Below are 72089 nucleotides of genomic sequence, written 5' to 3'. Positions count from 1 at the left end.
ATCGTTGTAGATATAATTTATTTTCTTAATTAAACTATATGACTTAATTAATTAATGGAGAATTAATACTACTCTTCAACATCAACCATTCTTCTGAAAATCTTCTGAAAATCACTATCAATTATGAATCAATTCTACCACTTCAATGTTGACACTCGATGTACTGTCTGGTTCATGAGTGACTAACTTTCGTGACGTTTTTTCATGTCTTGACTTTGATAACTTGATTTTCTTCAAATTAAATCCCTGTAATTATCTGATACCCTGACAAGATCTCTGTCACTTGATTAAATCCACAATCTTGATTTATATCACTGAGGCTTGATCAATTTCTTGAACTTCTTCCAGTGAAGTAATTCCTTAAGTCTGTAGATGAACATTGTTTCTGAATCCTTTGACAGATGTTACTTTGAGAGATCTCTTTGAAGGTAGATCCACTATTTACTTGTTACATTCTTATTTGAGTTGAGTTAAATCCTCGAATAAACAAATAGGCTATGGCATATGCCTTTCACCTTTTGATATTTTCAAGCGAAATGCTTCAGCAATACTTTGAATCTTGACGAGAATAAAACTCGTAAAACTGTGTTTACGGAAATATTGTAAACAACAATAACAAGAAGCAATGATTATGGATTGAATCATAAACTTTATTGAAAATCGAACTCTTGATATTAATACTCATTTTGTTGTCATATCAAATTAGATATCAATATGAACTTTGATGCTCACAACATCTCATACTGAAGTCAGCATCAATCATCTATATTAATCCCACATTTGATATTTAACAACAAAGTAAGTATCGACATAAATCAGAAACTGAATCAAAACCGCTTTTCACCTTTTATAAAAAATCAGAAACAGTTGATAAACCATTTATTCTATGAGTATAAAAATAATTTAGAAATAACAGTTTAGATTGGAACCAATTATATTTCATGATGTTCCTGATGATCAGTCATGAAACAGCACTGGTATCCCGCAGCCATACCATAAATACAGGTACTACCCGTATCCCGCAGCCATACGGTACCTATAGGGCGCCAGAAAGGCATATACTCGCCTTGAAAGATATTACAGCTGGACCAATATCTCGATCACCTACGCTGTAACCAGTAACCAGTAACCATTCCAATTTTAAAAACCTTTTTATTGAAAAAGGAGTCGAATCAGTCGACATCCTAAATAATTTATTCCCCCATTTTCTTGGGTAGAAATATTCACAAAACCAACTCATTTTTCTCAAAACCCAAAACATTTATAAATCCATTTGTTTGATAAGTAAAATCACTTAGCTATTCTGAACATAGAATAGCAGAAGAGTACTTGCATAAAAAGAATCATTTAATTTAACGATATGTAAAACATTTATATATTCCGAACTGAGAATAGGGAAAGCAATACTTGCATAAGAAGATTTAAAATAAATATCACTTGAATAATAAGTGATGATAGGGATACTTGCCTTTGGGTTTTTAGCAGTTAACACACTCACAACAACACAAATATCTCATGATGCTTTCTCAAGACGTCACAATTTCCTATTCTTAATTCTTTGATATGTCGCTAATGCGGTTACTGCGGTCTGATACGAAATCTTATCCAACTTCAGACTTGATCCCCAACGTCCGGTTCTGTTCATCTCGAACAATCCGTATCTACCGAACTACTATGCAACTCTCCCTTTCTCTTGCCTTTACTTGGTCTCACGCCCTTAATGCCCGATCCTATTATAAGCAAAAAGATACTACTTTAGTATTCTTCTAAAACGACTATCCTATTTCTACCCTTTTGCGATATATATATATATGGCACATTATATAGCACATAACAAGTAGCACACATTATAGTTTATAACTTACCACCAACTCAGAATATTATTTAACACGAGAACGCGTAACTTAAGTTAATATTTCTACGAAAAATTCGGCATGACCCATTCATAATATGGACAATACCCTGGATAACCACACCAAAAATATAATCCACAAGTCATTTCAATATTATTATCCATCTCAAACTTTTCCATTTAACACGAAAAGAAGTAATTCTGCCTTGACTTGCAGCTATACTATCAAAATAAACCTGCCTTGACATGCAGCTAAACTATTAAAAATAAACTTGCCTTGAAAGTGATTATCCAACTAACAATGACATTAACTAACATTAAATAATTTAGCATCACAACTTTAACTCGAGTAAACACTTAAATAAATCACCTTGCACATTTATGCGACTTAAAAGTCATTTATAAAAATACCTGATCTTTGTCTTGGCATCACTAACTAAATAACCCTCTATAGCTTTCATTCTTTAACTGATTAGAAGTGAGTTTTCAAACGTGATCGAGACTGACACACAAAATGATGAGTTACAAGTCAACTCCTCGAGACTCCTTATTTCGTGATCCCTGCTCTAATATTTTTAATAAATTGAAATTCAACATTTAAACATGAAATAATTTCTAATACCATCTTTAGTGTCATACCCACCCATTAATATATTTTGGTTCGAAACAAGTATTCTAACAAAGCCAAGTGCTAATCTAAACTTAGAAGAAATCAGTTTTGGAAATTCTGCGCAACTTGCACTCTAATAATTTTCATAAATCTGAAAATCATCGTTTGAGTATAAAACCTCTTTTGTTGCAAAACTAATCACCATATCTTTTTGTCACAAAAATTTTGAATTAAAAAAAAAATAATATCAGTTTTACTAGGCCAAGTATCGACCAAAATTTGTTAAAAAAACAGAGCTGTCAGTTTGGTACCACTCACACTCAAACATTTTTAGTAAATCGAAAATTTAATATTTTTACATGAAATTTTTCTGGGATCACCCTGTACTACCCCTCTATCTACGGTATTTTTAGATTAAATAAAACAGTTTAAAAGGTTGAAACACTGCCTCAAAGTCAGAAACCCGAGAGGTTTGGCTACTCTGCGCAAGCTTTACTAAAACCTTAATATCTCATAGCTCGCTAATCGAAATTGATAGGGATAATTAAATCCTGATTGTGTAATTAAATATTATATTGATTATACAAGGTGTGGGCTGCTAGGCCCAATAAGAAGATGTGTGATATTCAGACCAGAAAGGTTAACATGTTGATCATGCCTGATGGACCAGATCAGGCCTGATGGAACAAACAAGGCCCAAAAACCTGATTATTTATTAATTTCATAATTAATTAATATGGGAGAAAAACAGCTATTAAGATAAGTCCTAGTGGGGATATAAATCCTTGTAGATTGGCCTCCAAGGAACCTCATAGGATAAGGAATCAGCTTCCTACTTCCTAGGACTCCAAAGTCCATTCTAATTCTGAGACTTGGCTACTAAGTCTCCTATACCAAGTCCAATTCAAGGACTCTCACATCTATATAAGGAGGCCTCACCCCACATATCAGAACTACGTTTTTTGGCTTGATTCTCTAATTCACAGAGATACGTAGGCATCTCGTAAATGCAGAGTTAAGCTATGAAACACGAGAGCAGCCATTGAAGGCCTTGAGCTCCCGAACCTTAGCAATAAATACAGCAAATAATAACCTTAGTTTTTTATCCATAATATTTGGCGCCGTCTGTGGGAAAGCACAACAATAACCACGGTGAGAACACGGAGAACAGTTAGAGCTCTGGAGGAAGGAACACCATCGGGGACAACCCAGGTGATTTCGTCAACCGTGGAGATACCTCCTCACTCGACTTATGCACCTACCCAAGGGGAAGCCCAGATAGGGGCAACTCATCCTCAGCCACAAGGGACGATTCCTCCGGTTATTCAAGGTACGAATCCCCAAGTTCAATAACTACATTCACCTGTGAATTCTCGACCCACTGGGTACGAATATTCAACTAATGGACCACTAACCCTCCTTATGGGATGCCCCTTTACCCTGAGGTTGGAGGAAGTGGACATGCTGGACGGAGTGAAGCACGAGGGAGATCGCCCCCCTACATACGAGGTTTGGCTCATATCCTTGAGGATCAGGAATTTTCTAGTCCTTACGCTGAGAGAGACTCCGAATCTTCGGATGATGAAGTAGCCCCAAGAAGGAGACGTGCTGGCAAAGAACCGATGGTAGATGAAAGCCAACGTCCCCAAAGCACCCAAGGGACGAATCCCCAAGAAGTGCAGGAAAAGATCAGGGCTCATGAGGCTGAGATTCAAAGGCTGAGGCGCGACTTGGAGGCGCATCAGACTTCTAGACCCCCAGTACCTCCTAGGGGGATAAATCCTCATCCTATCATAGACCTGGATGGTCCAGTACGGAGAAGGGCTGTTGTCCCAAGGGCTGATCCAAGCAATCTTCTTCCCCTTGGAGATCCTGGTGATCCTACTCTGCCCTTCACTGAAGAAATAATGAATGCCCATATCTCAAGGAAGTTCAAGATGCCAACTATCATAGCCTATGATGGCACGGGAGATCCCGCTAATCATGTTAGGACATTCTCTAATGCACTGCTGCTGCAACCCGTGAATGACGCTATTAAGTGTCGGGCCTTCCCTCAAACCCTGTTGGGTATGGCTCAAAGGTGGTATAGTCGCTTGCCCCCAAACTCTATTGGGTCATTCAGAGAATTAAGTCAGGCTTTTATTAAGTAATTCATTAGTGGGAGAGTACATGAGAAAAGTTCAGCTTCTCTTATGAGCATTGTGCAGGGAACAAAGGAATCCTTGAGAGATTACCTAAATCGTTTCACAAAGGAGGCTTTAAAAGTCCCAGACCTTGATGATAAGGTAGCCATGATAGCACTGCAACAAGGAACTAGGGATGAGTTTTTTAAGATGTCCTTGGCCAAACGTCCCCCTGAAAGCATGTTGCAGCTCTAGGATAGGGCAGGGAAGTATATCAAGGTTGAAGAAAGCATGAGGAAGACCGTAGTAAGTAATGAGCCCACTGGAGGCAAGAAGTGGAAAACTGATCTGGCGTATATTGTTAAGGACAAGTATTCTAGAACCGAGCAAAACTCTGATTAAACCCCCAAGAAGGGAGGACCTGGGCAAAAGTTCACTGAATACACTAAGCTGAATGCTCCTAGAAGCCAGATCTTGATGGAGATCGAGAAAGATTAATGGCTTCGAGAAAGCTGCGTCCTTACTTTCAGGCTCATCAGATTGAGGTGCTAACGAATCAGCCCCTGAGAAATATCATTCACAGTCCCAAGGCAAGTGGGAGATTGATCAAGTGGGCAATAGAGCTGGGAGAGTTCGATCTCAAGTATAAGCCACGAACGGCAATAAAAGCCCAGACACTAGCTGACTTCGTGGTGGAATGTACCATACCTAACTAAGAAGTCGGGGGGCAGGAAGATAACATACCTCAAGACAAGGAAGTTGACAAGGGAGATAAAGAGAAGGTTAATAAGGAAAAAGAATACTGGGTTCTCTATTTTGATGGAGCATCAAAAATGAATTCAAGTGGAGCAGGTTTGGTTTTACAAAGTCCTGATGGGTTCTTAATTGAGTATGCCATGAAGCTAGACTTCCCAACCACAAACAATGAGGCAGAATATGAAGCTCTGATAGCCGGTCTTGGCTTAGCAGGGACACTAAGAGTCAAGAACTTAAAATTCTGTGGAGACTCGAAGTTGGTCATATCCCATGTGAAGGGAGAGTTTGAGGCAAGAGATGAGACGATGGCTAAATATGTCCGCCTAGCAAGGGCCGTGATGACCCAATTTGATGAATGCCATGTTGAGCACATTCCAAGGGAGGAAAATGTTAAGGCAGATGCGTTGTCAAAATTTGCTTCATCAGAGATGGAAGAAAGTTCTGGAAGTGTATACTATCGCATTTTGAAAACACGGAGCATTAATGTTAAGCTTGTGGCTCCTATAGGCCTGGGGATGTCATGGATTGATCCCATTAAGGCTCACATTCAAACTGGATGGTTACCAAATGATGCTACTGAAGCACGAAAATTGGTTGTTCGAGCACTAAGATACTCTTTGATAGATGGAATTCTGTATAAAAGATCTTTCATGGTTCCCTACTTAAGATGTCTCAGGCCTGATGAGGCTCGCTTGGCTCTTGAAGAAGTACATGAAGGCATATGTGGGCAACACTTGGGGGGCAGGGCCTTGGCTCATAAGATAACCCGTTTAGGATTTATTGGCCAGAAATGATGGCTGATGCCAAAGAATATGTGAAAAAATGTGACCGTTGTCAGAAGCACGCACCAGTTGTTAGACAACCCCCCGAGATGCTGACCTCTATCAACTCGCCCATCCCCTTTGTTATGTGGGGAATGGATATATTAGGGCCTTTCCCCATGGCCACGACACAAAAGAAGTTTCTGATTGTGGCCATTGATTATTTCACCATGTGGATTGAAGCCAAACCCTTGGCCAAGATCACAACTAAGCAGGTCGCACAATTCCTGTGGGAAAGTATAATGTGCCGGTATGGAATTCCCCGCATCCTAGTCACTGGTAATGGGACACAGTTCAACAATGAGGAGTTCAAGAAGTATTGTGAGGAAAATGAAATTGAGTTACGATTCACATCTGTGGCTCACCCGCAAGCCAATGGGCAAGCGGAAGTGGCCAATAGAATAATCCTAGATGGACTAAAGAAGAGGATTGAGAAATCAAGAAATAATTTGGTGGATGAGATACTTCCAATATTATGGGCCTATAGGACTACCTGTAGAGTCATGACTGGAGCAACTCCCTTCATGTTGGTATATGGGGCAGAAGCAGTTGTTCCCGTGGAGATATCACATTCCTCTCCAAGGATTCAAGCTTTTAATGCTGAGGAAAATGAGGAAGGACAAAGGTTGGCTCTGGACTTAATTGATGAAGTGCGAGATGAGGCACATGCAAAAATAGTAGAATATCAGAAAAAGGCTTCATTCTACTACAACCTAAGGGTTAAAGAAAGGTTTTTCAAACAAGGTGACCTAGTCTTGAGAAAGATAGAAGCTTCTGGTGTAGGACAGAAAGGGAAGCTTGCCCCGAATTGGGAAGGGCCATACAAAGTCAAGAGTGTTAAAGGTAGACGAATTTACAAGCTGGAGACAATGGATGGTTTTGAAGTCCCAAGAACTTGGCATGCACAAAACCTGAAGGTTTACTATGTGTAGGGCAACTGAATATGATTCTCACTTGTCAAGATGATGAGTAGGTTGAAAAGCACCTTGAAGCTTTGCTTGCTTAGGATTTATATGTTCTAGTTTTATTATGAAGTTTATTAAGACTTGTGTAAGGGACGAATCCCAAACCATTTATGAAAATTCATAAAGTTTTCGAAATATGTTTAAATGTCTATGGCCAGGTAAGTAAAACCAAATGCATGAAATGCAAGCATAAATAAAGTAGATCAAATAAATATTACAAGAGTTTGATAAATAAAGTCTCGAAAATAAGATGAAGAAAACAAGCCACGCAGGGCTGGAAAAGCTCTAAGGAGCTAAGGTGCCCTCGACATCCATATCATCATCCCCTCCGCTCTCGCTAGATGTCTCTGTCATCTTGGAGGAGGAGGAAGAGTTGTCATCCTCAGCAGGCCTGAAGAAGACTCGGGAGGAGGAAGGAGCGGGTCCTGAGGAACGTGATCCGAGACAACTACTCAGGTACGAAACCTCTGTAGCAAAGCCTCATCATCAGGGCAGACATAGTCCGCCGGGTTAATATCAGGACAAGCCTCGTTCACGGTCCCAAGGGCCGTATCCCAACCAGTCCTAAAAAACCCGGGGAAGACTGAGTCATCCCTAATCCTCATGGACTGGGAAAACTCCTCCGAGTCCAGATAGTTGTCTATAGCTTTATCCTTCTCAGCCCGAAGTACCACCAGCTCGGCGTTAGATTCTCCGAGTTCTTCCTCCTTGCGCTTGAACTTCTTCTCTAGAGCAGCATACTTCTTCTGCTGCTTCCTGAGGGCATTGTCAGCCTTGTCAGAAGCCCGATTCCATGACTCGGCTTGCCTCACAGCGCCTTAAAAATAGGCGTTGGACTGAAAAGAAACAATAAATAAAATATGAGGCAAGTAAATGCTAAAAGTAAGAAAGATAAGTCCAAAAAAAGGGAGAGGGAGGCATACCGAAGCCAGATATTGAGCTCCCAAGAGCTTTATCCTCTCTAGGTCAGGGGTGGCAACCACGTCAGTGAAATCTTTGGGAGTCACGCCATGATAGGACCAATCCCAGGCATGTTTGGTGGATCCCACCACGGAGTCCCCTCGACGGAATCCCCAGAGAGGTTGGAAGGCGCCGGTAGCAGCAGCAGCAGGAGCAGCAGCAGTAATAGGAGCACTGTGGCCCTCAGCTCCCTCAGTTGAAGCCTCCCCCATGGGCTCCTTGTGCTTTCTCAAGAAGATAGGCTTCGTCGCCTTTCCTCGAGTGTCTAGGCCTGCGAGCCGAGCTTTCTTCATCCTAGCAGTCTCTTCAACAGGAGGTACATTATCCTCGTTGATCTCCTTAGCAGCTGCAAAACAAGACAAAAAACAAAATAAGTGGTGTTAATAATGCATGAAATGAAATAAAGTTGAGAAGGGAAGAAAAATACCCTGTTGAGAAATAGAGGATAGTCCCACGTGAATGAGGGAGAACTCCTCTAAGAGAGTCCAACTGGTAGTAGTGCTGTCATCCCGAGTAAGCTCATTATAAATAATAGTTTCCTCGGGAGTTAAGTTAATGGATTTGAGGCTACCATCACTAACCTTCCCGAAGGAAGATATGAAGAGTGTGCCTCAGTCGCCATTCTCCCAACGTAGCCCGACGAAACTATTCCTCCAATTTTGGTTGTTATCATGAATGGAGGCACTGTTAAAAATATGCTTACATTTGGGAATTTGCTTAACATAGACCCAACCACAAATACTGGAAGAGTTGTTATAACACTGAAAGACCTTCCTAAAAACAGCTACAGAAAGGGGAAAACCTTCCCTAAGGCAGCAGACCATAAAACATAAAATGTTCCTCCAAGCGTTTGGAGGAAGCTGGCATGGATTGATTTGTAAATCAGCTAGAAGATGAGGAATGAAGGGATGGAAAGGAAACCTAAGCCCAGCATTAAGGGCATCTGTATAGATAAAGAGAGTGTCGGGTTTCCAGTGGCAAGTACGGTCACCACCAGAAACTTGAACTAATCTAAGAGGAGGAAGAACGTTTTAACGTGCATTTAATTTATCAAAATAGATGTTGTGCCAAGTGTTACAATGATTAAAAGAATCGAGATGTGCAGTAGAGGGATATTCATCCCCCTAGTGTTAATCATATCGATTAAAGACATGTATGAAGAACGGATCTCGATATCCTTACCTCGTTTTGAAGCCGAGGCTATCTTCACCGCTCTCTCGGAATTCTTGTCAGCCATTAGTGAAGCCTAGAAAACCTGAAAGCCTTGAAGGGAAGAATGGCCAAAAAAAAACTAAGGGAAGAGAAGTGTGAAGAGGGAGAAATTTGTAGAATGAGTGGAGAAGTGAAATGAGAGGTGTGAGGGAATCACACTCTCATCCCACCTTTATATAGCCAAGAAGAAGGTGATTTGGGCCTTGAAAAGCCCATTTAGGCCCAAAAATAAGAAGGTTCTGGAATTATCCAAGAAATTCCTGGAAAAATCAAGAGAAAAACTTGAATTTTTTGAAGATTCTGGAAGAATCCAGAAGAACCTTAGAAGAGTTTGGAATTTGGGCTTAGAAAATAAAAGCCCAGCTCAGAAAAACCAAGGCCCAGTACCAAGGCCCAAAAACAAAAAGCCCTGTTTGAGGCTCACATGATTTTTAAAAGGGGGTGGAAAAGAAGCCCAACCAAAAATAATGGGCCTGAGTTTGAACCCAAAATGTTAGCCCAAATTGAAAGCCCAGAACTAGGGGCCCAAATGAAAGGCCTGTGAAAAATAGGCCCAATAAGAAAATAAACCCAGTTGAAATGGGCCCAAGTTTTAACCCATTAAAAAGTTGGCCCAAAAGAACCCAATTCATGGGCCCAAATTCAGGATGGAAGAAATTTAGCCCAGATTTAAGGGCCTAAATCCAAGCATTTACAAAAAGGGAAAATAAATATATATTCCTGACACAATTCGATCAGGACTTGCAATAGAATCCCAGTCGAATGAATTGAGGTCGAATTTCCTTCGACCAGGGCTGAAAAAAGGAGCTAATTCGGTCAAGAAAAGAATTCTGACCAAAATTCCTGGTCGAAAATGACTGTTTTATTCGACCAAATGCTAGAGTAGTTTCAGACCTTATTTCTTGACCCTGTCGACCAGGAAGCAAGGTAAAATCCTGGTCGAATGGACCCTGCCCAAATATTCGTCGACCTGGGCAATAAAAGATGGTTAATTCGGTCAAAAAACAAGAATCCTGACCGAAAGGGAAGAAAATCCTAGCCAATAAAAAAAATATATATAGGGGGAAATCCTGGCCGAAATTCGACCAGGATTCCTAGTCGAATGCACCCTCCTCGAATTTCCTTCGACCAAGGCACAACAGAGGCTAATTCGACCAGGATCCTGGTCGAAATCTGTATAAAAAAAACAAGAAGAAAAGAAAGAAAAAAGGAAAAAGAGGGAAGAAAAAGAAGAAAAATTCCTGAAAAATTACAGAAATTAAGGAAATTCCTTAAAATATTTTCTGAAAAATGTTAATATTTTCAGAAATAAGGAATAAATCCATAAAATTAAGGATAAATCCCAGAAATTAAGGAAAAATGTCAGAAAATTAAGGGAAAAATCCAGAAAATTAAGGATAAATCCCAGAAATTAAGGGAAAAATCCAGAAAATTAAGGGAAAAATTCATGAATAAAAGGAATAAAAGTAAATCTTTGTAAACGTGTAGGTCGCTCCACACTTTACGCAAAAACGATACTCTGTAAGGGAACAAATGAACTTAACTTCTGTGAAACCTAGTCTCTGTTTCCCAAAAGTTGGGGGGCAAATGATAGGGATAAATAAATCCTGATTGTGTAATTAAATATTACATTGATTATACAAGGTGTGGGCTGCTAGGCCCAATAAGAAGATGTGTGATATTCAGACCAGAAAGGTTAACATGTTGATCAGGCCTGATCATTATTTATTAATTTCGTAATTAATTAATAAGGGAGAAAAACAGCTATTAAGATAAGTCCTAGTGGGGATATAAATCCTTGTAGATTGGCCTCCAAGGAACCTCATAAGATAAGAAATCAGCTTCCTACTTCCTAGGACTCCAAAGTCCATTCTAATTCTGAGACTTGGCTACTAAGTCTCCTATACCAAGTCCAATTCAAGGACTCTCACATCTATATAAGGGGGCCTCACCCCATATATCAGAACTACGTTTTTTGGCTTGATTCTCTAATTCACAGAGATACGTAGGCATCTCGTAAAGGCAAAGTTAAGCTACGAAACACGAGAGTAGCCATTGAAGGCCTTGAGCTCCCGAACCTTAGCAATAAATACAACAAATAATAACCTTAGTTTTTTATCCATAACAGGAATGACCTGAAATTTTTGAGGACTTAAAACTAGACTCCGAATAGAACATAATATACACAACCTCACTGCCTAGAAAAAGAAGTAAGCTACCTAGATTTCTAACCAAAAACAAAGGCAGAACATCCTAGTCAAAACTACTATGTACATATGTCATTTAATCGATTATATCTCCTAGCTCAATTAATAAAATCTAGAAATTCATTTTTTTATATTTGTTCTAGACTTCAAAGAGCACATAATCACATAGGAAATACACACAAGATTGGAACTTAACATCCCCACAACAGAGCTACAAAAACAGGGCAGGGTAGTCTCCGACAAAGATTTTAACACAACCTATTTAAAAAATAAAAGCTAGGACTATGAATAAACTAAACAAGTCAACCATAGGTGCAGGCCCATAATTTTCTGAAAATTATCTATAACAATACTCAAGCAAGAATATCAACTAAATAATCAAAATAACAATTTACCGAATCAAAACTCATTATCGGAAAAGTTTAAAATCTGAAAAATTATTGAATACAATATACAAGCATCAAATCAACGTTTTTATGATATTCAAGGCTCAGACACGCATCACCACCCACCACTGACTCACCGGAGCACTGCCAGTGGTGGCAGAATTCTGACGGTGTCCTGATTGGGGTTTCTGCTTCGGAACTCCACCGATTCAAGAGTAAAGCTTCTTACCCGAGTTCACTTCACCAAAAATTGTAGCTTTAGTAAAAAATTGAACCCATCACAAAAAGGGTTTTAAAAATCCAAACTATATATACGATTACACACACAAGGAAATGATGAGATACCGGAAGAAGCTGGATGCAACTAGAGCCCAAAACCGCAGGAACCCTGTAGTTTTGCAAAGAAGAAAGATAAAAAAAACGAGAGAGATGAGAGAGTTCTAGAGTCTGCAGGAAAGAGAGAGCGAGTGTACGGGGTGGGTGGGGGGTTTGGGTAGTAATAGGATTTCATCTAAAAAAACAATTCTTTTGTTTTGTTTAATAAACAAAAACTATATGATTAATATACACCTCCTGGTAATGGTTTGATAATAATTAATAAAAAAAATATTTTATTATAATAATAAACACGTAATACAAGTCGCGAAAATCCCGGGTATTACACAAACCCACAGCCGATATGAAACTATTGGGGTTCCCATACTGAGACCTTCTGAGTATCCCATATGGAAAGTAAATATGGCTATATTTCTGGAAGCTACAGATCCAGAATACCTTGACATAATTAATGAAGGACCATATAAGCCTACCAAGCTCTCTGTTGCAGTTGCTGATCAACCAGCAAAAACCATACCAAAGGAGAGAGGTGAATACACACCTGAAGATATCTCATCTATTGCCAATGATGCAAGGGTAAGGCATTTGCTGCATAGTGCAATTGATAATGTCATGTCAAATAGGATAATTGGATGCAAGACTGCAAAGGAGATATGGGATGCTTTGGAAACAAGATGCCAAGGAACTGATGCAATCAAAAAGAATAGGAGGACTATACTCACTCAAGAGTATGAGCACTTTGACTCAAAAGCTGATGAGTCATTAACTGATTTATATGACAGGTTTGTCAAACTCTTGAATGATCTGTCATTGGTGGACAAGGAATATGATCTTGAAGATTTAAATCTAAAATTCCTTTTAGCTCTTCCTGAAAATTTGGATTTGAAGTCTACTACCATAAGAGACAACTATGATCTTACTGAAACTACTCTTGATGAAATTTATGGTATGCTCAAGACTTATGAACTTGAGATGGATCAAAGGAGCAAGAGGCATGGAAGAAAGTCAAGGACAGTTACTCTTAAAGCTGAGGAGGAGTCTCCTAAAGTTGTTATCTCAAAGAAGGGCAAAGGAAAGGCTCTCATCATAAAGTCTGATTCAGAGTCATCATATTCTGATGATGATGATTCAGAAACTGAAAGTTTATCTGAAGTTGATGTTGATGCAGAGATGGTGCAACTGTGTGCTCTTATGGTGAAGGGTATCACAAAGATAGCCTACAAGAAATTCAGAAAGGGCAAGAAGTTTTCCTGGAAAGGTGGAAGTTCTGATAAGAAAGGGTTCAGAAAGTCTGAAGGTAAAGGAGGAAAGTCTGACAGAGGAGACAACTCAAATGTCAAATGCTACAATTATGGTAAAAAAAGGCCACATATCTCCTGACTGCAAGAAGGGAAAAAGTGATAAAGGCAAGGCACTTGTCACAAAGAAGAAAAGCTGGACAGACACTTTAGATTCTGAAGATGAGGTGAACTATGCCTTGATGGAAAATACTGATAGCAGTACTGATACTGTTGAATTGAAGGTACCTCAAACAACCTTTGATTTTCATACTGATGATATTACTGAGTTGAGATTATACCTTAAAACTATGTTCACTAGTTTTAGAGATCAGACTTTAACATATGAAAGATTAACATCTGAAAGTCTTGCTCTTAAAAACAGAAATGACTATTTAGAAAAGGAGTTAGTTTTTCTTCATCAAACTAAGAAAGAAAGAGATGAGGCTTTGTATGTTAGAGATGCAGTGCTAAAATTAAATGAATCTCTAAAAATTGATTTAGAAAAAGAAAGAGAGATCATCAGAACTTGGACTAACTCTGGCAGAACAACTCAGAATTTACTAAGTAGTGGAAACTGGAAAGAGGGCTTAGGTTATGGAGATGATAAAAGTGAGAAAGGAACTGTGCAAATTGAGCCAATTGTTATTAAACAGACTGCTAAGCCAAAGGTAAATCCTGTTAAATTTGTAGCAAAAACGGTTATGTCTGATTCTGAAAAGATGAAAGATTCTAAGACAGAAGTAAATGAAAAGTCAACTTCTGACAAATTAAAACAGGATAAACCAGCTGAAGTAAACATAGGCTTAATGACAAAGAAGCAGCTTAAGCATAAGCTGAAAGAGATTAGAAATGTGAACAAGTTAAAGGAAGCTAGGAAAAATAGGAATGGAAAGGAAGGTGTGAATAAAAGCAATAATTATATGCCTATTCCTAATGCTCCTAGAAAGAAATGTTATAACTATGGAAACTCTAACCATCTTGCTTCTTTTTGCAGGAAAAATAAAGATATAAACTCTTTACCTCCTAGATCAGGAATTACGAGTCAGTCTGTTAGGTTTAAACCACAAAATTCTTGTTTTCATTGTGGTAGTTTATGGCATTCCATTTATACTTATAAGGATTATCATATTTTGTACTATGATTATTATCAAATAAAACCTTCTTTAAAGAAAGTTAGTGTAAATCCTTCTAGTGTAAATTCTGATGCAAAGTCTGATATAAAGTCTGATAAACAACATGTTAGCATAAACTCTGAAATTAAATCCGTTGCAAATGCTAATAAACTTAAAAAGGCCAAAGAATCCAAGCAAGTCTGGATCCTTAAAACTAACCAATAGTGGTCTTTGTGATTGCAGGGCAACAGGAAAAACATCATAGTTCTGGACAGTGGATGTTCAGGACATATGACTGGAAATAAAGCCCTGCTATCAGACTTAATGGTGAAAGCTGGCCCAGGAGTTTCTTATGGAGATGGCAACATGGGAAAAACTCTGGGATATTGCAATATCAATCTTGGGAATGTCATTATTGAATCAGTAGCTCTTGTCTCAGGACTTAAACACAATCTGCTAAGTGTGAGTCAAATCTGTGACAAAGGTTATCATGTGAATTTCTTTGAAGAACACTGTGAAGTTGTAAGTAATTCTACAGGTAAAGTGGTTCTGAAAGGTTACAGGCATGGTAACATATATGAAGCCAGACTTTCAACAAATTCTGATGGTTCTGTAATATGTCTGTTGAGTAGAGCATCAATTGAAGAAAGATGGAATTGGCACAAGAGGCTCTCTCATTTAAATTTCAATAACATAAATGAACTAGTAAAGAAAGATCTTGTGAGAGGACTGCAACAATCAGTATTTGCTCCTGATGGCCTTTGTGATTCATGTCAAAAGGCAAAACAAAGAAAATCTTCATTCAAGAGCAAAACTGAATCCTCAATTCTTGAGCCTTATCACCTACTACATGTTGATCTTTTTGGTCCAGTCAATGTCATGTCCATTGCAAAGAAGAAATATGCTATGGTTATAGTGGATGAGTTCACAAGATACACTTGGGTATATTTCTTGCACAAGAAGAATGAAACTGGATCTACTCTAACTGATCATGTCAGACAGCTGGATAAGTTGGTCAAAGATTCTGTTAAAATAATAAGAAGTGATAATGGCACTAAGTTCAAGAATTCAATCATGGAAGAGTTCTGCAAAGAGCATGGAATTAAGCAGGAATTTTCAGCACCTGGAACTCCACAACAAAATGGAGTTGTAGAAAGAAAGAACAGGACTCTCATTGAAGCTGTACGAACAATGCTTGATGAAGCAAAGCTGCCAACCTACTTTTGGGCTGAAGCTGTGTAGACTGCTTATTTTACACAGAATGCTACACTCATAAATAAGCATGGAAAAACACCATATGAGATGGTGAAGAAAAAGAAACCAAATCTGAAATACTTTCATGTATTTGGACGTAAGTGTTTTATTCTTAAGACTCATCCTGAACAGCTGTCAAAATTTGATCTAAAAGCTGATGAAGGAATTTTTGTTGGATATCCACTTTCCACAAAAGCCTTCAGAGTCTACAATTTAAGAAAAGGTTGTCATGGAATCTATCAATGTATATTTTGATGATAAAAAGATTACTGGACTTGAAGATTTTAATGATCATGATCAGCTGAGATTTGAAAATGAAGATTTAAATTCTGATTCTGTAAATTCTGATGGCTTAAATCCTGATCCTGTAAGTTCTGACGGGTTAAATTATGATGTCATTGAAACTGTGGTAACTACTCCAAGGGAAAATGCATCTGTTCAGGGGGAGCAAGCTGAAGATCCTACCACAACTCAAGACTCTCAAGAAGCATCAGAACCTGTCATTGGCTCTTCAAGTTCTGATTCATCAAGTTCTGATGAGCCAAATTCTGATAATTCTGAAAACTCTGATTCTTCAAATCCTGAAGGATCTAACTCAAATTATGAAGTCTCAGAGAGCATAACTACATGTGGAGCATCAGAAAATGCTGATGGAGACAGCATGGATCATGGGGGAGGATCCAGTTCTAGAGAACAACTTCCATCTACAAGGAAGTGGACTAAAGCACATACACCTGACTTAATAATTGGAGATCCTGAAGCAGGTGTCTGAACTAGAACTGCAACATCAAATGAATGTCTCTATCATTCCTTTCTATCTCAGACTGAACCAAAGAAAGTGGAAGAAGCTCTTCAAGATGCTGATTGGGTGCAAGCAATGCAGGAAGAGTTAAATGAATTTGAAAGAAATAAAGTCTGGACCCTAGTGCCAAGACCAAAGAACAGATTATTTGTTGGCACACAATGGGTGTTTAGAAACAAAACTGACAGTGATTGCATAATTACAAGAAACAAAGCAAGGCTTGTTGCTAAAGGCTACTCTCAACAGGAGGGTATTGATTATGATGAAACATTTGCACCAGTTGCTAGATTGGAAGCCATAAGAATCTTTTTGGCTTATGTTGCTCACAAGAAGTTTAAAGTCGTTCAATTGGATGTGAAAAGTGCTTTTCTCAATGGAGAATCGGAAGAAAAGGTATATGTTGAACAACCTCCAGGATTTGTAGATCCAAAATTTCCTAATCATGTCTACAGACTTGGCAAAGCACTTTGTGGCCTTAAGCAAACCCCAAGAGCATGGTATGAGACTTTAGCTCAATTTCTTCTGGAAAGTGGCTTTCACAGAGGCACAATTGATAAAACACTGTTCTACCTCAACCATGGAAAGGACTTACTTTTGGTACAGATATATGTTGATGATATCATCTTTGGCTCTATAAATGGCAAACTCTGTGAAAGGTTTGCAAAGCTAATACAGTCAAGATATCAAATGAGTATGATGGGAGAACTTACCTATTTTCTGGGACTTCAAGTCAAGCAAAATGAAGAAGGTACTTTCATAAATCAATCCAAGTCACCAGAAATTTACTTAAGAAATTTGGAATGCAAGACTGTTCAAGTGCATCCACTCCCATGGCCACTGCAACCAAGTTAGATAAAGATACTGGAGCACCATTAGATATTACTAACTACAGAGGTATGATTGGCTCTTTACTCTATTTAACTCCTAGTAGACCTGATATCATGTATGCTACCTGTCTTTGTGCAAAATTTCAGGCTGATCCAAGAGAACCTCATCTAATAGCTGTGAAAAGAATTTTCAAGTACCTCAAGGATACAGCTGATCTAGGATTGTGGTATCCTAGAGAATCATATTTTAAGCTAATAGGTTACTCAGATGCAGATTTTGCAGGATGCAAAATAGACAGGAAAAGCACTAGTGGAAGCTGCCAATTTCTTGGAGGCAGATTGGTTTCTTGGTTTAGCAAGAAATAGAAATCAATTTCCACATCAACTATAGAAGCATAATATATTGTTGCAGAAAGCTGTTGTGTACAGATTCTTTGGACGAAGAACCAGTTATTGAACTGTGAGTTAGAATTTTCTAAAATGCCCATTTACTGTGATAATTAAAGTGCTATTGTTATGACAGGTAATCCAGTTCAACACTCAATGACAAAGCACATCAGTATTAGGTACCATTTCATAAGGGAACATGTGATGGAAGGTACAATGGAATTGCATTTTGTTCCAACAGATCAACAACTAGCAGATATCTTCACCAAACCACTATGTGAAGCTACTTTTACAAGATTGGTAAATGAACTTGGAATGGTTTCAGGTTCTTTCTCAAAATCTGCTTAGTTTTTGTTCTCATGCATCAGACTTTATGATCAGTATTTACAGATTGTCTTATCTCCATTTAATTTGTGCTTTAAACTGTAATATATTACGTACTGATTATCATCTGATGTGATTCTGTATACTCTAATAATGTTTTGAATGTTCTGTGACTATTCAATCCAATGAGGATTACTGTGCTAGATGATGATCTAGTAGTCTTTAACATACTAGAAATCCCATGTTTGAATTAGTTGTTCATGTGGAAATTCATTAACACAAGCAAATTCTGATTTTGAGTTTAGTCAAATTTACTTTGTGTATCTTACTACTAAGTCACAAACTAGATTCTTGCTTCTTATCTGTCAAATTCTGATGTCAATAAATCTTAAGGATGAATTACATGCTTGATAAGCCTCACTTATTTGAAGAAAAGAAAAGAAAAGAAAATTGAAGTCAGGTACTCCTTTGAGATCTAGAGTAATATATGTGAAAGGAAAGACCCAAGTGCATTGCTGGTATTAAGTTATATGCATTAGAAAAGAAAATAAATTTTTCTTGGTGACTTTTTACATTCTCTGATTACTGGAGAAATACTCTGATAATAGCATAAATTCTGATAGCAGTTGTCACTCACTTACACTAAGAAGCCACTGTAAAAAGAATGTCAAAAGATGCATAAAATAAGCACAAACAGTTGAGGTGGACTCTTGCATAAATTTATTCTATAGTAGACTTCAAAATTAAAGATAGATTTTAAACACTTTTCTTAGTTATGCCTTATTTCTAAGATATACTGAAGTTTATCAGACTTTAATCTTTATCTGATCATTTACAAATGCACACACTCTCACTCCATGTGAATGATGAAAATTATTGTGGTGATTAAGTTGTTTTTGACAAACAGTTAAGTATTACTTGCATAAATTCCGAGGACAAGTTCTGATGAAAAGTTCTGATGATTAAACTCTGAAGAAACCAGTCAGTATTTGTATGAAGAATCACATATACATACATTCACTTTTTGAGTACAGAAGCCATATTCTGATGACTATTGAATTCTGATAATAGTCAAATTCTGATGCAAATCCTGATGAAAACTCCGATGCTTACATGGCATTATTTATTTACTTTACTTATTTGTGGTTTACTGTAACGATCATATTTTATCAGAATATATTTAAGTGAGATAAAAACAGTCATAATCATTTGGTTAGTGGGAAACGTGTTTTCCTTGACAACTGCATTTGCACAATAATTACTGCTTATTTCTCGTGCCCACCAACTACTGCTTTAACTATTTACTGGTTGACAGGTGTAAAGTGTCTGTTTTATTTCCAAAAAGAGCTATTGAGTGGAGAGAGTATATATATGGGAGTTAAAATATTTTACAATCTTTTACCTACTTTCTAATTCTTTTCTTATCTCTATTTTTCTCTCATTTTCTAATATTCTCTGAAGCTTTATTTTTCACAAGCATTTTATCAAACACTTTGCAAACACACATTTTCTCACTTATTTCTCTACAGAAATGGCACCAAAAGATCTGATTTATGATGGAGCCAAGTTTGTTCCTAATAACTACATGGCTATTCTTTCTAAGGATGAAGCTCCATCGGAACTTCACTTCATCCAAGATTTTCTATCTCGAAGTGAGATTGGGTACGCTTTGACTCAACCAGAAGCACTTTAGGGAACTCAAGTGCTGGAGTTTTGGAGGAGTGGTGTATATGATGATGGTGGTGTAAATGGGTCCCCAAGCATTATCTTTACAACAGGGGAGGATGAACATGTGGTGACTGTGTCTACTGTTCACAAAGCTCTACATCTGCCAGAAGATTGTATTTTCAATACAACAGTTGAGGAGCCATCTCTTCAAAAAATGATGGCAAATCTAGGTTATGAAAAGCCTTTGGAAAAGTTGGGCCAATTGAAGAGACCCCATATAAGGAGGGAATGGAGTTTCTTTTTTGACTACATCACCAAGGCCTTTACAAACAAGTGCTCGAACTTTGATGCAATTCCAATCCTTAGTCAGCAAATTGGGTATTTTCTAATTACTCAATCTCATTTTTATTATGCTAGTGTTGTGCTAGGATTTATTGGGGATAGAATGCAAGAGGACAAAAATACTGTATATTTTGCTAGATTTTGCTAACTTATTTACAGTTTCTGTAGTTCTGATAAGGCCCAACTAGCTAGTGAGTTGATTGAACCCTTTAAACTTGCTAAAAGGGCTTTCACTGACTTATTAACTACTGATAATAAGAAGGCTATACTAAGACCCCTCCAAATTCCACAGTCAGTAAAACAGGTCTTAGTAAACTCTGACCCTCTCACATACAGTGCTATATTTCCTGATGTATAACCATCCCAACCTCCATCAGCCCCTACAGCCAATCAACCACCTACCACTTCTCAACCTCAACCAACTCAACCTACCATCTGAACATATTTCCAGCCAGCTCAATCATCTCAACCCCAACCATCAGTACCTACCATCAGAACTTCATCCTCTAGGCCTAAAAGAGTAAAATCTGTTCCTAAATCTCCATCAAGGAGAAGAAGGATAATTCTCAGGGATGAATCTGATGATGAAGATGAGCAAGTCCAGGTTCATGCATCAGAATCTGTGACAGTTGAAGCTGACAAGGCAACTTCTCAGAAAGAAACTGAAGCTGAAAATTCTGATATTTTGAAGAGAAAAAGAACTTCAAGTTCCGATGCTACTAAAGTAACTCCTACACCTTTCAGGAGATCAAAGAAACAGAGAGCAGGCAGGCCTTTGGCACAACCTCCATCTGAGGATACTAATGAAGCTAAGGAAGGGGATCAGGAATCTCTGATCTCAAAGCCAATAGTAATTGAATCTTTGCCACCTCTAACTTAGGCTGAAGACACTGTTCAGGATATAGTGATCACACCTCCTGTCTCTCCTAATGACAATGTTACAGTTGAAGATTCAGGATTAATTCCTGAAATTGACCTTCATAGGCTGATCATTCCAACTTTGCTCTATCTGGAAGCTCCAACTACAGCTCAGCCAATTATTGCTACTTCTCCTATCTTACAAGCTGAGATACCAATAACTCCAATTCTGGAGGTAAATTCTGATGATCTGAATTTAGATGAAGTTACTGCAGAATCTCCTTTTGTTACACACACTCTTGTGTTGTCAGAAGATGAGGAGATGTTAGCAAGTTCTGGAGATAGTGCTCCAGTAAATGCTCCCATTCTTGGAAAGGAGGCACTGATTGAAAAGTTTGTTGAACAAGCTGCTCCTATTCCTTGGTAAGAAACTCACAGAGGAGTGGAGTGGACCAATAAGTGGAATGAATCTGATTTCATTCCAAGCTCAAAAGTTCTGACAGAGCACATTGCCAAAGCTGATGAGCTGATGACAAGTTCTGATTTCAAGTACCAACTCAAAGTCACTGCTTTAAGTACCAAATCTCTTCAAGGTCAACACTCTACAACTCATGAAAAGGTTGACAATCTTCTGGAAAAAACTGAAAAGCTGGATATAGAGATCAAGCTCGATAAAAAGAGGTTTATCAGACCTATTTCTGAGAAAGTTGAAGCTATTGAGAAGGTTCAAGAACAGCAACATGCCCAAATTACTGAAGTCCTGCAGAATCAAGCCTCTCAACAAGCTCAACTGAATGAAATTCAATCTTCAGTAGAACTTCTTCTCTCTCTCCTACTACCAGATGATGCTAAAAAGGGGGAGAAGGTAGTTAAGTCCAAATGCTCTAATACTCAAGTACTGAAGAAAAAGGATGATAATGAGGATGACCAGGGAAACCCTAGCAAGGGTCAAGGTAAAGGGCACAACATCAAAGTTTCTTCAAGGAAACTAATTTCTGATTCAAGCAAATCTTCTACTCAAAATAAGACAAATGTTGATGCTGTAAATGCTCAAGCTCTGATAGCAAGTTCTGATAATCAAAATCTGATATCAAGTTCTGATGTTCTGATTTAAGGAGGGAGTAAAGACTCTCAGAAGTTTTTGCAAACTCTGAAGCTCAAAGGAAAGCAGACTACTGTCTACTACAAAGATCCTAAAATTTAAACACTTGATGAATAGATTGCTAGAAGACTATTTCTCAAGCATAATCCTGGAATGGATTTAGAGAATCTCAAGAAGGAAGAAGCTAGATTTACAGTTGAGAAGACAAATCTAAAGTCTAAAGTTTCTGATGCTAAGAAACCTCCAAGGCCTAAGGAAAAAGGCATTGTGATCAAGAAAAAGTCAAATTCTGAGGCTTCAAAGCCCAAGACAAGATCACAAGTTGAGATTGATCCCAAAGATAAAGGGAAAGGAAAAGTTGATGAACCAACAAAGCCACAGGAGATGAAGATTCCTCAAATCCTGATGAAACCTGTGTGCAAAATAGTTCAAGTTTATGATGATACTGCTGTTGAAGATGAAACTGTTCAAATTCTGAAAAGAAGGAAGATAACTGAAGAATCCAAGATAACCTCTGATAAAGCTCAAGTTGTTCAGAATGAAGAACAGCAAGTTACAGAAGAAACATCAAATTCTGATCAAATCATCAAGAAATCAACCTCTGACAGTGCTCAAGTTGATTTAGACAAGATGAAAGTTGCTGATAAGAAGAAACTTCTATGGAAAAATGTTAAACCATCAGATCCAAAGAAAAGCCAATTATTATATGATTTCATGACTGTTGGATTGAAAGCCAGAGAAGTAAGAGACAGAGCTGGACTAGGTTCTGATGAAGCTAAAATCAAGATAGGAGTTGAAGTGCTTACAAGAGATCCATTCTTATTGACTGACAAATCTCTTGAAGATGTTACACAGAAACACCTTGACAAGGTTATATCTGCTCAAGTGGTGCTGGATGCTCATGATAAGCATAATGTCAAAGAAAATCTAATTTTATTTCTTGAAGATGGAAGAACATATCAAATGTCAGAATCAGATGTGCTGAACAAATCTCTGAAAGAACTTCAATTCTTTTATTATCTTTTAGAGATAAAGTCTGAGATTACCAGGAGATGGTCAAATTTCATAGTGAAGACCATAAGAGATAAAGAAAGAATTTCTGGTTCAAGGGTTATAGAATTAATTCCAAACATAGTTGAAGATGATGGAAGTGAAATTCTAATAAAGAAGGATTCTGCTAAACTTGAAGTGATTCTGAAAGAGAAATGTCTGTGCTATAATGAAGATTCTTCTCATCCAAGGGTGATCAGACTTAGTGATGGTTTAGAAAAAAATCACATCTCAGCACTTAGGACTGCAATCTATCAGATTGGAAGTCAGAATGAAGAATTGAAGTAAGTCAAAGCTACAATAGCTCAAGTCCTGAGGAATAAAGAATAAAAGCTGATATCAAACTTTGTCAAGAATCACTTTGGATTCAGATGACTCAGTGAGATTGGTAAAAGCTACAAGGACTGTAAGTTGTAATTAGTTGTCTTATTAAACTCTCATTGCATTTGTACTTAAAATATTTTTGACATCATCAAATCTATTAACTTGTATATTTTGCATTAATTGACAAGTTGGGGGAGATTGTTAGATATATTTGAGATGTCATGTCTAATCTGATTTGTGTTTAGTTTTCAGAACTTAACAACATGACATATCAGGACTTACTGGAAATCAGAACTTACTGAAGTCAGAACTTAATATCAGAACTTAAGGCATCAGAATATATATCAGGATTTAAGTGCGGGAATACTTCAGATAAGGAATGCGGCTGATTTACAGGAGAAGATCTGGACTAAAACAAAAGAAGATATGCATGAAGAGTTAGAGGACTAGAAGACTTGTAGAAGATATCTGATTGATATATTTTAGGAGACAGAATTATATTCCATATCAATTAGAATACATCTTGTAACTGTGTACTATATAAACACAGCTTTGGGTTTACACTACATGTGTTATCATTATCGAGAAGATTATACATTATAACCTAGCAGCTCTTAGTGATATTGTTCATCACTGAGAGAGAACAACAGTTATATTGTAACAGAGTTTATTTGAATATACTTGATATTTGTTACATACTTGTGTTGAAATCGATTTGATTGTATAAATACTATATTCAACCCCCTTCTATAGTGTTGTGTGACCTAACAATTACTGAAGCTTAAGATCAGATGCTCAATGAACCTCAACAGACAAAGAAACCAAGATACAAGCAAAGAATCAAGAGAAAATTGGACTTCAGTGATGAGGAATTGGAAAATTACATTCCTAACCAGTCTACTTCTACAACTCAAACATCCAAACCCTCAGTGGTGCATGAGGAATTCAAGGTGGATCCAACAAAGAACTTTTATGGTGAGCCTATAATTCCCAAGAATGAGCCAATAGACTGGGAGAGTTTGCCAATTCCTGAACTCAATTTACCTATCTTCAACAAGCCAAAGAGAACAAAGTCTAGAGCAATCAAGAAGGTCAAGCCTGTGAGTTTCAGAACCAAAGCTCTAACCAAAGCTCAATCAACTGTCAATAAAGGAGATCTTCTATACATCTGTGACATCAAAGAATTTTTAGAGATTAATCTCTACATGGATGAACTAGAAGAAGTGAGAGCAATTGATGCTCACAGAAATCTCCCTGAGAGACTGGTATTCAAGTACAATGGAGGGAAAGAAATCACATGGCCTCTTCACAGGATTCTTCAAGAAAGCTGATTTGTACTGATAAAGATTTTCTCATCCTTCAAGAAAAACTTTGGTTTTAATGTAACTGCAAGGAAATTGGTCCTAAAGAAGATGGAAGATCTAAGGAGCAATAAAGCCAAAGATACACTCCCAAAAACTCTATGAATTCCCTTCACAGGAAATAAAGTGCATTTGAGGTCTTATTGGCTGATGGAATTCATTGATGATAAGGGTGTTAGAAGATTCTTCAGAATGGATGACCAACTGAATATCTCTAGTAATGAGACTTTATTGGAAATGTAAGAAAAGCTGGATCTATCAGATGCTGAAGAACTTGAATTCCACAGACAACTCCAAAATCAAATAGACGAAAATAACAGGAAGTTTGGAAAGAAATCCAGACAATCAAGAAAATAGGAATCATCTGCTCAGACTAGAGGAGCACCTTGATAATGATTGTGACAACTCTTGTACACCTTACTTTGTTCAATTTTTAATAAATTGTAGCACTTATCAGTTTCATCTAATATATTTCAATCTGTACATTTAGAGTGTTTTGTTATCATCAAGTTTCTCTTAATTTATGGCTACAATTCCAGTAGACATAAACTGGGGGAGATTGTTAGGGATATGTTGTGAACTTGATGATATGTTAAACAAAACACCTTAGTAGATTTAACTTAGTATTTTTGTAGCTCTCGATGGATGTTTTATTATAGTCCCGACAGATGATCTTTACAGTCCCGACGGATGACAACTGAACATCCATCTAGAGTGTAGCTTATGTAACAATAAGTATTGTAGCACATTTCTACAAACAACGATGTTTTAGTCTAGTAGATTCTGTAGGATTCTCTAAGTCATGTTGACTACTAGATTGATATACAGAATAGGTTGGTTAATTGTAAATATGAGATGTCTTGTAATTCTGTATAAGTGAAATGGAGTTAAGTGACAGATAGACTCCCGACGGATGATCTACAAGGCTCCCGACGGATGATCAACATAATCCCGACGGATGATCATATTCAAAATAGCTGTTGAGAGTGACAACACAGTCACATGCGCTGGGTGTTTGCAAATGGAATATGGCAGCCTGTTAAGCAGGATTTTGAGAACAAAGAAATATTACCATTTCCATGCAAATGTGAATATATTCAAAGATGCTGGATAGAGTAATGTAGCAGCATGATATTAGACTAGATTTATTTTTTTATTATCTTGTCTTACTATCATGTAACTTGGTGATATATAAACCAAGAGTAACAAGCAGAACAAGTAACCGAGTAAGCTTATTTTCCAGAGAAATCGATAAGGCTGTATTTGTTAAGAATTTCTCTGTAAGTTTGTTTGTTCACTTGTAAAGCAGTTGTGTGCTATTCAAAGCATCACAGAGTTCTTAATCTGATATATATATATATATATATATTGTGGATAAATTCAAATCCATCAGAAAGTTTTAAAACTTTGTGTTTTATTATTTAGTGTTTTGATTTCTATTATTCTTTAACTCCGCATTATTACAAATTAAACACTGTTATATATATTAAGTTATAACATTTTTAGAATCTCAAAAAGAAGTAAGAATTACATTCAACCTCCTTCTGTAATTCTTGTTGTATTGTTTGGGAATAACACGTCGCCACTGTGAGAAGTTGGCAACTCGTTATTATGGGCCCTATCGTGTGGTTAAACGCATTGGCAAGGTAGCTTATGAACTCCAGTTGCCTGTGGAAGCTAAAATACACCTGGTATTCCATATCTCGCAACTCAAACGTGCTATTGGTAATATAGTAGTGTCTTCTAACTTACCACCACAACTATCTGAAAGGAATATGTCCTAAGTCCAATCATGTATTAGGATTTAGGAATAACTTTTATGTAATCTGTTTTGATTTCATTGATATTAATAAAGACTTGTTTTGCTTTTATTACGGGCTTTATCTATTTAAGTGTTTAAATAAGATATACCATAGTTTAAAGTAAAGCTTTTTATGGATTATGATGAGATCATAATAGTGAGACCTAAAAAGATGATAACTCTAAACTTAAATAGTTCCTGGTCGTAGGATTACTAACTGGTAATTAATAATCCGCAAAGATCGGTACATACTATGCTTGCTTCATTATGAAGGATGTCTGTTCTCATAGACATTTGTGTGGTGACACTATAGCTAGTATGTAGGTGCTTATTATAGAATAAGTTCACTGAACATGACTCGCCCAGCTGAACAACTGATGGAGTTCACTCACGTGTCAGCAGTTGTTCGCTTAGTGATAGTTGTACAAGTATCCTTTGACTTGAGGTCATCATAGTCATCTTGTGTACACTGAACTATGCTTTGGTTTAGTTCTTAGTCTCCAGGGACAATTATTAGGGCTCTTCTGGGTATAGAAATTTGTACACGAAGATAGTGTATGATCAATAAAGGATCTACCCCTTCCAGTGAAGGAAGCGAATGTTCAAGGCTGATCCACTTATGCTAGTTCAGGAATCTCTGGCCAGAGTAAATGAAATTAGAAAGGAGTTTCTAATTTGCATAGAACTACGCATAGTAAATGGTAAGCAAGTGATTGAATTAGATAGGCTTGACACGAGATCCATGCCTTGTATTTAATCGGGACATTGTAGGGTAGAAGGAGTTTATTGTACGGTAACTATTCACTGACAGGTTCTTGGTATTCTAAGCAGTGAATTCATATTATCCGGATAGTCGCGATATGTTAAGAAGCATCACTCACGATGTAGAATAAATGTGATTAATTAATTAATCATATTTAATAAATTAGAGAATTTATATAAATAATGATAAAATAGTTTTATTATTATTTATTTCTACTACCGGCTTAATATTGAACCTACAGGGTCACACCATAAAAAGAGAATGATTTTATGGTGGAGGAATTAATTAATAATGGCTAATAATTATTTATTTGTGAAATAAATAATTAATTGGCAAATTTAATAATTGATTAAATGAGATTTAATTGATTATAAATTAATTAAGAAAAGTTCTTAATATTATTAATTAAGGATTTAATTTTTGGAAATTAAATCAAGAGAGAGAATTATTTCTAAAGTGTTTAGAAAAAGGATTAATAATTAAAAGGTGTCTTAATTATTAATGAGAATAATAAATGGGATAATAATAATATTATTTATGGAAAAATTTCAGCTGAAAATTTTGCCTATAAATACACTATTATAGACCCTATTTTTATTCGAACCCGAGAAACCCAAAAGTTTCAGAAAACCAAATTCTCTCCACCTCCTCCTCCTCCTAAAAGTCGTTTTCTTGGTGGATACCGGTGGAGTGCTTCACACTTGAGGAGCAACTGCTAAGGATCTCTGATCGTTGTCTCCGAATTATTTTTAAAAGGTTAGATTCGATCCCTCGAATTTTTATTCACGATTTATATGCTTTTATTTGGATTTTGTATGTGTAAAAGTATTTTACCATGACCCCGCTGCGTTAAAAATCCTACACTATCCACGGAATTGGAGTTACTTGTGGAGCCTGAAACTCTGCTAGAAGTACGACAGGTGCGTGTGGGCAGCAATCTGCGTCTCGAGGCACTTTTTAAATGGAAGAATTTTTCATTGTTTGAAGCCACCTGGAAGGATGTGACTATCATCAACACGCAATTTCCAGACTTCCACCTTTATGACAATGTGAGACTTTGGGGCAGGGGTATTGTAATGAAGGAGACACACAATTGAAGACATATGCAAGGAGAAAGAAAAAGGACAAAATGGTAAATTAAGAATCCAAGTGAGTTGCAGCTATGTTTTATAAAGGGGGTCAATAGTCGAAGAAGTAAAGGGGCAGAATAGTAATTTGGGGAATTAGAGGCTATAATGTAAAGAGAAAAGAAAATGTAAAGGCTATCTATCTGTTGATTGAATAGTGCGATTAGGGTTTCGAGAGTTGGGCCTCTCGAATGTCCCCTTTGTTATTTGCTCATATCAATTCAGTATTATTATAATTAAATCAAGCAGTATTATTATTACATCTATTTGACCATATTGCGTAGAAGTTGGTAGTTCATTACAAAATGCTAGGGTTGTTCACGAACCGAGCCGAGTCGAGTTTTGACCGAATCGAGCCGAGCTTTATTTTTTTTCTGACGAACCGAGCCGAGCCTTCTTATCGAACAAAAAATCGTGTTCGAGCTCGAGCTCGTTAACTAACGAGCCGAACACGAGCTTGTTCGCAAACAAAAATGAGCCGAACCGAGCCGATCGATAACCGAGCAACTCATTAAGAGATTAAAAAACAATTTATTTTTTTGCCCAAACCAACTAATGAAAACCCAACCCACTTATCAAAATATCAGTCGGCTGAAATCTTTAATCCCATTCTCTCCTAATTTGACCTTACACCTAAATCCCTAAATCCCTAAATCCCCAAATTCCTAATTCCCATTTTATTTAGTAACATAGAATTTCTAATATTTCTTTTGTTATGTTTATTTGTTTTCCTTGTATAATTTTCTTGGTGAGTTTTGTATGTATATTGTGTGCTGAGTTTTGTATGTATATTTTTGTGAAAGACTTGATTTGGAGACTTGATTTTAGATTCTGGTGATTTCAATCTCAGTGAGGTTTGTGATGTTCTTGGTGAGTTTTAAGCCATCCAATGAAATTGAAGGCAATGTTCATCAATGAAATGAATAAAGGTCAGGGAAAGTGTATATATATATATATATAGTTTTGTTTCATCCTTAATAGCATTAATGTCCTTCTGTTCTACATTTCTTCATCACGGCTAAGCTCTGTAGATCTTCTCGTATGAAAAATATTCTGAAAATGTTATATTTTTTTCGAGTTTTAACGAGCCGACTCAAGTCGAACAAGTTCGAGCCGAGCTCGAGCCGAGTCCGAGCCGAACATACAAAAGCTAGGCTCGAGCTCGTTTTTGTTAACAAACACATTTTTGTGTTCGAGCTCGAGCTCGAGTTCTTAACGAACCGAGCCGAACCGAACTCTTACCGAGCCGAGCTCGAGCTTGTTCGCGAACAGCTCTGTTCGTGAACAGCCCTACAAAATGCTTAGCTGCGAAACAAGTAGCAAAATCATAATCTCATATTGCACTTGAATGAAGACTAGCTTCCAGAAGAAGCTCTGCTCTGTTAAATGTCTTTGACATAAAGGCTGCGCTTGAGAACCTAAATTTCTCTAAATGCAGAATCATGAAGATGTAATAGAAAAAATCGCAGAGAGCTCTTTAAGTGTCAAAATGCACTGTCGTAATTCATACTCTCTCAGCTCATTTGATCTATTTAAACAAGCCTGTGATCTGATAAAAAGATTATCTATCATCTATATGCGATAAATAAGTGAGAATGTGAGACAGGGGACAACCATCACTCAGGGCTCCAAGTAACATTAATGGATCTTCCGCAGAGACTAACAAAGCATAAATCCTTAACAGATCCACAACGACATGCTTGGGTTGCCATTGAAAAAAGTATTTTTAAAGTTACAACCAGATACAAGATTCCCTGCTCTATCCAATATCATTACTAGTCACTTCCAGATTGTGTTGTCTTAATAATAATGCATAAAATGGAGCATAACTTCGGCTTTTCATAATGATGTGAACTGCATCTAGGCAATATTTCAAACAAACCACAATATGCAAGCATTATTATATTCCACAAAAAAAACCAACTATGACATCTGTCTAAGCCAGTTACTTACATATCTTTTTTACTGATCGGTCTCCGAGTTACCAGTTTTGAGACCTCCTCTGTGGAACAGTAGTAGGTTGATGGCTTAATGATTATCGAATCTAGAAGGCACCTATAGAGGTCGCTAAGCCATTGAGCCAAACTGTTTTCGTACATTAGTCTTACAAAAGTTTTAGGGGTTACAAAAATTATACCTACAGCTAGAAGTTCCATTAATAACCATAGTATTAAAGTCACAGAGAACAGACTAGTGTCTTCTGCGCTTGACACTTGAGCCCGTGGACTGATCTTGATATAGATCTTGCCTGGTGGAGTAACATACATCAGGAACAAATGCTGGTGTAATTTCTACCTGATGCTGGTAACTGTTTGGCCAATTGAGTCCTGAGGCTGTTGGAGGAGATGGAATCTCTGGCACTGCCCATGCTGTGTCAGGAACCTGACCCAGACACTCATCACCATCCATCTCAATATCACCGGCCAGTAATATGGCTGAGCAGTCAGACCCTCCAAACTTACCGCTATCTGCCTGCTAAAATCAAAGACACGCATGTGATTTTCGCAATTAAATTCTTGAAAGACAGACAAACACACACTCCAAGTGCATAGAACTTATGCTGAACGGAAGGCAATTTCTAAACAAAATAATATGAACAAGATGAGTACGGAACATATGTATAGGCCTTATACCTTGGATGATCCATTGTCTATATAGTTGTAGTTTTGATTGAGTTCAGTGATCCCGAACATGTCGTCTAATTGCCATTGTTCAAAGTTTCCATAATCAGACCCTCCAGCAAAAGGTAACTTAGTTGACTCAACAATATCGCCAACTCCAGCAACTTGGAAAGATGATCCATTGTTCTGCTGACCATCCGGAGACGTTTGGTTAGATTTTGTAGACAAAGGACGTGATTCTGTTTCAATAATCTTCTCCATGGACTGCGACTTTTCAGTAGAGGATGGTGCACTACATTTTGTAGGCTCAAGCCCCACCTTCACTCCAGTAAGAAGAAACCTTTGGTGAGCAGAAACATGGGAATTGATTGAATGAATCGAAAAATCACATTTTCTGCATAGCAGAGCACGATCCTCCAGACAAAAGAAATATCCAACTGTTTCCTGTACAATGCAGCAATTTCTACTCACAATGGTGACAAGACAAAAACTTCCTTTGGCAATTCAAATAAATGTAATTGACAAAACAAGAATATAATCAAGATATTTGTAGGGTTTGGTTCAGTGTAGTACTCTAAAATGAAGCACCAACGGGAGTATTATTATAAATCCTACTACTGTAATATTCTGTTAACAGAACATCCTGTAGAACATATAACTATCCAATAGTACTCCATTTAAGAGTACTCACTGAACTTCTGTCAATATATGTAAAAAAATCTTTAAAATAATTTACATATAACAACAATTTGGGTCTACAGGAGCAATTAAAATGTTTAAGATATATGACAATAATCCCCTGCTATCTTTCTCAATAAGCAGATATATGACAAGATACATGTTGAAAATTCTAGACAAAGGATATAGAAGACCGACATGGTGATAGCTCCACCTAGAACTACACTACAAGCACTGATGATTATCGAAAAAGAATCTCAAAATAAAACTCGCAAGAGGCATTCGGGACACAAAGACTTGCTCCTGAACTACAAACAGAACACTCAATTGTAACAATCTCCGCATAAATACAACCTCGCAGGGCAAAACATGGTCTTCAGAAGGACACTAACTTAGACACTCAAGTCGCACAACTCACAAGTGTTAGTAGTTGGTACAGATCAAGAGTTATATTTACATAATCCTTTCTCTCCCTTGTCTGAAAAGAAATTACTGTTGAAGCATCACACAAAAGTCAAAACCATATTTATCCACAATTCCTGTCTAGATAACAATACAAATCCAAACAAAAATACACACACATCACACATGTATTGACAAGTATGCAAAGATCATAAAATCACATAAAAACCACCAAATCATAACATCAAAAAATAATAATAAACAAAATTTATAGTTTAAAAAGATTTATCAAAAGAGATAATTAAATAAAAACCTGACAAATATCGCACTTGGGCATAGGAGAATTAGAGTTGGTCAAAGAAACCCTCTGATGCTTGCTAGCCAACTTATTAGCTGCATGTACTTCCATATCACAAGCACAACACAAAGCAGCCTCATCTGCACAGCACAACACTGTGGCCTCTGCAACCTCACACACGTTACACTGTATCTTCATCCTCCCTTTGTCCTGTATGTATATTTAACCACTTTCTGGATATAAAAAGAAAGTTGTACTTGGTGACTAGTTTGGGGAGAACCCTAGATGGGTGAGATCTGAAGGAGCTAAAAGAGGAAAGTGTGGTCTTCTTAATAAGCGGTGATAAATTGTTATTTTAATGGGTTTATGACATTTTAGGCAAGTGGTTCAACTTGACCACATTTTTCTTATGTCGGATATTTTTCTTTCTGTCCAATCATGTAGTAACTAGTGTTACTTACACTGGGCGATTTTGTACACTAAATTGCACGAAAATTTAGGGTGTGGGCTCTTGCAATTTTCAAGGATTGTCTTGGATTTTAGATATTTATCGGGCTGAAATCGTGTTTTAAATATTTTATTATTATTTTTATTTTGATATTATATTAATTATATTTATTAAAAGAGTAAGTATTATGTTGTTTTTAACCCGATATCATTATATCGATCAACAAATTATTTTTTAATTTAATTTATTTTATCTCAATTCAATAGTATAATTGTTTTGACAACATCAATATTATCTATTATTTTGTTTTAGTCCGAACACCGTTTGTACCAACCCAAATATCGTCACATATTCATCTACTATATCTAGTTATATATAAATGTGTTTTAGGGGTTTGATAATTTTTAACGATAATATTATATAAGATAAATTATGTCAAAAAAATAATTAATTAAGTGAGGCAATGATTATTTAGTTTAATTTTTTATCTCGGTTCAATAGTATATTTGTTTTGAAAATGCCAGTAAAACCTATTATTTTATTTTAGCCCGAACACCGTCTATATCTAACCAAATGCCGTCTAATACTCACTAATTTATCCGGTTATATATAACTTTATTTTGGGTTCCATCATTTTTAACGAAAATATTATATAAGATAATTATGTCAAAATAATAAATTAATTAAGTGAGGGCAATTAAGTAATTTCAGCAAGTACCGACCGACTATCAAATTTTTAATGTTTAGTTTTAACCCGTGCGATAGCAGTTGTTTTAAATAATTATTATTTTAATGTTAATATTTTATTAATTATATTTATTAAAATTGTACATATGTTTGAATAAATAAAGCAGAATATATATTTTATTATAGTATAATACCTATTTTATAATAATTATGTTTTAGAAAAAAGACAATTTAATAAACTCTCTAAAAAGTATAGATTCAATTCTCATCCGTAACAATTTCCTATCAATGTTGGAGAACTATTCTCACACAAAATATGTTTAGTTCAATCTTCGTGTTGTTGATTTGGTTTATCCACATTAGTTTCACAGTCGAGTCGTGAACTGGAATATTATCCAATTCACGATAAAACTTTCTTTTTTCTCGTCCTTTTTCTATAATATTACAGAAGATAATTATGTTAAAATAAGAATTAATTAAGTTGAGCAATTATGTAATTTCAACGAGTACCCACCGAGTACCAAAATTTTAATATTTTGTCTTTTATAATATAAATATAGATTGATAGATAATTATTATATATTAAAAAGAATTGCCCATAATATTTTTAGAGAAATATTTATTTTATTTGAAGAAAATAAAAAAGGCAACATATATTACTTAAAAATGTATAGATTAAAAAGAATTGTCTAAAATATTTGTAGATAAATAGTTGTTTTAGTTGGTAAAAAATAAAATATAATAAGCAACGTATTTTACTTATAAAGGGTGTGTTTGGTATTGCTGTTGCAGACAGCAACAGCAGCTTTTCGCTGAAAAACAGTTAAAAAACTGTTTGGTAAAATTTAAAAACTGTTTTTCTGAAAAGTGCTTTTGGCTTAAAAGCTGCTGTTAGAAAAAACAAGTCCCCGTATGTAATATCCCGTAATTTTTAGAATTCGATTAATAAAAGAATAATAGAATAAAAAGATTAAAATTAGATAAGGACTAGGATTTAAAATTGAATTAGACTAAAGGGCCTAAAATTTGGATCCAATTCTAATATGGATAACTTGTAGGTTAAGATATGGGGTTTTGTATCGTTATAAATACACCATATTCGTCTTTCTCGTTTTTTATATAAGAATTCGTAGGGCTCTTCTCAGCAAAAATCAGCAGTCTTGTAAAATTCGTAGAAAATTCATCGTAAGTCGGAATTCAGTGATTCTGGACTTTTCGGAGAGGTCTTTTCGTTATCTTCAACTTTCGTGTTTCGTGTTTTCCAATATAACATCGTTTAATGGGTCAAAAAGGCTATATTCAGATCTGGTCAGGTTTTGAAGTAAGAAACCAATCGATCCAACTAGTAGGCCAAGCAACTTATACATATATAACAAAATACGATATTTTATACGATACGATATACGAAACACACACTTTCGCGATATATTCTTATTCTTATTCTTATTCGATACACACAATACACATACCACATAAACAACAATAATTCAAAATCCTTAATCCATGCCACGACCACTACAACCCGGTGATAACGGTCCTAAATTTTCATAAAACTGTCACTACAATCCGGTGACTGCGGTCCTAAGTTCTTATTCGATATTTTCACAAACCATGGCACAAATCAGAGATCCAAAATTATCGTCTAGACATCACACATATACACAATAATACATATACCGTAACACATCATACTTTCAAATATATAATCACTTAGCCCAAATTTTGATAATCAAATATAAACACGTAACATATAATTTTGAAAACACTAGTAAGATCGATCGAAAACTTACTTCAAAACCTGACCAGATCTGAATATAGCCTTTTTGACCCATTAAACGATGTTATATTGGAAAACACGAAACACGAAAGTTGAAGATAACGAAAAGACCTCTCCGAAAAGTCCAGAATCACTGAATTCCGACTTACGATGAATTTTCTACGAATTTTACAAGACTGCTGATTTTTGCTGAGAAGAGCCCTACGAATTCTTATATAAAAAACGAGAAAGACGAATATGGTGTATTTATAACGATACAAAACCCCATATCTTAACCTACAAGTTATCCATATTAGAATTGGATCCAAATTTTAGGCCCTTTAGTCTAATTCAATTTTAAATCCTAGTCCTTATCTAATTTTAATCTTTTTATTCTATTATTCTTTTATTAATCGAATTCTAAAAATTACGGGATATTACACCGTACTTTTAGAAAAAACTGCTTTTCAGCTGTTGCGGGAAGCAGATGCTAATTTCATCATCAAATTTTATCAAAAGCATCATTATTTTTAATTTTTTGCATCAAAACATATACGTATCAAAAAAATTACCAAACAGTCATCTGATTTTTACAACAACACTTTTTCCAGCAGCACTTTTTTTAACAGCACAACAATTTTTAACAGCAATTCCAAACAGAGCCAAAGATAATTGGTTATATATTAATTAAGTAAGGGCAATTGAGTAAATATTAAAATTCTCTAAAGAAGGGCAATTATGTAATTGAAGGAATTACCGTAACAAACAAACTTTTAATGTTTCGTATATTATATAATAATATAAATGTGTATTAAATTTGATTTAAAAGGTACTTTATTCTATAAGATCTATCAAGTTTCTTTTTAAATTTTGAAATATTCAATTAATATTTAAAATTATATTTGGAAAACTGGAGTTATTCAAATAAAATTTTAAATTATTTTTTAACATATGATGATATTCAACAAATATGAATAAATTTTGATTTCATAAACTTATATAATTTGGTGAATTATGTAATTTTTATATATTCAAGATCATGTTGTGCATTTGAAATTGGAGACACTGAAATTTGACCAAAAGCTCTAAAATTTTGAAAAATTTATCAAAATTTTGAGTAAAATTTTACGACATTCTCAATCAACTCTGCTAAATTAGTGACAATTTTCAAAAATTCATGTACTAATTATTATTTTGTTAATTTTTTTTTAAAATTTGAATTAAATATTTTGCATGTTTGTTTTCTATATTATATCTACTAAGAGAAAAGTATCCTAAAATAAGTAGTGAGAGTTATACGAGTACATGATGTAATTTATAATATATGATGTGTAAAGGGTGTAGGTTTTTAAAAATGTAATTTAGTTATATTTTATATTTTATATTTTTAATTGTTAAGATTGCATTCATATTTTAATTATTATTTCTCATGCTTCGGAATTTTTTTAAGATCATTGAAATTTAGATTGTACTCTTCCAACAAATGATGATTCACATGAATTGTTCTGAATCAATTTTATTTTGAAATTTGTTAAAATGTATGTTAGAGAGAAGAAAAAAGTAAGAGTAAAAAAAAGTAATAGAATAAAGATAAAAAAGGCCAACCGCTGAAGTATGATTCATTACATATTTTTATTATTTTTCGACATATAACCATGTTTACCATTAGTACCATACATTTGAAAGCTATTATTATACCAGTTAGCACTAAACCATATATGACCTGTTGTAACAGTAAAAAAAGTGTTTGTTGAAGGCCAAAAAGTGTGGCTCTAAGTAAAAAAAGGCCATGGTCATACTTTTTCGAAAAACCAGTTCGTCATCAATAAGGGCATCATCTTAGGGGTATATTGTTACACTTTTGATTTATAACACTACGCCATAGATTGCTTTAAGCAACCCCTCAGCTGTGTTGCTATAGAACCAAAAAAATGTTGCTAAAGGCCCGAAAAGGGCTAAGACAACATCAAAATTATGTTGACTCGTAACTAGTTAGTATAGATGTCTATAACAACATATCAACTACTCTATTGCAACATACCATATTTTGTTACTATAGATCTGAATAGCAACATCTTTTGGACTCTGTAGTAATATACTTATTGGGTTTCAAAAGATCTTATAATTTATAAAACTGATTTTCAGAATGTAGGGCCCACTTGTGAATCAAATAAGAATATTATATTTGAAGAATTGAATTTTCCAACAAAATAAAAATTAAAAATCAATTAAATTCTGCTTTCATTTGATAACAATATCTAACGTTATACATCAATTACTTCCAATAATAAATAACTACCAAGATCATCCCAATTAAGGTTACATACAAAATTGCTTGATAACTTTATATTCTGAATAGTGCCCAATATCAATAATAATACTAATCCTTCTACTCTGCTATTTTACTCTGGGATATCATTTTTTGCTCAGCTGCTACTTTGCCTGAGGTCTCCAGTGCTTATTGATTATCGATTAAGGGAGTACCACATGCCACTTGATGTATACACAAAGCAGTAATAATGCCCAGAATGGGTATTCCATCTAGCATGTACCAACAAAATGAGAAGTCAATTACTAACTAATAACTAACTGGATAATAGACCAGGAATGTTAAGACCTGCTACCCAAACCTCTTCTATAGAGCTGAAAAGATAAAGTGCCAAATCTAAATAATGACTTGCTACACTTGTTATACATTTCCAAATAGTAAAGATAGATGAGAAAATTATTTATTTCTGGAACACATACAAGTAAACACATACAAGTAAAGACATATAAAAAAATTATACCAGAACGAGTCTAGAGTCATCGTCGAAACCAGAGACAAAAGCTAAGTCATCAGCAAGCTCACTTGAAAATTCATCGGCTATTAGATTCTTTGAAGAAAAATAGAACATAAATTACATGGAAAACAGTGAGCTCTCAGATTTTATACCTTTTCACTTTAGTCATTACTAATACTATTACTGTTCATTTTCTAGTCCGTACTTTACGTACTCAACTTCATTCAAATGGTCTAGTTGTTTTCAGCAGTGAAGATAACATAGTTGATGTGTTCAACACCTGCAAATCATAAAGTAAATAAGGTGTGTACTTACAACTTATACTTTTTCCAATGACCGTATCCTTCAAGGATCGTTCCTGTACTTTGGAAAATGCTTATAAGGGTTCGTTGTGCAACCTAGGATTGACAAAAACGCAATCTAGTTTCCCTAATGTTTCATTCTTCACCCCTAGAAAAATTTTAGTTTGCCAAGGTATAATCATGAGTAAAGTCGAGTCATGTTCACCCCAAATCGCCCTTCGATCCGACCCGAACATAGATTACATGCAAGTTGAATGTATCAAGCCAAGCAAATTTACCTGCTTCAATGGCATTTACTGCAGCCTGACGGTAGTGTTTCACATCCTCTGCTATTTCATAAATCGACAAAGCACGTGGTTTTGGGTAAGTACCGAATTTCCCATATGACATCAGTATTTTCCACCTGTTTGATATTAGATTTGACGTTGAGGATATTGGTGATTCCCCATCAGGTTGATACACTGATCAAGTCACCAGTTCACTAGTTTAGATTCAGGATATTAAAGTTTAAACATCCAACAGAGATAATAATATTTGCATTATGGGAACACATGCAACTAGGTATCTAGGAGTGAAGCACATCAACAATAGCTCATTTCTTCTGGATATATTGCTACCTTATATTACCAGCATGGAAATGAATCACTGGCGCTAAAGTCAACCGAGGGTACAAATCCTTGATAGCAAATTTTGAATTATTCTCACAATTTTATAGCAAACAGTTCAAAATAAGAAAATTAACTGTACTTGCTATTCAAAGGTCAAAAAATAAATAGAAGCAAAACATGAAAAGATTCCGATGAAAATAACTGGTCAGACCCTATATGCTAAAAATTATCGTACAATCATTACCTAAATAAAATTAATAAATTCGAGAAAAAAATTGTCGGCCCTAATCCCGAACAATAAAAAGAAATGGTTTACATTAAGCTTGATTAATATTTTCCATTTTTTGAATGATAATAGTTAATGGAGATACATGATGCAGTGGATACATAATTGAAAGATAAATAATCTCCAACAAGACTGACATCAAAACATAAATAACTATGAACAACCTTATTAAACTCTGAATGCAGCTGATCCAATAATACTTTGATGAGATGCTCGACCAACATGCCAAAGCTGACAAAAAATAACAGTTCCTTTCTTGTGGACTTCATCCACCACTCTCTTCCAAGCATCCACTTGTTTTTAATTGTATATTCCTGGAACATGAGGGAAACTACTTTCCCACAACATTTTTCACAATTTTTAGTGTCAGGATTAAAAATCTTCTCCCACTCGAAATAGATCCTCCCACCAATGGCCAAAAGCAATCCATGTGGAACCAACTTTACAAAATTATAAAAACTTGTCTTAACATGAATTGTTAAAAAAAAGCATGATGTACACAAACACACCATCTTTTCTTAAAAAAAATCATATGCAGACCATATTCTGTTTGATACCTACCTATATCATTGTGTATTAAGGTACCACAACTACAAAAAAAGACTGAACATTGATCAAATATGAAGAGTTACACGTTTATATAATTTATGTTGGCACACCATAAAAATAGAAGGGAATGCTAATCAGAAAGTATATAGAGCACCAAATTATGACATAATGTGTATTTAAAAATGATAATTTTAGGTTGTGCAAGTCTGAAATATAGATCTTCAGAAAAAAATATTGATAGTAAATCCTGCTTAATCCAAATAGTAGAACATGTTTAAATGACATTAATATTGAAGATAAACCCTCTGCTTCACATTGTGAGCATAAATTCCATATTTATTACATCAGACAACATCAGATAATAGAGAAACAAATAAATATAAGAGCAATCATCGATCCTGACAAACTATCTGCTTCACATTGCACCACTAATCGATTTAACAACATACACATCATATCAACACAAAATCATAACCCTGATTATTATACAAGAATAGCGAAATCTATACAGCTGGATAATCATAAAATCAAATAAAATGATGCATTGAAATAAAAAATAAAATCACATTCAAATTAACTTTGTTTACTGACCTAAAATATGCATACTTGTAAATATTAAAATCAGTTGAGCATAACTTTCTTTGCATAACCTGTTTTTTTTTCTTCCTTTTTCAAACCCGCAAACGTAGTGCCAATCCCCTCAGTAATTACATCGTGGAATACAAAATTCATATTCAAAACCAACATTACAACCATATCAAAACAAAAATCACACAAAACACGTAATTACAATATAAAGCAATTGAGTCAATATATCTTCACTGTGTGTTCTGGTGGGTGTGTGGCGTGTAGTCATTAACAAAAACTAGCAATTGCGCTCACTGACCTAATTATACTAGCCCCAAATTGGTCGGAAAGAAGAGCATGAAATTGATTGTTCAAATCAAACCCTAATTGCTCCAATCCTTAAAACCCCTTACACGTTGAACCTTTGGCACTTTATTTTTTGAAACTCGAAGCTGGACTCGGTGCTTCTTGGACCCTACTTTTCCGCCGCTCCGTCTCAAATGAGTCTGAGAATGAAAATTTTATTTCTCAAATCAATTTTCCTCTTTACTTTTGTCTGAAATTTCTGATTCCCGCTCTGTTAAATTTTAGCCGCCTCCAAATCCAATTGTTTCTACAGCCCAACCAAATCCAATTATATATATAGCCCCACCCAACCCAATTCCACTTATTGGTCAATTAATTAATCTTTTTTATTTTAAAAATATCATAATATTTAAATTTCATATCCTATAATTATTAAAATGACTTATCTAATTTAAATTGTTTGTAAAAATTTAAAACTGTTACATAGTATTATTTTCCATAAATAATTAATTTAGTGATTTCTATTAAATTAATTAATATGCTATAAGTAAAATTTATTAATATTATATTATTTATAAATCATTGATATAATCTTACTTTCTAAGACAAATCAATGAATTATTTTATCCAAATTGAATATTTTTAAATATAAATTTAGTTTTTGGTTTAAATTTAATTTTTTTATTCATAGTCTATAGCAACATATTTTCTCGTGTTGCTCTCCTTAACACCTTAGTGTGCTATGACAACATAGATTTATAGCTTAAGTAACCCCCTAGTGCAGGTGTTGTGATTGGGTAAAAATTTCATACCTATAATAACATATTCTAAGGTAACACCCCTGCTCAAATGTAAGGTTAGGTCATCTATGGCGTAGATAAGTACACCGATAAAAGTGTGATCATAGAGTATTTATGCCTACACTTTGCCGTTTATGATAGCATATGTAATACTGTAACCATAGATCTATAGTCACATCATTGTAATTTTTTACATCAAATTGGTGTTATCAACAGGCTTTTTCTGAACAGCTCTCTTTTCATTGGTAACATTATCTATAAATTATAACACTTATTTATAAACAATATGTACATTTACTAACCTTTTTTATAAGCTTTATATACACCTTTTAAAGTTTTACTAACACATAAATATTGATCATTTATATTATTGCCTGTACTTTAAAGGGATATGTTAACACTTTATTAAAAAAAGAACAATATAACATTTAAAAATATCATTTCCTATTACATAATTTACCAATATTTACAATTATCAACATTCATAATCCAAGATCATAAAAATTCCAAGCCAAGAAAAAACATGTTGAAGATAAACTATTAATAATGTAAATACAACTTTATAGTGACCGCATTACCATTTTTAATCTTATTTCTTCTCTTCTATTGATCACACTAGGTTCTTTATCCTTCTCTTCTACTAATGCTTTTTTAGGTATTTTTAGATGTTTCTTTCTCAACTTCATAGTGACCGCATTACCATTTTTAATCTTATTTCTTCTCTTCTATTGGTCACACTAGGTTCTTTATCCTTCTCTTCTACTAATGCTTTTTTAGGTATTTTTAGATGTTTCTTTCTTTTTTACACTGACTTCATTACCACATTTTACCTCTTTCTCAAAGTTCAAAACCTAAACAACCCATAAACAATCAAGAGGTAAAAAAAAATTAGTAATGTGAAGTATATAACATATGGGAACAATCAAAATTAACATTATAGTTGATACATTTATGTGTACCATCTTCATTGTATAACGTGATAACATAAAGCTTAGCATTATCGTAGTTGGTCTTAAAAATCCTCTAGGTTATATTGATTTTTTTGTACAGAGACCCATATCCTTGTATTCTTATCGGGTGTAGAAATATTATTACTGCCCTGGCCACGGGACCACAAGTTAGTTCAGCCATGGCTTCAAGCTCTCCGAGCATGTTGAACTTTTTTTTGATCATATCCTTCACTTCTATTCCACATTCTAGCATTAGGCCTATCATACAAGCCAACATCACGAGCACAATAAATTGTACATAAACACTATACATGAGACGTCAGCCTAAAATAAAGAGAATAGAGTTAAACACCTTGTGCACCAAGTCGCGGGCACTGCTATAATAAAATTTGGTAACCTCAGTCTTTTTTAAACTTAAACTAAATAATACTAAAGTGAGTTGAATATCATAGTATATAGATAAAAAATAGAATATATTTATCAAATATGTCATCATATAATGTCGTTATATACTAGAAATATGGCCATGCATTAATAATAATCAATAATAAGAAAGTAAAATTTGCATATTTTTAATGCATATTTGATACAAGTACCTGATTTGATGATTTTAGACGATGTGTGTGAGCATGGGACTTAGACATATTGGGTGAGGCAGCATAACATTGTGAATTCATATTTGGTGGAAAGTTAGAGGGTCTTCTAGTAAACTTGTTATTTATTATAACAGGATTGCTCAAACCCTTTATTTTCACTATAATAGTAGTACCAAGAGCACATTTCTCGCTCCTTAAGACATCAGCGGTGCTATTTGTGCCATCGCGAACATTTGGCGAACTATAAGATTCATTTGGAATGGTTCCAGATCCATACGAATCAAACCCTTGCAGAGAGCCTACTAAAGAAAAATATGTTGTTTACTATCAACACCCATCAAAGTGCTGGTAACATAAGACTACAGCAAGGCAGGAAATAAAAATTGTTAAGTATGAAGTGCAACATAGGGGGGTTGAATGTGTTTTCTTGATTTTTAATTAACTATGATGGTTTTTGGCATATGGAATAAAATAATTGAATGAATTTGTAGTGATAAAATACTAGATGCAGACACTCAAGCAAATTCAAAAACTTACTTGATTTATATTAAATCAATTTTGTCTTGCTACAAATTTGTGTTCTTGAAAATAAGAACTCGCTACTTTTCTTAAGAAAATTATAAAATTTTTCTAGATCTGTTTGTTACAACTGAACAAAGGACCCGTGACATGTTTTAGAGATCAACATGCACAATTTGTATAACTTGCACTAAAATAGACTAACACATTTTTTAAAGCTTCTTTGTCTATTTCCATTTCTGGTGCAGCATATCTCTGGAGAATCTACTAGGTATGTGACCCTCATTTGTCCTATTAATCTTACCCCTTGATCTTGTAATCTTTAAGATGCATGTGTAGACTTTCCAATTCAATGATAGAATTGTTTGTTGAATGATAATCTTGGATCTTCAAGTTGTCTATATTCAGAATTCTGAAGTTGTTTGTCGAGATCTCTTTTATTGTGTAGAGATGTCACATATCGATAAGTAAAAGGACTTATCGATATCTCAAGTTCTCTACATGGGCTTTTGACTTGTCGAGATCTCCAGTTATCTACGAGTGGAATGACTTGTCGATATCTCTAGTTCTCTACATAAGCTTTTGACTTGTCGATATCTCTAGTTCTCTACATGAGAAATTGACTTAGCGATATCTCCACTTCTCTACATGATTTTTTTGACTTGTCGATATCTTCCGTTCTATACATGCAGATTGACTTATCGATATGTCTTGGGACTTCTCTATAAGTCATTTTTGACTTCTCGACATACTTCTCTATATTCCTTGATCTGTGACTTGTCGATATCTCACTTAGAATATTTTTCCTAGAACAACATTCTTCAACTCCAAGCTTTTATACTTCTCTCTGAGGCATTATCAGAATTGATCTTTTTTTAGAGTTTATTCCTTAGCTTGATGGTTGTTCATAGAAAAATTCTCCATTCTAATCTACTTAGCATTTTTATAGACTCAAGAAATACAATTACATAATATAATTGGATTATCATACAACTTATCCTTAGGGTTGTCTAGATGACTTAGTCTTGTTATGTAGAGGCATGTCTTGTGACGCCCTCCAAACCCGGGGACTAGATTTGGGGGTCACTAGCCAATAAACCGTAATAAAATAATCACAACGGAATAATATAATAAATATGACCCCTTGCATGTAACTGGATCGATCACAGGTTATAGTATGGAACATACATTAATACAAACCAACTGTTATTACAAACCATAAGTCTAATTAGTTTACAGATTATTCAAATTTTATTACAAACCTCTAGACTTATTCAAGCGTCCCAAAACAGTCTACCTGGAAAACACACCCAACTATCTACAAGCACTCGACTTCTGATCAAGCCTAGAACTCAAGCCTGCTCTGGCTTAGCTGAAAGATTAGATTGATAAACAAGTATGAGCGAAAGAAATGCTCAGCAAGCAGTATAAAATGTGCTTGAAATGATAAACCACATTTTGATAATAACTGAACAACAAGATAAAATCACTAATATTTGATCAATAATAAAAGCTTCACAAGCTATCAACAATAAATGATAATTTTTAGATTGGAATCTAACTCCGAAGGATGTACTATCACATGCTGATCAACCCGTGTGATAGCACTAGTTCATGATTCGTAGAAACATGTCCCCAAAACACGAGTAATCAAATTAAAAGGCAATATATCTGCCTGTGGCACAAATTGTGTTATAATATTTCATATAACACATAGAAATAGCCCTTCGCTGGACCGTCCGTCCCGGTCACTTACGCATTCATCCAATCCATAAAACATTTTGATCAAAGGAGCCGAATCAAAGGACATCCTTAACTGTATAACTTCCCATTTCTCATGGTCCAGAGCTATCTCAACAATCGATGGCGAAATAACTAGAACAATTAGTTATTCGCTAATCTCAATTCAACGTTCCACTGTATAGAGTGATTTATAGCGAAATATAAAATGTTTAACTATTCTGAACGTAGAATAGTATGGAAATTGAAAGAATAAAGTTCAGAGTCAATATCACTTGAATGATAAGTGAAGATATAAATACTTGCATAATATGATTCGAAATAAACGTCACTTGAACGGTAAGTGAAGTTAGGGGTACTTTCCTCGTATGCTCGATAACCTCTTACTATAACTCTGCTTATAGCTGCTGGCTACTATCTCGGCCTAATACTTGACCGCACTTCTTGCTACTCGATTCTATAAATAATAGGACTATCTTAACTGACAGAACCAAACTCAATCGACGTAACTATACGTCTTGACATCTACTCGATCGTTTATAACTACTCATGACATTTTAAATCTGTAAACAAATAGCATGCATATCACATAGCACGTAATCATGGTATTCGTGTAACACGTAATCACATATTTCATGTAACACATAAGTCAGATCGTTAAAAGATATGTCTCAGTGCGTTTAGAATTAAAATCAGGTCGATATTAGCATTTACCGATCAAATACCGACTCAAACTGAATAACAAATCAAACGACATTGCAAAACAAAATAAATTAGGACTTAAAAGTATTTTTATTGGAAGCGTAATATTTTTCTGAGTCTATACGCGTTCGTTTCGTATTAAACGGACGAACGGTTTAATTATTACGAATAAAATAAGAATTAAATAAAATTAAATCAATTAATAATAATATTAATTGACTTTTAAATACCAAAATATAATTTTTAAAAGCCTAAAAATAATTTTTAGGAATTATTTGAATTAATTATAAATAATTTACATTTTATTTAACTATTTATAAATAAAATTAATTGATTAAATGATTTAATCAATTAATTAAATTTATAAATAATTAACTAAAAAAAATCATAAATAATTAAATCAATTTAAATTTTAAAAATAATAAAAGAAAATGATTTTTCGAATTTAAGATAATCAGGTAAATAATTTTTTAGAATTTAAAGTAATAAGTAAATGATTTTTTTTTGAAAATAAAAGAAATCATTTTTAGGATTTTAGAATTAGATTTAATTAGAAACTCCCACAAACAGTTTTTATATTTTTGAATTTGGGGAAACAAAATCAAAGGAAGTAGGGTTAGGGTTTAGTTCGGGTCGGGTTATGGGTCGAAGTCGGGTTGGGGAAGAACACCAAGAACCCTACCGGTTTTCCCCCAGATTCCGGCGAGGCCCGAATCCAGCGAAATTCCCGCAGCCGATTTCCCCCGCCAAACCAGCATCAACCATGCCTAAAAACACAGCCGTCAATAGCTTTCACTTCACCTACAAAGTCACTACAAACAACCACAGCAACAAAGACTGCAACCGACCAAGAACAACCCGAAATTCCAGCAAAAATAACTCCAGCCCCGGCGAAAACATCAAACTCCGTCGGCTTCAACCAAAAACAACAAACCCATCCCAAATCGCAACCGAACACCGTGGTTTGTACATTAAAATGAAGCCATCAACAATTACAATCTACTAATAGCAATCTTAATAGCAACTAATTAACAACAAGGACAAAAGAACAAATTTACAAAAACAAAAATGGTGATGAATTCGATTTCAGCATTAACAGCCACAAACTTATAAAATTTATAAGTATCAACACAACAAGAACAACTTCTACAAGCTAATTATAACAATAAGTCATCAAAAAGGTGGCCAGAAACCGATGGCGGTGCCGCCGTCGAACTCCGACGAACCCAACAGCGAAGACCAGTAGCAACATAGCAGAGAATAGCTCGAATCAAACGATTCAATCGTTTATAATCTCAAGAGAATCAAGCGATTAATCAAAATCAACAATCCCTTCAAACCGACGAATTAATGAATCGAAATAAATCGGAGAGATCAATTTGAGTATAACCTGATAAACAGGAGAACAACACAGCTTCGATTTCTTGCTTTTGGCTTCAAACAAAAATCAAAACAATAGTAGATGAAGGAAGATGATGGTGGTGGTGAAAATGAACAGGGCTGGGGTATGTGAGTTGGTGTTTGAGGGTGGGTGTTTTTGGATAAAAGATTAATACAGAGAAAGGATAAGGCAAGCTGAATGTTTTTGAAAAGAAAAAAAAAATAATAATAACGAGCTGGTTTACTAAATTCAACGAAGCAAAACTATCCCAAATAACGAATTAAACGAGATATAAATCTTTTAATTAAAAAAAACGACTCTAGGTATTTATTTACGGGGAATATTTAATAAAATATTATTTTGAATAAAATATAGAAAAGTTATACCAAAATTCCCCAAAATAACATACAATTTAATTATACAAAAAAAAGATTGAGCCGTTGATACATTTTAAATTTTATAAAAAAAAGTGCGGGATTTGTCAGGTTTAACGGCCCGGTAGGGGTTCCGGTCCGATAATTTTTGAAAACAAAAATGATACTTAAATTAACAGAAAATTCCAAAAACACGTAAAATACAATCAAATGCACATACATCGAGATAAAACAGGTACCTTGATAAATACGTTATTAAATACGAGTCCAAATCACAGATCGATTCATATAATTACAGTTTAAACATATATTAATCAATCGAAAAAAATTTCTGGCCCGCACACAAATACACATAACAACTGTAACATCTAATATCAAGGCAATAATCACTTTAAAATTTTACAACACATAATATTTATTTATTTAACATAAAATATTCACATAATTTTCCCGGATATTACATGTCGTGCATAACAAAAACTAAAAACTAAAAACTAAACCTCTTTTCTACTTGCAAAATCTTGAGCTAATTCTAGTTTCACTGCCTATGGGGCACATAGAGAACCAATCACTAACATTTAACAAATTTAATTCCAAAAAATGATTACGACAAGGAATGGTGTACTGTAAGTATAAATACCTACATATATTTATTTTTCTATTTATTTTGGGGTAACTATGCAATTAAATATTTAGCCAGGTTTGAAGTGGTTGATGTTTTAAGGCACTATATTTTCATAAAAATTGAATGCAATTAAATAATAATATAGTAAGGAACTAATTACACTAAAAGTCTAATCCAAAGATACCTATAACATAACAGTTTTGGTTGAAACCTCAGGAACACTTAAAAAGTTAAAGATAACTATCAAATATCAACGTTGAACATATATGTGATATTGTGCCAACTTTTTTAGTCACTACGACATTATTTTTGGCATCTTTTGCAACCTCACCAACAAATGTTCCCGCAGATTGCCCAACCACTTTAAGCTTCACTCCTAAATCAACAATTAGGTATATTAACCATGGTGATAACTGATAAAGAAGCAATCTATACATATGCTGAAAATAAATCACTAGCCTTCTCTTGCCACTAAGGTGATGTTGCTGTAGGCATTACAGTGACCTTAAACCTTATTCTATCAATAAAAAATAAAAATTAACATATGATACTCAATTATCACAGTAAAAAATAAAATTAAATCTATGGAAATATTATAATTTAATAAACTTCATTTTGATTCAGCTAAACAAACTCTTAAATAAAGAATTCATTATAGATAGATCAGTTAAATTTGGCGATCACATTTTATGTCTCTCTGAATTGAAATTTAGTTCATAATCCCTCTCTCTATGAATTGATATTTAGTTAAATTTGGATCTCTTTATCTCTCTCTCTCTCTCTCCCCACTCTCTCTCTGAATTGATATTTAGTTCATAAACCCACACTCTCTCTGTCTGAATTGATACAAAACCCTATATTTTAACCTACAAGTTATCCATATTAGAATCTGATCCAAATTTAGGTCCATTAGTCCAATTTAAATTTTAAATCCTAGTCTTTATCTAATTTTAATATTTTTTTCTACTATTCTATTATTAATCTAATTCTAAAAAGGGTTAAATATCAAAGTGGTCACTCAACTGAATACCATATATCAGTTTTATCATCAAACTTAACGGGGTATCATTTGAATCACTAAAATAATAATAAATATTAAATGAATACCTCAAAATAGGTGCTCGAGAATTAAAAATTATTTTATGGAATTTTATACATGTTTCTTGAATCCTATTACAACCAAATGAAAAGTTATGAATTCCTATTATTTTAGATGATTTAGTGAGATTTTTAAAAATTTATCTACTAATTATTTTTATTCAAATCAAAAAATATAACTATAAAATTAAAAATAAATAGTAGATCAATTTTTAAAAATCTCACTATATTATCAAAAATACTAGAATTCATACATTTTCATTTGGTTATAATAGAATTCAAGAAAAATGTATAGAACCCTATAAAAATAATTTTTAATTCTCGAGCACCTATATTGAGGTATCCGTTCGATATTTATTATGATTTTAGTGATTCAAATGATACCCCGATAAATTTGATGATCAAACTGATATATGACCTTCAGTTGAGAGACCACTTTGATATTTAACCCATTCTAAAAATTACGGGATATTACATACTACCCTCCTTAAAAAGAATTTGGTCCCCAAATTCGCAAAAATCCTAAAGTTCGTGACACATCTACCCCTGATCTACCAAAAGTCAAACTATGATCCACATGAATGCATCTTAGAGAATGTAATAGTCCCATACCTAACATATCCCGAAGGAAAACCTACTCTAATACCAACTGTAACAACACGCACTTCCGAACTATAAATTCTAAATTGAAACTAAAATAAATACAATTTACTAATCCAAAATCTATTACAAAGATGACTATTACAAAAGCGCAGCTAACAGCGAAACTCCAAAAGTCAATCTACTCCAAAACTAAGGTCCTTGAAACTCCAATGCTATCCAACTCGAACTCTTAGACGAAACCTGAAATTGTAAGTAATGAGCTATAGAGCCTAGCAAGAAAATAATCGATCCAACTCACAGGCCAAGTAACACATACACATATAACAAAATACGATAATCTATACGACACGATATATGAAATAAATACTTTCGATACATATTCTTATTCTTATTCGATACACACAATACACATACCACATAAACAACAATAATTCAAAATCAATAACTTATGCCACGACCACTACAACCCAGTGATAACGGTCTTCATTTTTTTTAAAAACTGTCACTACAATCCGGTGACTACGGTCCTAAGTTCCTATTTGATATTTTTACAAACCATGGCATAAATCAAAGATCCAAAATTATCGTTGGCACACAACACATATACGGGAATACATATACTATAACACATAGTACTTTCAAATATATCATCACTTAGCCCGTGTTTTGATAATCAAATATAAACGCATAACACACAATTTAGAAAACACTAGCAAGATCGATCAAAAACTTACCTCAAAATCCAATAAGATCTGAATTTGTCCTTTTTGACCCTCTAAACGATATTTTCTTGAAAAACATAAAACACAAAAGTTGTAGAGAATGAAAAGACATTTCCAAAAAGTCCAGAATCAATGAATTCCGACTTACGATGAATTTACTATAAATTTTTACAAGATTGCTGATTTGTGAAAGAAAAAGGCCTACGAATTTTGATATAAAAGACAAGGAATATGAATAAGATGTATTTATAATAATACAAAACCCTACATCTTAACTTACAAGTTATCCATATTAGAATATGATCCAAATTTAGGCTCATTAGTCCAATTCAAATTTTAAATCCTAGTCATTATCTAATTTTAATATTTTTTTGCTACTATTCTATTATTAATCTAATTCTAAAAATTACAGGATATTACAAGTGAAGATAATAAAATATTCACAAATGTTAGTATAATATTCTAATTTTTGTAATATATAGCGTGTAAATTCACAGTATCAACATAAAATAATTAATTTCTATTAATAATGTTATAAAATAAATCAATTTTAAATTAAAAAAGGGTTCAGTGGGTTTTATATCGTTGTATACATAACACTTGATTTTTTCTTTCCGTCTTCTTCCTTTAATTTTAAAACTCTCGGGTAGTACTCCCTCTCTCTGAAAATGTCACAAAATAAAAGTTCATTTGATTTTTTAAGGTGTATAGAATTATTTACATTCACAACCACTCTTGTTTCTCTGAAGCTTTGTCTTGTCACCAGTATCACTAAGAGGAAGTTGATATTTTTGTCCACAACCTTCTTGTAGGTAAAGTGATTGAAATTAAGTGAGACTCTCAGGGATTCAAGAAATTCAGCAAACTCATTGTCAAGGCAAAGGCCTTCAGCTGCTATCTTGAGTCTTCTATATCCAATGTCGTCTTCACTTTGGCTTGATTTTAACTTGGGCTCCATCATCTCCCCCTTAGGGTTGATAACAGGCAAGGTTGAGTGTTGATGCATCTGTGCCCTTACCATCCATGATATTTCCTGGAGTGGAACCTTCAACGCACCCATAATAGCTCCTAGAGACACATTGGTCTGTATTTGAAAGTACTTTTGGGAGTCTATTAGAGACTTGATGTCCTGTTGTTGAATTTGGACCAAAGATGTGAGTTGTAACGCCCTTCAGACCCGAGGTATAAGTCTGGGGGTTACGAGCTAATCACCAAACCTGTACAAGCTTATTAATAAATAATAAAGAAATGAAACTAAACCCCTTTAACACTAACCAGGACCTTTTTAGGTTGAAGTATGAAAATAAGAACCACTAACTACTTTTATTACAAACCAACATTTAAAATCTCACAAACTCTCTTTATTACAAACCATTGTCTAATTTATTTTTAAACTAAGTTCAGCTTTTATTCAAACGCACATACTATCTATCAACACTCCACCTGCTCAGGCAACTCAAAGCTTTCTTCCTGAATTGGGATCAACACCTTGGGTATGAGAGGATCCTGAGGCTTGAACCGCTTCTTTACCACACGTGTCCTGATGGGTTTCATATTCCTTCTTAACTGAAAACAATAAGGTGAATAACAACAAAAATGGGTGAGCCAAAAATTGCTCAACAAGTCCACAAAATATAAACAGTGTTAAAGCATTATAATTGAATCTGTAACCCAGGTATATCTGCAAAGATATAACCTCATAAGAATAGAAAAAGGCCATTACTGGCGAATACAATTGAACTAAACCGGACTCAAGTTCGCAGCTATACCTTGCTGATCAGCCAGGATACAGTGCAGATCTATATCTCACTATATAGATCCCGTCGGGCACCCAGACACTACGGCCCGTTTCAAGGATCCGGTTATGTCCCGGTCCTTAGGATTAAGTAGACTTAATCCCAAAAGTAGTATTATCCAGTCCCTGGAATAGCAACCGGAACAAATCGGTATGCTTTGATATATTCTAATCACCAGAATATATCAATAATTGTGAGTAACAATTGGAATATGAATAATAAATTCAAATGAAAAGAATAATTCAAGAATCGAACTGAGATATGAATAAAGGAATTAAAATAGTGCAAATGTAATAAGAATCTGAAAAGAATATCAATATTCTGAAAAATAGAAGAGGAGAAACTTGCCTTCTGCACGACTTACTGCAATTAAATCACTTCCGTCTATCCTCTACTTGACCTGCCTTACTGGCTTAGCTTCTGTTAGCAAAATAGACTGGTTAAGTCATTTTGTACTTTAATTTGCATCTTTAATCGACTTCATTTCATTCCTATTATCTACCCATGTGCTTATGACTGACTCTTATATTACATATAAGCAAGTAGGACTCGATTAACTACATAACACACATAAGCACATAATCATTTCTATAGTTAAAATAATTTTTAGAATCAAAATCGACTCGCTGATTGCTCCGTTGATCACCTTTTGCTTCATTTCCCATTTTTCCGGAATTTTTCGGACTCGTCTCGGCATGTATTTCGACTGATAATCAAGCAATTAATAAAGTCAACTAATTTCGAGAAGAAATTAGGTCTTCATATTATTTTTAATGAAAAGAATTCATTTTTCTGAGTAAAATGTCTTTCGTTTCGCTCAAATCGGACTAACGGTTGAATTATTATCAATTAAACACTAATAATTCAATTTATTATTCAATATAAATAATTTTTACAACCTTTTAAATCCTAAAATAATTTTTAAGTAATTATTTACGAAAAATCAAAGTCAAAAATAATTTTTTTATAATTTTTGGAGTTAAAATGAAGAAGTTATGATTTATTAAAAATTATGTGATTAATTATCGAAATAATTAATCACTTTTTAAATATTTAATAAATAAATAACTAATAAATAATTAATAAATAATTATTTAATAATTTAAAATAATTAATCCCTAATTATTAGAATTAATCATAATTTATTACAAATATTCAAAACTCATCGTTATTTATTCGATTAGATCGATTATAAATAAATAATCGATACAACTAGCTGTTACATTATTTATCGGATAATTAGTTATTATTCGAATCATAATCCAACTCAACAATCAATTACTCGTATAAATACGAGTCATTCACCTTTCACGTATAATTATTGAATTATTACGATTATTATTACAACTTATACGATTTAATCGATTATCGGTATTTAATTATATGATACGAATAATTATTACGGTATTCTTCGAATAATTATCGCTCGAATAATAATTTTAATTATCGAATCACTACTCGCATAGATACGAGTTACACGTAATATTCACTAATTATCGGATTATTAATCGTATTATTTAATCATTATTTATTATTTAATTACCTAATTATTAATAATTACCTAATTATTAATTAATTAGATAACTAATAAATAATTAAATAAATAATTAAATAAATAAATAAATAAATTCGAATTTATAATTTACTAAATAATTTAGAAATTAATAATACTATTTTTCAAAATTTAAAACTGAATTTTATTAAATTTTTAGAATTACTAAAACTAATTTCTGATTTTAGAAAAATAGAATAAATATTAAAATAACCGGAAACACAAAATCAGGGTTCAGGGTTAGGTTTTCAGGATCAAACCCGGGTCGAAACCGGGTTGCAAACCGGGTCGAACCCGGGTCGAACCCGGGTCGACGATGAACACGAACGTGCCCAGAAACCGGCACGGCGGGGGAATTCCGGTGAAGCAAAAAGAACGATATCGGCTGCGATTTTAATCCCGTTCTTTCACCATTTTTGTTCCACAGCAACCACAGAATGTCCCCCTCTGTTTCTCCTTCGTCCTCGACGAACACGACGCCGACGAAACCAAGAACAGCGGCGGCGATGCCGCGGTTCCGGCGAGGCTAAATCCTAAACCAAAATCGACGAAACCGGTGCCAAATGAACCAAAATTCAACGATCTAATCATCCCCAACATCAACAACATCAAACAACTAACGATTCATTCAACCCGAATTCAAAATAAAAACCCGAATATACGAATTAAAAATCGAGTAATCTATCAACAAAATCAACTACAGAATCAAGTAGATAATTCAATAAGCTTCAAAACGGTTACATACATGCTCGATTTGGTTAACAGAATCACGATCAAAAGTGGCTTTGATTCCAAGAACTCCAAGAACCCTAATCCCCCTTTTCTGAATTTTTCTGAATTTTTGTGATTAATTAATAATTAATTAATAGAAATTAGGCTATTTATACTATGAAAAATAATACCCCTAAATAAAATTAAGGGGTTAATTACACTCCTAATAAAAATATTTGGCCCTAATTTTAATAATTTTTGGGTATTAAAATTTAATTTATAAATGTTTTATATATACAATATATATGCCAAAAATTCCCAAAAATTGTGAATAATTCAAAAATACAAAGAAATGGTATAAATAAAAGTCCTATAATTTTATAAAAATAAAAATGTGATTTTTGTGGGGTTTTTAACACCCAATGAGGCCCGAAAATGTCATTTTTCGTAAAACGAGAAAATTTATAAAATATCTAGATGTTCAGAATAATGCGATTGCAAAAGCCGTTTGATTAAAAATAAGGCCCATTATTTTATTTGAAATACTGGCTTTAAAATCATTATTTGGGTCGCAAAACGTTTGAAATGAAACCTATGAATGTGAAATAAAATATCTGAAAAATACCTTGAAAATACAGAAATGACACGGAATACACGTAACACATAACAAACAAGGTTTAACAGATAATCACACATAAATGACATATTAATACACATATTTTATTGTAAATATGATATAATACAACGTAAATTTCCCTGTCGTTACATTCTCCCCCCCTTAATAGGATTCTGTCCTCAGAATCTTCTACGAAACAAATGAGGGTATTTCTTTAACATTTCACTTTCAAGTTCCAGGTTGATTCTTCAACCATAGGATTTCTCCACAACACTCGCACTAAATACACAGACTTATTTCTCAACACTTTTTCTCGCCGATCTAAAATTCTTACCGGCTGCTCTACAAAAGACAAATCAGGTTGGATATATATCGGTTCATACTTTATTACATGCCTAGAATCAGGATTATATCGCTTAAGCATTGACACGTGAAACACATTGTGAATATGTTGCATATGAGGCGGTAAAGCTAATTCGTATGCAAGCTTTCCTACTCTCTTCAAAATTTCAAATGGCCCGACGTATCGTGGTTTCAATTTACCCTTATTGCCAAATCTGGTCAATCCTTTCCATGGCGATATTTTGAGTAATACGTGTTCTCCTTCCTGATAGTCCATATCTTTCCTGGCTTGATCTACAAATTTGCGTTGCCTGTTTTGTGCTGCATCGAGTCATTTCCGAATAAGTTCAATATTTTCTTTCGTCTGCTGAATTAATTCTGGACCCAAAATCTTGCATTCTCCAACTTCATCCCAGTGTACTGGTGATCTGCATTTTCTTCCATATAGTGCTTCATACGGGGGCATTCCAATGCTGGCGTGATAGCTGTTATTATAAGAAAATTCCACTAGAGGTAGATGCTCATCCCAACTGCCTTCGAAATCGATCGTACAAACTCGTAGCATGTCTTCAATCGTTTGAATAGTTCTTTCACTTTGCCCGTCGGTTTGTGGATGATAAACGGTACTCATGTTTAATTTTGTTCCAAGGCATTCTTGAAATTGTCTCCAAAATCTTGAGTTGAAACGAGGATCTCGATCAGACACGATAGATATTGGAACTCCATGTCGCATCACAATTTCCTTGAGATACATGTGCACTAATTTGTCGAGCGAAAATCTTTCATTAATTGGTAGAAAATGTGCCGACTTTGTAAGTCTGTCAATGATTACCCATATCGCATCATGATTTGCCTTAGTCCTCGATAGTCCTACCACGAAGTCCATTGCTAGATGTTCCCATTTCCATTCTAGAATGTCTAACGGTTGTAATAATCCGCTCGGACGTTGATGTTCCACTTTAACTCGTTGGCATGTGTAGCATTTACTCACCCATTCGGCTATTTCCTTCTTCATATTCGGCCACCAAAAGTTTTCCTTCAGATCGCGATACATTTTTGTGCTTCCTGGATGAATGGAATACTTTGAATTGTGCGCATCTCGCATTATTTCTTCTTTTAATTCTGCCACGTTAGGGATCCAGATTCTCGACACAAAGCGTAAAATTCCTTTATTATCTTTCTGAGTTGTGATCTCTTCTCCCGTCAGGTCATCATCTTGACTCATCACTTCATCTTGACAGCGGCGAATCTTCTCTAACAACTCCGGTTGGAAAGTCATAGTGTAGATAACTTCTGCAGATTCATTGGAAATACGAATCTCAATTTCCAATTTATCGAATTCCTTGGCCAATTCTTCACATACAGTTAACCAATTCAATCTTTCTTTCCTGCTCAGCGCATCTGCTACAATATTTGCTTTTCCTGGATGATAGCTGATCGTGATATCGTAATCCTTTATCAATTCCAGCCATCGACGTTGTCGCATGTTCAACTCCTTTTGCGTAAAGATATATTTCAGACTTTTATGATCCGTGTAGATTTCACATTTTTAACCGTAGAGATAATATCTCCAAAGCTTCAATGCAAATACGATCGCTGCTAGTTCCAGATCATGCGTATGATATTTCTGCTCATGGGGTTTAAGTTATCTCGAAGCATATGCGATGACGTTACCGTGTTGCATCAATACACATCCTAGCCCGCGATACGAAGTGTCGCTGAAAATAATAAAATTCCCTTGCTCGTCTGGCAGTACAAGTACTGGTGCGGTCACTAACCGACTCTTCAACTCTTGGAAACTTTCTTCACATTTATCATTCCATTCAAACTTTTCACTTTTTCGAGTTAACTTGGTCAACGGCGTTGCTATTTTCGCAAAATCTTTGACAAATCTTCGATAATATCCTGCCAATCCCAAGAAACTTCGAACTTCTGTCGGCGTCTTTGGTCTTTCCCAATTTAACACAGCTTCAATCTTTGCTAGATCAACTTGGATGTCTTCTCTACTGATGATATGCCCTAGAAATTGTACTTCCCTTAACCAGAATTCACATTTCGAAAATTTCGCGTATAGTTGTTTTTTCCTTAAAATTTCCAAAGCTAACCTCAAGTGTTCTGCATGCTCTTCTTCCGTCTTGGAGTAAATCAAGATGTCATCAATGAATACAATCACGAATTTATCCAAATATTTCTTGAATACCCTGTTCATCAAATCCATGAATGCAGTTAGCGCGTTTGTCAACCCGAATGCCATTACAAGGAACTCGTAATGTCCATATCTTGTACGAAACACAGTCTTGGAAATATCTTCGGCTTTAATCTTTAATTGATGATAGCCTGATCGCAAATCTATCTTCGAAAATCATGTTGCTCCTTTTAGCTGATCGAACAAATCGTCGATTCTCGGTAAAGGATACTTGTTCTTAATAGTGAGCTTATTCAACTCCCGATAGTCGATGCATAATCGCATGCTGTCGTCCTTCTTCTTTACAAATAATACCGGTGCACCCCATGAGGATACACTAGGTCGTATGATGCCTCGGTCTAGAAGATCTTGTAGTTGCGTTGACAATTCCTTCATCTCAACTGGAGCCATTCGAAACTGGTTCTGTGCCTGGTGCTAGATCAATCGTGAACTCGATTTCTCGATCTGGCGGTAACCCTGGAAGCTCGTTTGAAAAGACGTCCGGAAATTCACATACTACTGGAATGTCTTTTATTCTAAGACTTCCTTTTTTAGTATCTAACACGTAAGCTATATACGCTTTACAACCTTGGCGTAGTAATCGTTTAGTCTGTATCACGGTGAGAAATTTATTTCGCTGTTTTTCGCCCTTGAATATTACCGTTGCATTTTCCGCAGTTCGCAATTTAACTTTCTTATTCGCGCAATCTATCTGAGCCTTATGACATGCTAACCAATCCATTCCCAAAATCACATCGAATTCTCCTAGCTTAAAACGAATTAAGTCTACAGAGAAATGATGTCCAACTATTTCTACATCACACGTTGGACATACTCGATCTACTGGAACTTGGTCGTCATTCGCTAATTTTATAATTAACGTCTCGCCCAACCATTCGATTTCACAATGTAACTTATCAAGAAATTCTTCAGAAATAAATGAACGGGTAGCTCTAGAATCAATTAATACTTTTGAATCTACGGAGTTCACCAAAAACGTACCTGCAATCACACTTGGACTCTGCACTGCTTCTTTTATTGTCATGTTAAAAGTTCTTGCTTTGGGTTGATTCGGCAGCGGTGGCGGAGGTAATGCCAATACTTTCGGAATACTGGCTGCCATTGCTGGTCCTTTACAATTCCTAGCGATATGCCCTTTCTTTCCGCATTGATAGCAAGTGATTTCTGCTGTTTTTCTTGTTGGACATTCGTTGGAGTAGTGCCCCTTGTGCTTGTATTTGAAACATGTCACATCTGCTTTAATACATACGCCGGTATGCTTGCGTCCACAAGTTTTGCAATATGGCACTGGAACCTTAACAATTCCCTGCTGTTTGGAGGCTTGGAAACGATTACCTGCTTTTGTGTACCCTGTCCTATCCTTTTGAAATTCAAATTTGCCCGGGCTTGAAATCCCGGTTTCCTGCTGGAACGGTCTTGGAAACTTCCCTGTCCTCTGTCTTGTTGAGATCTTTCACTTTCTCCTTCGATGATCAAAGCTTTCTGGACTACAGCGGTATAGGTTGTTAATTCGAAAACTGCAACCTGTCCACGTATCCATGGTCGTAATCCCTCTTGAAATCTCTGAACTCGCTTCTCTTCAGTGTCCACCTGTTCCGGAACAAACCTAGCCAATTCATTAAATTTGGCTTCATATTCTGTTACAGACATACTTCCCTGCTTCAGCTCTAAAAACTTTATCTGCATCTGATTCCTTACGTAGCGAGGAAAATGCTTCTCTAAAAATAACTCTTTAAACCTATCCCAAGCAATAACATCTTCACCCTCTAAAGCCTTTTTAGATTCCCACCAATAATTTGCCTCTCCCTTCAACAAATAACTAGCAAAATTAGTCTTCTAGTCCTCACCTATCTTTACTAGTGCAAACGCTTTCTCTATTTCTTTTAACCAGTTGGTAGCTTTAATAGGATCAGTAGACCCATCAAATTTTGGAGGTTTAACCGACTGAAACTGCTTAAAAGTAACAACAGGTAATGCTGGTGGTAATTGAGGCTCAGGACGAGGTGGCTGTTGTAACATTTGTTGTTGTATCTGTTGCTGATGCTGCATCTGCTGCTGCATCATTACCATCTGTTGTTGCATCAGATGGAACATTTGGTTCATGGTTTCATTAGTCTGACCTTCGGAATTGCTGTTAGAGGTCTCAGCCCTAGTCTTTCTTTTTGGTGCCATCTTCTTCTGATATTAAAATAAGTGATATTTATTTAACAGTTTAATAAACAATTGACAATATGTAAGGAAAACAATTTATCATGTATTAATAACATGTTTATTTAAAGAAAACAGTTACTGAATGTAAAAACTGGAAATGTAAACAGTTAAATAAAGTGTTTGTTCACTTTTTTTTTCAACAGGAATTATAATATGGAAAGCTGTAAAACAATAAAATGAAAGTAAATGCTGTAAACTGTAAAGACTGAAATTTAAATAAAAGAAATTTGAAAGGTTCAGTTTATATATATGACACCAACCTCAGATGTAAATGCTTGATACAAAAAATCTCGCTCTGCTGGTAATCACTGCGGCTACAAGTCTTACTACCACTACAGGTCAAAATCCTACTACAGGTTAAACTACTAGTACACACATACACACTACTCATTAGGTTATACTATGCTGCCTCTATATACATCTGTACTCTGAAGTCACTGCCACAACTGTCCCTATCTCAGAACCCAGGCAGAATACGCTAAGCTCCTCTCTAAGTGCCTGGACCAAAGTCTGTGCCAAGCGGAATATCCGATAGAACTCTGCAAAAGAAGGAGGTCCATCATGGGTCAAATCATCAAGCTCCCAAGTAGCACTCATCAACACCGACTGCAGTCACTGCCTCATGTAGTAATCTAGCTGTAGGGCCGCTAACGGTCCTCTGTCCCTCTGATCAAACAGATGCATAATCTCTCGACACTGTGCCCTCCAATACTCCATATCATCCCTCATAACTCTATACTCATGGTATGGTACCATATGTTGCTGAGCAACCTGACCTACTGACTCCTGGGAAGGAACCCTCGGAATTCCTGCACCCTGCTGTGGTAATCCTAGCTGTAGATCCACATCATGCTCTTGCATCCCCTCGACTGGAATCATCTGAACTATGTCTGGCTCTGGGGCATACACTGGTATAGGAAGTAACAATGGTGGTGGTGGTAACTCCTGCTCAATACCCGGTATAAACTGATGCTCAATAGGTAAAGGAACTATCGGCTCGAAGAACTCAAAAGGATCAAACATCTCTATGGGGTCATGAACTATCCCCGGAACTGGTGGTTCCGGCTCCTGTGGCAATGGTGGTGGAGGTGGTAGAGGAGGAAACATATGCTCAGATACTTGAGGTATGACTGGTGCTGCTGGTCCAGTGACTGTCCTCTCAGAAGATGCAGAATAACCAGAAGATGCCATCTGATAATGTACCAAAGAAAAGAAAAGGTCACTAACAATCCTAAGATTCATATTTCCCTATTCTAATTTGACCTAAATCCTAATACTATTCTTCCTAATTTGACTATCCCTATCTTCCCTATCCTATCTTAATCCTAATGTTCTTGTTTTCAGGGACCAAACCTACAGCTCTGATGCCAAACTGTAACGCCCTCCAGACCCGGGATATAAGTCTGGGGGTTACGAGCTAATCACCAAACCTGTACAAGCTTATTAATAAATAATAAAGAAATGAAACTAAACCCCTTTAACACTAACCAGGACCTTTTTAGGTTGAGGTATGAAAACAAAAACCACTAACTACTTTTATTACAAACCAACATTTAAAATCTCACAAACTCTCTTTATTACAAACCATTGTCTAATTTATTTTTAAACTAAGTTCAGCTTTTATTCAAACATATATACTATCTATCAACACTCCACCTGCTCGGGCAACTCAAAGCTTTCTTCCTGAATTGGATCAACACCTTGGGTATGAGAGGATCCCGAGACTTGACCCGCTTCTTTACCACACGTGTCCTGATGAGTTTCATATTCCTTCTTAACTGAAAACAATAAGGTGAATAACAACAAAAAGGGGTGAGCCAAAAATTGCTCAACAAGTCCACAAAATATAAACAGTGTTAAAGCATTATGATTGAATCCGTAACCCAGGTATATCTGCAAAGATATAACCTCATAAGAATAGAAAGAAGGCCATTATTGGCGAATATAATTGAACTAAACTGGACTCAAGTTCGCAGCTATACCCTGCTGATCAGCCAGGATAGAGTGCAGATATATATCTCACTATATAGATCCCGTCAGACACCCAGGCACTACGGCCCGTTTCAAGGATCCGGTTATGTCCCGGTCCTTAGGATTAAGTAGACTTAATCCCAAAAGTAGTATTATCCAGTCCCTGGAATAGCAACCGGAACAAATCGGTATGCTTTGATATATTCTAATCACCTGAATATATCAATAATTGTGAGTAACAATTGGAATATGAATAATAAATTCAAATGAAAAGAATAATTCAAGAATCGAACTGAGATATGAATAAAGGAATTAAAATAGTGCAAATATAATAAGAATCTGAAAAGAATATCACTATTCTGAAAAATAGAATAGAGGAGAAACTTGCCTTCTGCGCGACTTACTGTAATTAAATCACTTCCGTCTATCCCCTACTTGACCTGCCTTGCTGGCTTAGCTTCTGTTAGCAAAATAGACTGGTTAAGTCATTTTGTACTTCAATTTGCATCTTGAATCGACTTCATTTCGTTCCAATTATCTACCCATGCGCTTATGACTGACTCTTATATTACATATAAGCAAGTAGGACTTGATTAACCACATAATACACATAATCACATAAGCACATAATCATTTCTATAGTTAAAATAATTTTTAGAATCAAAATCGACTCGCTGATTGCTCCGTTGATCACCTTTTGCTTCATTTTCCATTTTCCCGAAATTTTTCGGACTCGTCTCGGCATGTATTTCGACTGAAAATCAAGCAATTAATAAATTCAACTAATTTCGAGAATAAATTAGGTCTTCATATTATTTTGAATGAAAAGAATTCATTTTTCTGAGTAAAATGGCTTTCGTTTCGCTCAAATCGGACTAACGATTGAATTATTATCAATTAAACACTGATGATTCAATTTATTATTCAATATAAATAATTTTTACAACCTTTTAAATCCTAAAATAATTTTTAAATAATTATTTATGAAAAATCAAAGTCAAAAATAATTTTTTTATAATTTTTGGAGTTAAAATGAAGAAGTTATGATTTATTGAAAATTATGTGATTAATTATCGAAATAATTAATCACTTTTTAAATATTTAATAAATAGATAACTAATAAATAATTATTAAATAATTATTTAATAATTTAAAATAATTAATCCCTAATTATAGGATTAATCACAATTTATTAAAAATATTCACAACTCATCGTTATTTATTCGATTAGATCGATTATTAATAAATAATCGATACAACTAGCTGTTACATTATTTATCGGATAATTAGTTATTATTCGAATCATAATCCAACTCAACAATCAATTACTCGTATAAATACGAGTCATTCACCTTTCACGTATAATTATTGAATTATTACGATTATTATTACAACTTATACGATTTAATCGATTATCGGTATTTAATTATATGATACGAATAATTATTACGGTATTCTTCGAATAATTATCGCTCGAATAATAATTTTAATTATCGAATCACTACTCGCATAGATACGAGTTACACGTAATATTCACTAATTATCAGATTATTAATCGTATTATTTAATCATTATTTATTATTTAATTACCTAATTATTAATTAATTACCTAATTATTAATTAATTAGATAACTAATAAATAATTAGATAAATAATAAAATAATTAAATAAATAAATTTGAATTTATAATTTACTAAAATAATTTAGAAATTAATAATACTATTTTTCAAAATTTAAAACTGATTTTTATTAAATTTTTAGAATTACTAAAACTAATTTCTGATTTTAGAAAAATAGAATAAATATTAAAATAACCAGAAACACAAAATCAGGGTTCAGGGTTAGGTTTTCAGGATCAAACCCGGGTCGAAACCGGGTCGAACCCGGGTCGACGATGAACACGAACGTGCCCAGAAATCGGCACGGCGGGGGAATTCCGGTGAAGCAAAAACAACGATCTCGGCTGCGATTTTAATCCCGTTCCTTCACCGTTTTTGTTCCACAGCAACCACAGAACGTCCCCCTCTGTTTCTCCTTCGTCCTCGACGAACACGACGCCGACGAAACCAAGAACAGTGGCTTACATGCTCGATTTGGTTAACAGAATCACGATCAAAAGTGGCTTTGATTCCAAGGACTCCAAGAACCCTAATCCCCCTTTTCTGAATTTTTCTGAATTTTTGTGATTAATTAATAATTAATTAATAGAAATTAGGCTATTTATACTATGAAAAATAATACCCCTAAATAAAATTAAGGGGCTAATTACACTCATAATAAAAATATTTGGCCCTAATTTTCATAATTTTTGGGTATTAAAATTTAATTTATAAATGTTTTATATATACAATATATATGTCAAAAATTCCCAAAAATTGTGAATAATTCAAAAAATACAAAGAAATGGTATAAATAAAAGTCCTATAATTTTATAAAAATAAAAATGTGATTTTTGTGGGGTTTTTAACACCCAATGGGGCCCGGAAATGTCATTTTTCGTAAAACAAGAAAATTTATAAAATATCTAGATGTTCAGAATAATGCGATTGCAAAAGCCGTTTGATGAAAAATAAGGCCCATTATTTTATTTGAAAACCGACTTTAAAATCATTGTTTGGGTCGCAAAACGTTTGAAATGAAACCTATGAATGTGAAATAAAATATCTGAAAAATACCTTGAAAAATACAGAAATGACACGGAATACACGTAACACATAACAAACAGGGTTTAACAGATAATCACACATTAATGACATATTAATACACATATTTTATTATAAATATGATATAATACAACGTAAATTTCCCGGTCGTTACATGAGTTGAGAGACTTGAGAAGTGAGAGATGTATTTGAAGCTTGTAGTTCAGTAATTTAATGTTTTAGAGCTTGTACTTGAGGAGTAGAAGACGTGGAAGGAGCAGGCTAAGAGCTTGTTGAAAGAGGGATACCAAGAGGATTGTGCACTGCATTCCTGATTTTCTCCATGACCAATGCAGAAGGCTCATACCTAGCCTTGTATAAGTGATCCAATTTGACCTTGCTGTCATTGTTGTTTGTGATTTATTATTCGATCATATTATGAAGTGTTATGAAGGAGTTCCTTAGCTTCTTGATACTCTTTTCAACAGGAGTGAGGGTGAGAGATTGAAGTTTATCTGAGAACTTCATATATTTGGTCTTCCTATTATTGAGAGTAGGCATCAGTTCATTAATTTTCTTGTTCACTAGCTCCTTGACTGCATTTTGATGACCATTTTAAGTCTGTTCTACAGCCTTGATAATAAAATTGAAGGCTTTGAGTTGAGCTTTGTAGACTTCTGTAATGGCATCATAAACCTCATGTGAAGTGCGTACCTTGGTATTGCTGCCTAGAATTGTGATGTACTCCTCCCTAAATCTGGAAAGTGCCTCCTCCATGTTGATTGAAAAAGTTTTAGAGAGCCAGGCATCCACATTTCCATCTCTGTCGGCTTCATCTACAATTTTGTTTTGTGTTTTTTTCAACTTCCTTCTTGTAGGTGAGAATGATGGCTTGATAGTCTTGGTTTGTCATGTCTGATGTGAGCAATTATGGAGCAATATTGGCAAACCCTTCAAATTGATCTACCAGCATCTCATCTACAACTTGGGTTGGAGGTTGAGTATCTTGTAGCCACTGAGAGAGGTGTGACAGTTGTGTAGAGGTTGAAGGTTGGTTGGGGTCTGTTGAGGTTTAAATTGAGGTGGATGGCATGGAAGGTAAGAAGGTCCATGTGACTGATGTCACAGTTTAACTCACAGTAGAAACTGTAGTTTTGACAGTTTATTATTCATTTGATTAGTGAACCTCCACTTGAATTGGAGGGGAGTTGATCAGGTTACTATCATGTATCATGGCCTCAAACCCTTGTTCTTCTTGCAGGGAACTAGCACTTGAATGTGCTAAAGTACTTGCCTTCCCAATAGATGGATCATTGGCAATTAAACTCCTAGCTTCAATTGTCAAAGAAATTTCAACTAGGGTTTTGAGATGAGTTGTTTCTTCATGAGAAACCTTCAATTGAATTGGAGAGGATTTGAATAGCTCCCCCTCAAGAGTACTACCCTCAAACCTATCAGAATGTGAAGACTGTTATGCACATGAAGGTGCATTGGAAACTTGCACAGGGTCTTCAATAAAAACTGATGAAACCCTAGTGTTTGTGATGGTGTCATTAAGGTCTACCTCGTCATGTAGCCTCTCACCATTTAGAGATTGTATCTGAGTAGTGATCACAGTTTCAGGAACTGTGTCTCTTGATTTTGGCAGGACTTGAGAAGATGATTCAAGTCCTTCATTAAAAGTAGAAGAAATTATGGTTGTAACCTTAGGTGTGAGTGTTGTCAACTCCCCCTGAATAGATGAAGGAGTTTCAAGAGATATGCCATCTATGTGTGTGTCATCCAAATTACTTCTTTGACCCTCTTGAGAGTGCTCAAGAGGGTGTGCAGACTCTATACAGGATGCATTTGGGAGAATACTTGATTCAATAGTGACACATTGTTGAGAAGGTGTCACTATAATCTGTTTAGTCCCCATTTGTACAACTGTATCTTGTTGAGAAGATACATAGGTGGTCACTTGAGTTGTCAACTCAGTTTTCTTTTGCTTCTTTGGTTTCTTGACCAAGGGTGACACTTTTTCTGTTTGAGCCTCACCACTCTCAGTAACTACCACTAATGTTGGTTGCTTTCTCTTCTTTTTACTAACTCCATCCTTTTGAGAGGATAAATCAGATGGCTGAGTACTAGCTAATGGTTGTGAAGAAGTTGTTGCAACTGTGGTAGGCTCTTGAGAGTGTTCCTGCATTTGTGTTACTGCAGGATCAGGTGCTGTAGCTGAACTAAGAATTATAGTACTTCTCATGTCAAGCATTGGATAAAGATAGGTTCTAAATTTCTCCAACATGAAGTTAGTGATACTTAGCCTAACCTTAACCTGGTTCTTTGTATTAAATGATCCAAATAGAATTTTGGACACTTGTTTACAAATACCTATTTGATTTCTATCTATACCTTCTAATAAGTGTATATTCAGTTACTTTACAATTTAAAGTTGACATAATGAACCTAGGAAAAAAATCTCATTACCCCTACTTACCAAAGGCATAATAAGTCTTGTGCTCAGCTTCTCCAGTATCAAGCTTCCAAAATTCAGGTGTTTGTTGTAGGCCATAGAGTACCCCATCTTCTGCACTGCACTTGAGATGTTGTCATAGCCAGTTTTTCTGCATGTGAATGCCTTGATGATGGAGTCAAGAACAAATGACCATTCCCTCATTAGGTTCTTCTTGTGTAGCCTAGCCATGTCAATCTTTTCACTGTAGTTTATGAAATCTATGAATTCAGCCAATTCTTGAGTTGTGGGAGCTTCAACCAAATTGTCTGTAGGAATGCCCAGAGCCTTGTTGATGTCATTGGCATTGAACTCGACATCCATACCCCTTATTGTGCAGTTATCCACCATGTAAATTGCTTGATTTTCATGGACAATGGTGTTAATGACTGCAGTGTTCCAGAAATCATATAGAACATCCAAGTAGAGCACTGGGTTTGCAGTTAGGGCTCCTGAAAGATAGGAATCAACAATAAACTTTACAAAGCACTTAAAATGATCTGGTGCTTGAGTTGGATCAACAAAAGCTAAGTAGCTAGTTCCATCCTCAGGGATTACTGTAATATCCGGGATATAACGTGTAATTATTTTTACTATTAAATAATTAATATGTGTGTTCAGTATCTATTCTGTGAGTTAATTGTTAAGTGATATATGTACTTGAATATTCAAAAATAATATTAATTGAGTATTTTAATTTTTATATGTCCAAAATAAAATATAGATAATTGTCATATCTTCCTAATTATTTTTATGTTGATTTATAGATTTATAAGAATCATATGAAATTTTTTAAAATCTTTTTCCGGGTAATTAAAATTTATTTTATAAAAATGGGAACCAACCGACGTCAACCGTTGTTACGTTTTTGGAACCCGAAACTCTTCCGAGAACTCCTTCCTAACCTAATTGTAATATTCCGAGCATTTTCCATGTTTCGACTTTTTCGATCCGGCGTACGGTTTGTCCTGCGCAAGTCCCGGCACAGCATTTTCGATACAATATTCGTTTCGGTAAATTAATAAAACCCGTATTTTCGATAAACGGGAGCTTTTTATTAAACTATCCCAATTATCACTTCGTAGTACGTGTAACTGGGTGCTGAGACCAAGACCGCAGTACAAGTTGTACTGATTTGGATAATTATCCCGAAAACCGATACCGTTTGGATCAGTTTTTATAAATAAACGTACCATTTTATATCCGAAATGATCCAACGGGATACTAATTTTCCGTAATTATAAATAGCCTTTTACCGTATTTTATTTCGTATCAAAATCATTTGCAGACAGATAAATATATAATTTTACAGAGAAAAATCATATATTCATAAACCTTTCCGAGAATCAAACCACAAATTCAAGGCGTTAGTGAAATCCGTTTGAAAAGTTGGAGTAACCGATTTGAAGGTCTCAAGGAGTACTATCAGATTCTGAGCTTTGTTTCACTACAGAATCAAAGGTTTAATTTCTAAAAATTTATTTATTTTCGAATTTATTTTATTAAAAATATAAATTTTTGTTCGGATGATTGTTTGTATGATTTGATGATTGCATGTTGTAGAGCTTGTTTTCCTGATGATTTTCATATGTCATACGTCTGATTTGGAGTTCAATAACATGTTCAAAATTGAGTTTGATTTTCGAATTTTAAAATTAGGGTTTATAACCCGTATGAATGTTCTTAATTGAAATTTGGGGGTTTCTTATTCTGTGATAGATTGATGTTGTGATATAGTGGGTTGTGTTCTCTGTGAAATTAGCAATTCAGTCGTATAAGTTTCATGAACCAACGAGGTCTGTAGAGAAGGGAGTTGTGTTTTGAATATTTTCGATGTTTGCCGGAAACCGGCGATGTTCTTGGCCAATTTCCGGCCAAAACATGAATGATTATAATGATTTGATTGCATGAATATGTTCCTGGTGAGGTGTAGTTGTGATCTGGACAGTTTGGTGGCCTGAGGTGGCCGGAATCGTGTTCTCCGGCCACACTCCGGCGAAGTCGACGGCAGGATTGGTAAAATTGCAAACAGGTCCCTGAAGTTTTGGGGACGATGCAGTTTGGTCCCTGTAATTTCCAGACTTTGCAAAAATAGGATTCCTGTTTTAAAAATGTTTAAAAAATTATATTTCCCATTTATTTTTATTATAAAAATTCGTTTTTAATTTCTGAAAATTCTAAAAATTATTATTTTAATTCCAAAAATTATTTTTAATTCACAAATAAATCTAAATTAATTAGTTAATTAATTTCAGTTAATTTTTAATTGATTAATTAGTCAATTAATTGATTAATTGATTTAATTAATTATTAATTGATTTTTAATGAATTATTTAATTAGATTTAAATATTTAAAAATGATTTAAAAATTTAGAAAAATAGTTTCGAGCTTTAAAATATTATTCTAAATTATTTTCAAGGCTCGATAATTATTCTAAAATTATTTCGGAGCCAGAATTGGCCAACCGAACCCTGTTTATTAACCCGAAATTGATCCAACGACCCGTTTTAATTCCGAAAAATGTTTTAAAAATCACTTTAAATACCAGAAAGCCTATTTATGACCCGAGACTTCTTTATAAATGATATGTCATTGGTTACGTGATGTATTATGTGTTATACGTGACTTGTTGTTTGACTATCGGTCTATATATTCGATATTTACTCGGTTATTGCATAGATTTCAATCCGTTAATCGGATTTGGGTAAAACGAAGGGTAGATACAAGTGTGTGTTGAATAGAATCTTGTGAGTTGATGATTGATAGATGCTTATAATATGTGAGCAGAAAAGGCAAGACGTAGGAAAGGAAAACAGATAGTTGAAGAGTAAGACGGTTGTGATTGAAAGTCAGTGTAGAGTAGTAAGCTAATACCAGGCAAGTGTTCTGAACTTTCTCGAGATATTGTAATTCTTGATAGTCTTGTTGACATTGCAAGTGCTTTGAAGCACAGAAACCTAAACCCTGATTTCAGTTATTGTTCTTAAGCCATGAACCATATTCTTTCTAAGCCATTGATTGTTGTAAACCCAAACTCGAACCTCAAGTATACAATACTATTCTATAAATACATGCAAACAAAATCCCAAACACTGAACTGAATTACTTGTACATTCAACCATTGTATCCTATGCTTTGAGAGCCCAAATCTTTGAAACCCTGGAATATTGATTCTTTTGTTATCCAATTCTTTCATTACCCAGCATTCAATCTTTTAAACTACTTTATTGATCCTTACAAAGATTGAAACCCTTTCATTATTAAACACTCATTGTTGTTAATGATTCTGTTTATTGTTTATTATTGCATATTCTGTTATTATGTTAGAATTGGATTGTTTTTATAAAATTGTGGACCAGATTCGTGGTCAGACCATATAATGGTCAAGTTAGGCCAATGTGTGCCTTGGATCCAGTAGTTAGAGCAATGCTGTATGCCTTGCTCGGGGTTAGTGCGTGACTGATCAGCAACCTAACCTTGGTTTTTAAATTAAAAGTATATTATCCAATTCTAAATCATAATCCAATATTCACTTGATATCATAATCATAGTCACCTGATGATCATTATTCTCAGTTTTGTCATTATGACTTGCTGAGCTAGTTAGCTCATTTGTGCGATGTTGTTTATATTCTTTCCAGTTAAAAAGGAACCAGTTGGTAGCGAGGATCCCCAGTCCAGCGCGAGCGCTAGGGGTTCAGGTTGAGGAAGCTGAGCTAGTAGGCTTCTTTTGGGATAATTTAAGTTTGTAAAAGTTTGTAATAATGTTTGATACTCAGTGTGAGTTTGAAATAGTTGGGATTTGAACGGTTTGTACTATATTAGTGTGTTTGGCTTGTGTGCATACTTTAACCTGTTGCGGTCCGTGGTGGTTGATAAGTAGGGTCACTGCATATATTATTATTATCTTTATTATTGTTTTAAACAGGTTATAATTAAGGTGTGTGTGTGGACCCCAAACTTCTGACCCGGGTTTGGAGGGCGCCACAGGTTTGGTATCAGAGCTACATGTTATAAGTCACTGACACAAGCCTAGGTTAACGGGAATGGGTAGAGGGTTAAGATTAGAAGTAAGGCATAGGATGAGAGAACGTTGAGAGGTTGAGTGCTTCGGTATATCAGGTATTAGTATAGTTTGCGTTATGGAACGAGATTCTTATATTGCGATATGATTTCAGATAGCAGAGATGGCCGACTCTTTTATTCCCGTATCAGCTGATCACTCAGAGCCTTCAGTTGAAGTGCCGTTTTCGGATCCACATCCTGTTGTTACACTAGCATTGGCTATTCTACCTCCACCGGTGTTGCAGCCCGTGCCACTGCAGGCTATTCCACCTCCAGGCATGAGGCCACCTGCTAGAGGACCCCCACCAGCTGATTCAGATTCCACTGGGCATTCAGTAGCGAGTGCCCCATTCCAGTCTACATTGCCCCCAGTTTCTTATTACCGGTATGAGGCTCTTCTGTTGGAGCGTGATTCCTTGTTGGCTCAGATCAGAGAGTTACAGCATATCATCAGGACTACAGATGTTGATCG

General features: G+C 34.8%; 1 protein-coding gene across 2 annotated transcripts; it reads right to left on the bottom strand.

Annotated features, from left to right (window-relative positions):
• Positions 1 to 30670: 30670 nt before the first annotated feature.
• On the bottom strand, positions 30671 to 33037 carry LOC141708455 (B-box zinc finger protein 22-like). 2 transcript variants are annotated; one of them, XM_074512100.1, is made up of 3 exons: positions 32625 to 33037; positions 31244 to 31675; positions 30671 to 31085 (listed from the first exon to the last, which is right to left on the bottom strand). In XM_074512100.1, exons 1-3 carry the CDS (start codon positions 32805 to 32807, stop codon positions 30801 to 30803), a joined length of 900 nt encoding a protein of 299 aa, XP_074368201.1. In that variant the 5' UTR covers positions 32808 to 33037; the 3' UTR covers positions 30671 to 30800. The 2 variants fall into 2 exon arrangements, with proteins under 2 accessions (XP_074368201.1, XP_074368202.1); XM_074512101.1 differs by having other exon boundaries at positions 30671 to 31082; positions 32625 to 33030.
• Positions 33038 to 72089: the final 39052 nt, after the last annotated feature.

This window comes from Apium graveolens, chromosome 2 (genome assembly GCF_009905375.1).
Source record: "Apium graveolens cultivar Ventura chromosome 2, ASM990537v1, whole genome shotgun sequence".
Classification (NCBI taxonomy): domain Eukaryota; kingdom Viridiplantae; phylum Streptophyta; class Magnoliopsida; order Apiales; family Apiaceae; genus Apium; species Apium graveolens.
Note: the sequence above shows the minus strand (reverse complement) of the source record. Positions and strands in the feature narration are given on the sequence as shown.

Bases quoted from the DNA above. Each gene is read 5' to 3' on its own strand.
- LOC141708455 (XM_074512100.1), bottom strand. From the start codon at position 32,807: ATGAAGATACAGTGTAACGTGTGTGAGGTTGCAGAGGCCACAGTGTTG. The intron at 31,676-32,624 runs GTTTTTATTTAA...TGCATTGTACAG, and splicing joins CCAAGTGCGATATTTGTCAG to GAAACAGTTGGATATTTCTT. The intron at 31,086-31,243 runs GTATAAGGCCTA...CTTTGATTTTAG, and splicing joins TAGACAATGGATCATCCAAG to CAGGCAGATAGCGGTAAGTT.